This window comes from Copadichromis virginalis, linkage group LG19 (assembly GCF_057382275.1).
Source record: "Copadichromis virginalis isolate Kocher_CV1m ecotype Utaka linkage group LG19, C_Virginalis_male_GT1.1, whole genome shotgun sequence".
NCBI classification, from domain to species: domain Eukaryota; kingdom Metazoa; phylum Chordata; class Actinopteri; order Cichliformes; family Cichlidae; genus Copadichromis; species Copadichromis virginalis.
The window spans coordinates 14,367,604-14,439,692 of NC_140636.1; the positions used below are offsets into that span (position 1 = coordinate 14,367,604).

The 72,089-nt window shown below is 40.1% G+C and overlaps 1 protein-coding gene and 3 long non-coding RNA genes across 4 annotated transcripts in view; all 4 read left to right on the top strand.

Moving 5' to 3' along the window:
* Positions 1-11,493: 11,493 nt before the first annotated feature.
* LOC146685770 (uncharacterized) lies at positions 11,494-13,629 on the top strand. The gene is made up of 3 exons (XR_014916731.1): positions 11,494-12,688; positions 13,047-13,272; positions 13,608-13,629. It is a non-coding gene; the product is annotated as an uncharacterized LOC146685770 (long non-coding RNA).
* Positions 13,630-15,389: 1,760 nt separating this feature from the next.
* LOC146685771 (uncharacterized) lies at positions 15,390-17,532 on the top strand. The gene is made up of 3 exons (XR_014916725.1): positions 15,390-16,591; positions 16,950-17,175; positions 17,511-17,532. It is a non-coding gene; the product is annotated as an uncharacterized LOC146685771 (long non-coding RNA).
* A 1,787-nt stretch (positions 17,533-19,319) lies between these two features.
* Positions 19,320-21,449, top strand: LOC146685772 (uncharacterized). Its single transcript, XR_014916729.1, has 3 exons — positions 19,320-20,508; positions 20,867-21,092; positions 21,428-21,449. It is a non-coding gene; the product is annotated as an uncharacterized LOC146685772 (long non-coding RNA).
* A 40,258-nt stretch (positions 21,450-61,707) lies between these two features.
* LOC146685773 (programmed cell death 1 ligand 1-like) overlaps positions 61,708-72,089 on the top strand; it is a 96,458-nt gene continuing 86,076 nt past the window's right edge. The window contains exons 1-2 of the mRNA XM_085442232.1: positions 61,708-61,983; positions 62,269-62,634. Coding sequence (XP_085298358.1) covers positions 61,917-61,983; positions 62,269-62,634 — 433 coding nt within the window. The 5' untranslated portion in view covers positions 61,708-61,916. The remainder of the gene's footprint in view (positions 61,984-62,268; positions 62,635-72,089) is intronic.

Here is a 72,089-nt window from a genome sequence, read left to right on the forward strand (position 1 = left end):
AATTAAACATTAATTTTAAAATGGCTGACTTCCTGTTGGATTTTGGATATTGCTCCAAGAGACTTTTTTGTACATCTTGATATCTCCTATAAGCTTACCAGGTTTCAGACTCATACATAAAACACAGAGCTGGGGCTGTGGTTTTGAAATTTTGTAGGGGGCGCTGTGGAGCCATTTCGCGCTATTCAATAAAAATGATCACATGACAACAAAGCCTTCATCCATTTGGAGGGGTGTGCTAAATTTAAAGCCTTTATATACTTTCCAAGCCCCTCAAAAGCCACTTCATCTTTCCTGGTGGACCGCGTTGCCACCAGGGTGCGCCGTTCAGTTTAAAGTCACAATTTTTGCACTGAAGCATCACGAGGGACTGATGTTGATATTCACTGCTTTTGAGGTGGCCACGATGAACCTGTGAAAATCAGTACAACAAAATTAAAGCCATGACATTTCCTGTTGCCACTAGGTGGCGCTGTACGTATTCCCGACAATGGGCACATCAATCTGTTCAGGGCGGGTCTGACATCATGCCTGTAAAGTCTGGTACTGAACAGACTGGATTTCATTGAGTTATACTAATTTGTTTCTTCATGGCGTGACATCAAAGTTCGCCATGCTGCTGGGGTCACACCCTTTTGCGAAAAGTCACAGTTTTCACTGTAACCCAAGACCAACTCCTTAAGGCTTTCCTGGAGAAATTTGAGGCTGCAGGTGTCACCCATCACTATACTGTACCCCAAAGTGTAAAACATGACATTTCCTGTTCCCACTAGGTGGCGCTGTCCCTGGTGTCAAATATGGCAGTTGAAATATGTTCAGGGGTGGAGCCTTATCATATGTGTTCACTTTGGTCAAGGTCAGAAAATGTATGACAAAATGAGAGGCAATAAGATTTTCATGGCGAGTCATCGAAATTCGCCATGGCGCCACGGCCTCATAGTATTGTGAAAACTCAAAAGCTCCGCAATTTAACATGGCACAAGGGTGTAGTTGACACTGACCAAATATGAAGGTTATGAAATCAAACCCCAAGGAGGAGTTCGCAAAAGTTCGAGACATGGAAATGGCAAAATTAGAGCCAAAATGTCACCTTCTCTTCCAAATGGCGGACTTCCTGTTGGGTTTGCGTCAATGGGCCCACTGACTTTTTTGTTCATCTTGGCATGATACACATGTGTGCCAAATTTCATACATGTAGCTCAAACGATGTGGTCGTAGGGCTGCATTTAACAAGGCATAGGTGGCGCTGTAGAGCCATTTCCCAGTGCTCATATGTAAAACCATTAAAATACAAAATTTTTCACCAGACCTGGCATGTGTGCAAAATTTCATGAGTTTTTGAGCATGTTTAGGCCCTCAAAAAGGCCCTTGTTTCGCCTGAATAATAATAATAATAATAATAATAATAATAATAATAATAATAATAATAAGAAACGGAGCAGATACAATAGGGCCTTCGCACTCTCGGTGCTCGGGCCCTAATAATTAAAGCTGCAAGCAGCGTTATGAGGGCCCTCGCACCCCGGCACGTCGAGCCACGCCCAACACCTAAAACCAGCACCTCCGATCTGATGTCACATTGATGGAATTCATGCATTTAACCACCAGCTAACATTTCAACTCATTCATTCATGATTAGTTAGTCGTTCCACTAGGTGGCGCTCTAACCATTATGTACAAATGGCATAACAAACATTTCCGAGCTCGAGTCTCATCACGCCTGCGACCTTTGGGAGAGATTGAATATTTTGATTTTGAGTGACAGCAGATTACTGCTTTTTGGCGAGTGATTGAAACTCCACGTGCCGCCATGACAACCCCATTTCCCTGAATGTAAAAAGCTTCGCAATTTAACATCACAAAGGTCTTAAGATTCCACACACAGGAGATTGCATCAATCTGATGAAATCCCTTGGAGGAGTACGTCAAAGCACAGTGCCTGAAAAGAGGGGAAAATGTTGCCAAAATTGCACATTAATTTTAAAATGGCTGACTTCCTGTTGGATTTGGGATATTGCTCCAAGAGACTTTTTTGTACATCTTGATATCTCCTATAAGCCTACCAGGTTTCAGATTCATACATAAAACACAGAGCTGGGGCTGTGGTTTTGAAATTTTGTAGGGGGCGCTGTGGAGCCATTTTGGGATATTCAATGAAAATGATCACATAACAACAAAGCCTTCGTCACATTGGAGGTGTGTGCCAAATTTCAAGCCTCTATAAACTTGCCAAGACCCTCAAAAGCCACTTCATCTTTCATTGTGAACAGCGTTGCCACCAGGGTGCGCCGTTCAGTTTAAAGTCACAATTTTTGCACTGAAGCATCACGAGGGACTGATGGTGATATTCACCGCTTTTGAGGTGGCCACGATCAACCTGTGAAAATCAGTACAACAAAGTTAAAGCCATGACATTTCCTGTTGCCACTAGGTGGCGCTGTCCGTATTTCCGACAATGGGCATATCAATTTGTTCAGGGCGGGTCTGACATCATGCCTGTAAAGTCTGGTACTGATCAGACTGGATTTCATTGAGTTATACTAATTTGTTTCTTCATGGCGTGACATCAAAGTTCGCCATGCTGCTGGGGTCACACCCTTTCGTGAAAAGTCACAGTTTTCACTGTAACCCAAGACCAACTCCTTAAGGCTTTCCTGGAGAAATTTGAGGCTGCAGATGTCACCCATCACAATACTGTACCCCAAAGTGTAAAACATGACATTTCCTGTTCCCACTAGGTGGCGCTGTCCCTGGTGTCAAATATGGCAGTTGAAATATGTTCAGGGGTGGAGCCTTATCATATGTGTTCACTTTGGTCAAGGTCAGAAAATGTATGACAAAATGAGAGGCAATAAGATTTTCATGGCGAGTCATCGAAATTCGCCATGGCGCCACGGCCTCATAGTATTGTGAAAACTCAAAAGCTCCGCAATTTAACATGGCATAAGGGTGTAGTTGGCACTGACCAAATATGAAGGTTATGAAATCAAACCCCAAGGAGGAGTTCGTTAAAGTTCGAGGCATGGAAACGGTAAAATCAGAGCCAAAATGTCACATTCAATCCAAAATGGCGGACTTCCTGTTGGGTTTAGGACATTGCCATAATAGACTTTTTTGTTCGACTCTGAACGTTATATAGGTGTACCGACTTTCAAACATGTAGGTGATACCCATACCGGGGGCTCGCATTTTTCATTTTTCTAGGTGGCGCTACTGAGCTAATTTTCCCTGGCCATGTCTGAGAACATTAAAATACGTAAATTTTCACCAGACCTGACGCGTGTGCAAAATTTCATGAGTTTTCGAGCATGTTTAGGTCCTCAAAAGGCCGATTCATTTGCCGAAATAATAATAATAATAATAATTAAAGCTGCAAGCAGCGTTATGAGGGCCCTCGCACCCCCGGCACGTCGAGCCACTGCCAACACCTCAAACCGGCACGTCCGATGTGATGTCACATTGATGGATTTCATGCTTTTAATCACCAGCTAACATTTCATCTTATTCAACCAGGATTATAGTCATGCCACTAGGTGGCGCTCTAACCATTATTGACAAATAGCATAACAAACATTTCCAAGCTCGAGTCTCATCACACCTGCGACCTTTGGGAGAGATTGGACATTGTGTTTTTTAGTGACAGCAGATTACTGCTTTTTGCGAGTGATTGAAACTCTACGTGCCGCCATGACCACCCCGTTTCCCTGAACGGAAAAAGCTTCGCAATTTAACATCACAAAGGTCTTTAGATTCTACACACTGAAGAATGGTTCAAAATGATGAAATCCCTTGGAGGAGTTCGTCAAAGTATGAGGCCTGAAAAGGGGGGAAAATGTCATCAAAATTACACATTAATTTTAAAATGGCTGACTTCCTGTTGGATTTGGGATATTGCTCCAAGAGACTTTTTTGTACATCTTGATATCTTACACAAGCTTACCAAGTGTCAGACTCATAGATAAAACACAGAGCAGGGGCTGATGTTTTGAAATATTGTAGGGGGCGCTGTGGAGCCATTTTGCGCTATTCAAGGAAAATGGTTACATGACAACAAAGCCTTCAACCATTTGGAGGTGTGTGCCAAATTTCAAGCCTCTATAAACTTTCCAAGCCCCTCAAAAGCCACTTCATTTTTCACGGTGAACAGCGTTGCCACCAGGGTGCACCGTTCAGTTTAAAGTCACAATTTTTGCACTAAAGCATCATCAAGGACTGATGGTGATATTCACCGCTTTTGAGGTGGCCACGATGAACCTGTGAAAATCAGTACAACAAAATTAAAGCCATGACATTTCCTGTTGCCACTAGGTGGCGCTGTCCGTATTTCCGACAATGGGCACATCAATCTGTTCAGGGCGGGTCTGACATCATGCCTGTAAAGTCTGGTACTGATCAGACTGGATTTCATTGAGTTATACTAATTTGTTTCTTCATGGCGTGACATCAAAGTTCGCCATGCTGCTGGGGTCACACCCTTTCGCGAAAACTCACAGTTTTCACTGTAACCCAATACCAACTCCTTAAGGCTTTTCTGGAGAAATTTGAGGCTGCAGATGTCACCCATCACTATACTGTACCCCAAAGTGTAAAACATAACATTTCCTGTTCCCACTAGGTGGCGCTGTCCTTGAGGTCAAATATGGCAGTTGAAATATGTTCAGGGGTGGAGCCTTATCATATGTGTTCACTTTGGTCAAGGTCAAAAAATGTATGACAAAATGAGAGGCAATAAGATTTTCATGGCGAGTCATCGAAATTCGCCATGGCGCCACGGCCTCATAGTATTGTGAAAACTCAAAAGCTCCGCAATTTAACATGGCACAAGGGTGTAGTTGACACTGACCAAATATGAAGGTTATGAAATCAAACCCCAAGGAGGAGTTCGCAAAAGTTCGAGGCATGGAAATGGCAAAATTAGAGCCAAAATGTCACCTTCTCTTCCAAATGGCGGACTTCCTGTTGGGTTTGCGTCAATGGGCCCACAGACTTTTTTGTTCGTCTTGGCATGATACACATGTGTGCCAAATTTCATACATGTAGCTCAAACGATGTGGTCGTAGGGCTGCATTTAACAAGGCATAGGTGGCGCTCTAGAGCCATTTCCCAGTGCTCATATGTAAAACCATTAAAATACAAAATTTTTCACCAGACCTGGCATGTGTGCAAAATTTCATGAGTTTTTGAGCATGTTTAGGCCCTCAAAAAGGCCCTTGTTTCGCCTGAATAATAATAATAATAATAATAATAATAATAATAATAATAATAATAATAATAATAATAATAATAAGAAACGGAGCAGATACAATAGGGCCTTCGCACTCTCGGTGCTCGGGCCCTAATTAAAGCTGCAAGCAGCGTTATGAGGGCCCTCGCACCCCCGGCGCGTCGAGCCACGCCCAACACCTAAAACCAGCACGTCCGATCTCATGTCACATTGATGGAATTCATGCATTTAACCACCAGCTAACATTTCAACTCATTCATTCATGATTTGTTAGTCGTTCCACTAGGTGGCGCTCTAACCCTTATGCACAAATGGCATAACAAACATTTCCGAGCTCGAGTCTCATCACGCCTATGAGCTTTGGGAGAGATTGGACATTGTGTTTTTGAGTGACAGCAGATTACTGCTTTTTGGCGAGTGATTGAAACTCCACGTGCCGCCATGACCACCCCGTTTCCCTGAATGTAAAAAGCTTCGCAATTTAACATCACAAAGGTCTTTAGATTCCACACACAGGAGATCGCATCAATCTGATGAAATCCCTTGCAGGAGTACGTCAACGAACGATGCCTGGAAAGAGGGGAAAATGTTGCCAAAATTAAACATTAATTTTAAAATGGCTGACTTCCTGTTGGATTTTGGATATTGCTCCAAGAGACTTTTTTGTACATCTTGATATCTCCTATAAGCTTACCAGGTTTCAGACTCATACATAAAACACAGAGCTGGGGCTGTGGTTTTGAAATTTTGTAGGGGGCGCTGTGGAGCCATTTCGCGCTATTCAATAAAAATGATCACATGACAACAAAGCCTTCATCCATTTGGAGGGGTGTGCTAAATTTAAAGCCTTTATATACTTTCCAAGCCCCTCAAAAGCCACTTCATCTTTCCTGGTGGACCGCGTTGCCACCAGGGTGCGCCGTTCAGTTTAAAGTCACAATTTTTGCACTGAAGCATCACGAGGGACTGATGTTGATATTCACTGCTTTTGAGGTGGCCACGATGAACCTGTGAAAATCAGTACAACAAAATTAAAGCCATGACATTTCCTGTTGCCACTAGGTGGCGCTGTACGTATTCCCGACAATGGGCACATCAATCTGTTCAGGGCGGGTCTGACATCATGCCTGTAAAGTCTGGTACTGAACAGACTGGATTTCATTGAGTTATACTAATTTGTTTCTTCATGGCGTGACATCAAAGTTCGCCATGCTGCTGGGGTCACACCCTTTCGCGAAAAGTCACAGTTTTCACTGTAACCCAAGACCAACTCCTTAAGGCTTTCCTGGAGAAATTTGAGGCTGCAGGTGTCACCCATCACTATACTGTACCCCAAAGTGTAAAACATGACATTTCCTGTTCCCACTAGGTGGCGCTGTCCTTGATGTCAAATATGGCAGTTGAAATATGTTCAGGGGTGGAGCCTTATCATATGTGAGCTCTTTGGTCCAGATCGGAACATGTATGACAGAATGAGAGGCAATAAGATTTTCATGGCGAGTCATCGAAATTCGCCGTGGCGCCACGGCCTCATGGTATTGTGAAAACTCAAAAGCTCCGCAATTTAACATGGCACAAGGGTGTAGTTGGCACTGACCAAATATGAAGGTTATATAATCAAACCCCAAGGAGGAGTTCGTTAAAGTTCGAGGCATGGAAATGGTAAAATCAGAGCCAAAATGTCACCTTCAATCCAAAATGGCGGACTTCCTGTTGGGTTTAGGACATTGCCATAATATACTTTTTTGTTCGACTCTGAACGTTATATAGGTGTACCGACTTTCAAACATGTAGGTCATACCCATACCGGGGGCTCGCGTTTTTCATTTTTCTAGGTGGCGCTACTGAGCAAATTTTCCCAGGCCATGTCTGAGAACATTAAAATACGTAAATTTTCACCAGACCTGACGCGTGTGCAAAATTTCATGAGTTTTCGAGCATGTTTAGGCCCTCAAACGGCCAATTCATTTGCCGAAATAATAATAATAATAATAATTAAAGCTGCAAGCAGCGTTATGAGGGCCCTCGCACCCTGGCGTGTCGAGCCACGCCCAACACCTACAACCAGCACGTCCAATGTGATGTCACATTGATGGAATTCATGCATTTAACCACCAGCTAACATTTCATCTCATTGAACCATGATTATAGTCGTCCCACTAGGTGGCGCTCTAACTATTACTGACAAATGGCATAACAAACATTTCCGAGCTCGAGTCTCATCACACCTGCGACGTTTGGGAGAGATTGGATATTGTGTTTTTGAGTGACAGCAGATTACTGCTTTTTGGCGAGTGATTGAAACTCTAAGTGCCGCCATGACCACCCCGTTTCCCTGAACGTAAAAAGCTTCGCAATTTAACATGACAAAGGTCTTTAGATTCCACAAACTTCAGATCGGTCCAATCTGATGAAATCCCTTGGAGAAGTACGTCAAAGAACGGTGCCTGAAAAGAGGGGAAAATGTTGCCAAAATTGCACATTAATTTTAAAATGGCTGACTTCCTGTTGGATTTGGGATATTGCTCCAAGAGACTTTTTTGTACATCTTAATATCTTCCATGAGCTTACCAAGTTTCAGACTCATAGATAAAACACAGAGCAGGGGCTGATATTTTGAAACTTTGTAGGGGGCGCTGTGGAGCAATTTCGCGCTATTCAATGAAAATGATCATATGACAACAAAGCCTTCATCCATTTGGGGGTGTGTGCCAAATTTAAAGCCTCTATAAACTTTCCAAGCCCCTCAAAAGCCACTTCATCTTTCATGTTGAACCGCGTTGCCACCAGGGTGCGCCGTTCAGTGTAAAGTCACAATTTTTGCACTGAAGCATCACGAGGGACTGATGGTGATATTCACCGCTTTTGAGGTGGCCACGATGAACCTGTGAAAATCAGTACAACAAAATTAAAGCCATGACATTTCCTGTGGCCACTAGGTGGCGCTGTCCGTATTTCCGACAATGGGCACGTCAATCTGTTCAGGGCGGGTCTGACATCATGCCTGTAAAGTCTGGTACTGATCAGACTGGATTTCATTGAGTTATACTAATTTGTTTCTTCATGGCGTGACATCAAAGTTCGCCATGCTGCTGGGGTCACACCCTTTTGCGAAAAGTCACAGTTTTCACTGTAACCCAAGACCAACTCCTTAAGGCTTTCCTGGAGAAATTTGAGGCTGCAGGTGTCACCCATCACTATACTGTACCCCAAAGTGTAAAACATGACATTTCCTGTTCCCACTAGGTGGCGCTGTCCCTGGTGTCAAATATGGCAGTTGAAATATGTTCAGGGGTGGAGCCTTATCATATGTGTTCACTTTGGTCAAGGTCAGAAAACGTATGACAAAATGAGAGGCAATAAGATTTTCATGGCGAGTCATCGAAATTCGCCATGGCGCCACGGCCTCATAGTATTGTGAAAACTCAAAAGCTCCGCAATTTAACATGGCACAAGGGTGTAGTTGACACTGTCCAAATTTGAAGGTTATGAAATGAAACCCCAAGGAGGAGTTCGCAAAAGTTCGAGGCATGGAAATGGCAAAATTAGAGCCAAAATGTCACCTTCTCTTCCAAATGGCGGACTTCCTGTTGGGTTTGCGTCAATGGGCCCCCAGACTTTTTTGTTCGTCTTGGCATGATACACATGTGTGCCAAATTTCATACATGTAGCTCAAACGATGTGGTCGTAGGGCTGCATTTAACAAGGCATAGGTGGCGCTGTAGAGCCATTTCCCAGTGCTCATATGTAAAACCATTAAAATACAAAATTTTTCACCAGACCTGGCATGTGTGCAAAATTTCATGAGTTTTTGAGCATGTTTAGGCCCTCAAAAAGGCCCTTGTTTCGCCTGAATAATAATAATAATAATAATAATAATAATAATAATAAGAAACGGAGCAGATACAATAGGGCCTTCGCACTCTCGGTGCTCGGGCCCTAATTAAAGCTGCAAGCAGCGTTATGAGGGCCCTCGCACCCCCAGCACGTCGAGCCACGCCCAACACCTAAAACCAGCACCTCCGATCTGATGTCACATTGATGGAATTCATGCATTTAACCACCAGCTAACAATTCATCTCATTCAATCATGATTATAGTTGTCCCACTAGGTGGCGCTCTAACTATTACCGACAAATGGCATAACAAACATTTCCAAGCTCGAGTCTCATCACGCCTGCGACCTTTGGGAGAATTTGGACATTTAGATTTTGAGTGACAGCAGATTACTGCTTTTTGGCGAGTGATTGAAACTCCACGTGCCACCATGACAACCCCGTTTCCCTGAACGTAAAAAGCTTCGCAATTTAACATCACAAAGGTCTTTAGATTCCACACACTGGAGATTGGTTCAATATGATGAAATCCCTTGGAGGAGTACGTCAAAGAACGGTGCCTGGAAAGAGGGGAAAATGTTGCCAAAATTACACATTAATTTTAAAATGGCTGACTTCCTGTTGGATTTGGGATATTGCTCCAAGAGACTTTTTTGTACATCTTGATATCTCCTATAAGCTTACCAGGTTTAAGACTCATACATAAAACACAGAGCTGGGGCTGATGTTTTGAAATTTTGTAGGGGGCGCTGTGGAGCCATTTTGCGCTATTCAATGAAAATGATCACATAACAACAAAGCCTTATGCACATTGGAGGTGTGCGCCAAATTTCAAGACTTTTTAAACTTTCCAAGCCCCTCAAAAGCCACTTCATTTTTCATGGTGAACAGCGTTGCCACCAGGGTGCGCCGTTCAGTATAAAGTCACAATATTCGCACTGCAGCATCACGAAGGACTGACGGTGATATTCACCGCTTTTGAGGTGTCCACAATGAACCTGTGAAAATCAGTACAACAAAGTGTAAGACATGACATTTCCTGTTGCCACTAGGTGGCGCTCTTCATATTCCTGACAATGGGCACATCAATCTGTTCAGGGCGGGTCTGACATCATGCCTGTAAAGTCTGGTACTGATCAGACTGGATTTCATTGAGTTATACTAATTTGTTTCTTCATGGCGTTACATCAAAGTTCGCCATGCCGCTGAGGTCACACCCTTTTGGCGAAAAGTCACAGTTTTCACTGTAACCCAAGACCAACTCCTTAAGGCTTTCCTGGAGAAATTTGAGGCTGCAGATGTCACCCATCACTATACTGTACCCCAAAGTGTAAAACATGACATTTCCTGTTCCCACTAGGTGGCGCTGTCCCTGGTGTCAAATATGGCAGTTGAAATATGTTCAGGGGTGGAGCCTTATCATATGTGTTCACTTTGGTCAAGGTCAGAAAATCTATGACAGAATGAGAGGCAATAAGATTTTCATGGCGAGTCATCGTAATTCGCCATGGCGCCACGGCCTCACCATATTGTGAAAACTCAAAAGCTCCGCAATTTAACATGGCACAAGGGTGTAGTTGACACTGACCAAATATGAAGGTTATGAAATCAAACCCCAAGGAGGAGTTCGCAAAAGTTCGAGGCATGGAAATGGCAAAATTAGAGCCAAAATGTCACCTTCTCTTCCAAATGGCGGACTTCCTGTTGGGTTTGCGTCAATGGGCCCACAGACTTTTTTGTTCGTCTTGGCATGATACACATGTGTGCCAAATTTCATACATGTAGCTCAAACGATGTGGTCGTAGGGCTGCATTTAACAAGGCATAGGTGGCGCTGTAGAGCCATTTCCCAGTGCTCATATGTAAAACCATTAAAATACAAAATTTTTCACCAGACCTGGCATGTGTGAAAAATTTCATGAGTTTTTGAGCATGTTTAGGCCCTCAAAAAGGCCCTTGTTTTGCCTGAATAATAATAATAATAATAATAATAATAATAATAATAAGAAACGGAGCAGATACAATAGGGCCTTCGCACTCTCGGTGCTCGGGCCCTAATTAAAGCTGCAAGCAGCGTTATGAGGTCCCTCGCACCCCATCGCGTCGAGCTACGCCCAACACCTACAACCAGCACCTCCGATCTCATGTCACATTGATGGAATTCATGCATTCAACCACCAGCTAACATTTCATCTCATTCAATCATGATTATAGTCGTTCCACTAGGTGGCACTCTAACCATTACTGACAAATGGCATAACAAACATTTCCGAGCTCGAGTCTCATCACGCCTGCGACCTTTGGGACATATTGGACATTTTGATTTTGAGTGACAGCAGATTACTGCTTTTTGGCGAGTGATTGAAACTCCACGTGCCACAATGACAACCCCGTTTCCCTGAACGGGGGGGGGGCAAGTGACACTGTTGAAAAGGTTAGACTGAGACAAAAGATCATTTGAAGTTTTTTGAATGTCCCTCATGATTTCAATAAATACCTGTGCCACTGGTTTGTAAGCCACTTTGCTTTTAGCAAACGAGAAGAGGAGAGCTTTGGATTTTAACATTCTGAGGATTCGAGGACATTATTTTAGACCACTATAACAAACATCACAAGAGATTATTTTTGAAAAACCCTGCCCTTGTGCAATTCTTGGTAAGTTTTATTTGTTGTAAATTGAATTTTATTTTTGGTGTAAAACCACATTTTAAATTTCAGTAACAGAATTTACTTTGTATTTAAGTTATTTTTTTATTGTTTGTGGGAGGGGTACCGGTGAAAAGTCTTTGGTTTGGTTTTCTGTTTTAGTGAATTTGGGCCATTAAGCCATTTTGTGGTCTTTTTTGAAAGACTGAAATCTGTGAAAGCTAGGCCGGGTAATTAGCCACTGATTTCTTATTACAAGTAAAGCACAACATGAATATAATGAAATACATGAAGTGTGGAACATTTTTGGCTGGTTTATGTGTGTTTAGCAGATTTTAAGCAGTTTAGTAACTGCTATTTCAATCATGCTTGTTTCTGCTGTCTTTGGTAGTTTTAGAAATGGTTTATATGACCATTTAGCTAAAATTATAAGGCTTCTGTGGATACTACGTGATATTTGCATGGAGGTTTTTGCATAACTCTTGAGCCACAGTACTGGTGGCTATAGAGCGTAAGAGGATAATTGTAATTTTTCACATAGCTGTGATTTGTTGTGCGTTCAATCCTTTTCTTTAAGCAAATTTGAGCAGCAGACAGCAAGAGTTGGTGAGCATTATCTTAATGTCATACATTGACTAATTTACACCTTCATTCTGGATGTGTAAAGCGCTTTGGGGTCCTTAGGGACTAGTAAAGCGATATAGAAATACAGGCCATTTACCATTTATATATATGTTTTGTGTTTTTTGAATGAATGTAATTGCATTACTGATCATTATTGTGAACTAACTACATGTTTATGTGTAAGTAAAGTCTCTTTGATGCTCTCATGTTTGTATATTGTTTGAATGTTGTGTAAAATGTAACTAATTAACCTCATACTTTATCATAAATAGAGAATGGCATATGCTTCCCCAACGAAGTTTGCTGGGATTAATGATCCTGAAGTTGAATCATTGCGTCAAGAATTTCAACTATCAACTGTAAGTAACAAATATTTCTTAAATTTTATTTATAGTGTAGAAAAATTTGTTTTTACGCTACATTACCTGTTACAGAGCTGGGCAGGATGCTGTGTTTAGTGTTTCTTGTGTTTGTTTGTTTGTTTGTTTGCTCTTTCATATAAGTCACTGTTAACCCTTGTGCCATACTGGGGCCTTTTTGGGTCCCCAGGGTGATCAACGTAAGTTTTTTAAAGGATGGCACAAGGTTAAGCTGAGACTTTTATACAGCTGTTGTTGTGATCTGGCACTACAAACATTACATTGTAGCGGCAGCATAGATTGAAGCGAATAACTGTTTTCTAATTTTGTTATGATCCAAAATATTTTGTAATTTCAGTATGCCTGCTTGGACCCAGGGGTCAGCAGAGAGGATCTATATACAAGGTGCTTGCAACTTCATGCCAAGGCAATGGACCTCTTGGTTCGGCAGGTGCGGCTCAGGCGTGCAGCCGAAAGAAAGATTTCTGTTTTAAAAGAACAGCTGGATGCTGAAAAAGAAATGCTGAATAACACTGCCCAGGAGCTGGATGCATTGCAAGCTTCGATTACATTCGCACGTGATGGTAAGTCTTAATGTATTGTTTGGATGGTATAAACAGTGAATGTTGGCTTCAGTGTCTTATTTTAAGAAATGGGACTTAGAAAAAATACTCTATGAATTACTATTGAACGACTGTCTACATACAAATAAACATGAATGCGAATTATTTATTTTAGTTTATGATAAATCATTTGGAGAAAATATTAAATCCATGATTAGTATCATGTTTTGTTTTCTTCATTTGTGATTTTATAAGGATTAGATATATGCAAATGTCTGTTTTACCCATGTATATTTGTTAAAGTTGTTTATAAATACTAACTGTCAAAAAATATTATTTGTTTTTGTTTTGTTCAGATGTGACAGAGGCCACCACTCAGACAGACGAAGACTTGTGACAGATGTTTTATAATAATGCTAAGTTTTCTTAGATTAATATATTTTTTCACATTTGACCCAAAGTGGCATGTTTTAGGTCACTTTGGGTAATTTTTAATTCAGAAATAGGTGTGGTGAGACAGTTAGTGGTAAAGACTATCAATGGCTGTCTTTTGTTTTCATGTGTGAAGGGGAAGCGGGGGGGGGGCAAACTTGAGGTCACACTGTTGAATGAATAAGTTGTAAGGCTGTGAAACCAAGGTGAGACTGAGTCTCACCTTGGTTTCTTTTGGCAAGGCCATCTTTTGGCAAGGCCAAGGGTGTGGACAACAGCTATGGAAATTAGTGTACTGCTGAATAAAGATTTTAACTACTCAATTCTTTTACAATTGCTTTATAAATACTGTGAATACTCAACTGTGAAAAATATTGTTTTGGTTTGTTTTGTACATATGTGACAGAGGACTCCAGTCAGACAGACAAAGAGTTGTGACAGATGTGTAAATATTTTATAATAAATGTTCCTGTTTTAAATTTTGGTTTTCTTTGACTGTTTATTCATCCTTATGGTATATGTGTTATTAGTTTAAATTCTACAACTCTACAAGTTTAAAAAAAAGAGATGTATGAAGACTAAGAGGAGGATGAAACTTTTTCACATTAAATGTTTAATAATAACAAGTATTGTGAATAGGAAATAAGTTTCTAACATAATTGTTTATGAATCAAGATTTATAAAACACTAGTGGTGTCACTGGTGTCATTTTGGCTTTAAAATAAAAAAAAGCGAACTTATGTTTTATGAACAATTTGATGTTTTGATAATAACTAATAACTCCTTTCAATGTCACTGATAGTTTTAAAGACATTACTATTAAAATGTATAAATTACACTTGAAAGCTGTACACTAGTTGATTGTCAGTGTTTGTAAGTTTTTCAAGCTTTCTCTTTCTTGAAAGCTACTTCATTTTCCATGTCGAATGGCTATGTTGCAACACAACAGAGAGGAGAAGCTGAAATATATTTTTTCATATTTATGTATTCTTCTCATTCTCTAGTTGTTCTATTAAGATTCCTGTATTTTGTTGATATAAACCTAAACACTATGCTATTGCACTGCCAATGTATTAAACAGAAGCTCAATATGAACAGTAAGGAACAAGACTTGCCGTTAATCCTTAGAGCTATGGAAGATTTGTGTAGATAACTCGTGCTGGTTTTTCACCAGAATGAACTATTCTTCTTTGTTTGTCATTGACATCAATGAAGATGCTAAATAACAGTCTTTTGCTACCAAATTGATTTAACCTTCGTTGTGTCTATTTGTTGTGGGCCTTTCAATGATCTAGCAGTTTGGCAGATTCAGCCTGATTAACTGACAGAAAAACACAGAGACCACACGATAAAATCCACTGCCAATTATTCCAACAGTCTTTCACCATTCTCTGATACTGTACTTCTGAAGGAACTTTGGCTTATGCTGCTTTTTCATTTGACTGTTTTGGTTTTACGATATTTCTGCTAATTTCTTATGATTTGACAGCATCAGGTACTTGCTAAGCTTTCTTACTTTTATATGCTGTCACCCACTGGGACTGTGACCTAAAGTGACCCAAAAGTTTTAGGTCACTTTGGGTAATTGTTAATTCAGAATTAGGTGTGGTGAGACAGTTGGTGGCAGAGACTATCAATGGCTGTCTTTTGTTTTCATGTGTGAAGGGCAAGCAAGGGGGGGGGGGGGGGGGGGCAAGTGACACTGTTGAAAAGGTTAGACTGAGACAAAAGATCATTTGAAGTTTTTTGAATGTCCCTCATGATTTCAATAAATACCTGTGCCACTGGTTTGTAAGCCACTTTGCTTTTAGCAAACGAGAAGAGGAGAGCTTTGGATTTTAACATTCTGAGGATTCGAGGACATTATTTTAGACCACTATAACAAACATCACAAGATATTATTTTTGAAAAACCCTGCCCTTGTGCAATTCTTGGTAAGTTTTATTTGTTGTAAATTGAATTTTATTTTTGGTGTAAAACCACATTTTAAATTTCAGTAACAGAATTTACTTTGTATTTAAGTTATTTTTTTATTGTTTGTGGGAGGGGTACCGGTGAAAAGTCTTTGGTTTGGTTTTCTGTTTTAGTGAATTTGGGCCATTAAGCCATTTTGTGGTCTTTTTTGAAAGACTGAAATCTGTGAAAGCTAGGCCGGGTAATTAGCCACTGATTTCTTATTACAAGTAAAGCACAACATGAATATAATGAAATACATGAAGTGTGGAACATTTTTGGCTGGTTTATGTGTGTTTAGCAGATTTTAAGCAGTTTAGTAACTGCTATTTCAATCATGCTTGTTTCTGCTGTCTTTGGTAGTTTTAGAAATGGTTTATATGACCATTTAGCTAAAATTATAAGGCTTCTGTGGATACTACGTGATATTTGCATGGAGGTTTTTGCATAACTCTTGAGCCACAGTACTGGTGGCTATAGAGCGTAAGAGGATAATTGTAATTTTTCACATAGCTGTGATTTGTTGTGCGTTCAATCCTTTTCTTTAAGCAAATTTGAGCAGCAGACAGCAAGAGTTGGTGAGCATTATCTTAATGTCATACATTGACTAATTTACACCTTCATTCTGGATGTGTAAAGCGCTTTGGGGTCCTTAGGGACTAGTAAAGCGATATAGAAATACAGGCCATTTACCATTTATATATATGTTTTGTGTTTTTTGAATGAATGTAATTGCATTACTGATCATTATTGTGAACTAACTACATGTTTATGTGTAAGTAAAGTCTCTTTGATGCTCTCATGTTTGTATATTGTTTGAATGTTGTGTAAAATGTAACTAATTAACCTCATACTTTATCATAAATAGAGAATGGCATATGCTTCCCCAACGAAGTTTGCTGGGATTAATGATCCTGAAGTTGAATCATTGCGTCAAGAATTTCAACTATCAACTGTAAGTAACAAATATTTCTTAAATTTTATTTATAGTGTAGAAAAATTTGTTTTTACGCTACATTACCTGTTACAGAGCTGGGAAGGATGCTGTGTTTAGTGTTTCTTGTGTTTGTTTGTTTGTTTGTTTGCTCTTTCATATAAGTCACTGTTAACCCTTGTGCCATACTGGGGCCTTTTTGGGTCCCCAGGGTGATCAACGTAAGTTTTTTAAAGGATGGCACAAGGTTAAGCTGAGACTTTTATACAGCTGTTGTTGTGATCTGGCACTACAAACATTACATTGTAGCGGCAGCATAGATTGAAGCGAATAACTGTTTTCTAATTTTGTTATGATCCAAAATATTTTGTAATTTCAGTATGCCTGCTTGGACCCAGGGGTCAGCAGAGAGGATCTATATACAAGGTGCTTGCAACTTCATGCCAAGGCAATGGACCTCTTGGTTCGGCAGGTGCGGCTCAGGCGTGCAGCCGAAAGAAAGATTTCTGTTTTAAAAGAACAGCTGGATGCTGAAAAAGAAATGCTGAATAACACTGCCCAGGAGCTGGATGCATTGCAAGCTTCGATTACATTCGCACGTGATGGTAAGTCTTAATGTATTGTTTGGATGGTATAAACAGTGAATGTTGGCTTCAGTGTCTTATTTTAAGAAATGGGACTTAGAAAAAATACTCTATGAATTACTATTGAACGACTGTCTACATACAAATAAACATGAATGCGAATTATTTATTTTAGTTTATGATAAATCATTTGGAGAAAATATTAAATCCATGATTAGTATCATGTTTTGTTTTCTTCATTTGTGATTTTATAAGGATTAGATATATGCAAATGTCTGTTTTACCCATGTATATTTGTTAAAGTTGTTTATAAATACTAACTGTCAAAAAATATTATTTGTTTTTGTTTTGTTCAGATGTGACAGAGGCCACCACTCAGACAGACGAAGACTTGTGACAGATGTTTTATAATAATGCTAAGTTTTCTTAGATTAATATATTTTTTCACATTTGACCCAAAGTGGCATGTTTTAGGTCACTTTGGGTAATTTTTAATTCAGAAATAGGTGTGGTGAGACAGTTAGTGGTAAAGACTATCAATGGCTGTCTTTTGTTTTCATGTGTGAAGGGGAAGCGGGGGGGGGGGGGGGGGGGGGCAAACTTGAGGTCACACTGTTGAATGAATAAGTTGTAAGGCTGTGAAACCAAGGTGAGACTGAGTCTCACCTTGGTTTCTTTTGGCAAGGCCATCTTTTGGCAAGGCCAAGGGTGTGGACAACAGCTATGGAAATTAGTGTACTGCTGAATAAAGATTTTAACTACTCAATTCTTTTACAATTGCTTTATAAATACTGTGAATACTCAACTGTGAAAAATATTGTTTTGGTTTGTTTTGTACATATGTGACAGAGGACTCCAGTCAGACAGACAAAGAGTTGTGACAGATGTGTAAATATTTTATAATAAATGTTCCTGTTTTAAATTTTGGTTTTCTTTGACTGTTTATTCATCCTTATGGTATATGTGTTATTAGTTTAAATTCTACAACTCTACAAGTTTAAAAAAAAGAGATGTATGAAGACTAAGAGGAGGATGAAACTTTTTCACATTAAATGTTTAATAATAACAAGTATTGTGAATAGGAAATAAGTTTCTAACATAATTGTTTATGAATCAAGATTTATAAAACACTAGTGGTGTCACTGGTGTCATTTTGGCTTTAAAATAAAAAAAAGCGAACTTATGTTTTATGAACAATTTGATGTTTTGATAATAACTAATAACTCCTTTCAATGTCACTGATAGTTTTAAAGACATTACTATTAAAATGTATAAATTACACTTGAAAGCTGTACACTAGTTGATTGTCAGTGTTTGTAAGTTTTTCAAGCTTTCTCTTTCTTGAAAGCTACTTCATTTTCCATGTCGAATGGCTATGTTGCAACACAACAGAGAGGAGAAGCTGAAATATATTTTTTCATATTTATGTATTCTTCTCATTCTCTAGTTGTTCTATTAAGATTCCTGTATTTTGTTGATATAAACCTAAACACTATGCTATTGCACTGCCAATGTATTAAACAGAAGCTCAATATGAACAGTAAGGAACAAGACTTGCCGTTAATCCTTAGAGCTATGGAAGATTTGTGTAGATAACTCGTGCTGGTTTTTCACCAGAATGAACTATTCTTCTTTGTTTGTCATTGACATCAATGAAGATGCTAAATAACAGTCTTTTGCTACCAAATTGATTTAACCTTCGTTGTGTCTATTCGTTGTGGGCCTTTCAATGATCTAGCAGTTTGGCAGATTCAGCCTGATTAACTGACAGAAAAACACAGAGACCACACGATAAAATCCACTGCCAATTATTCCAACATTCTTTCACCATTCTCTGATACTGTACTTCTGAAGGAACTTTGGCTTATGCTGCTTTTTCATTTGACTGTTTTGGTTTTACGATATTTCTGCTAATTTCTTATGATTTGACAGCATCAGGTACTTGCTAAGCTTTCTTACTTTTATATGCTGTCACCCACTGGGACTGTGACCTAAAGTGACCCAAAAGTTTTAGGTCACTTTGGGTAATTGTTAATTCAGAATTAGGTGTGGTGAGACAGTTGGTGGCAGAGACTATCAATGGCTGTCTTTTGTTTTCATGTGTGAAGGGCAAGCAAGGGGGGGGGGGGGGGGGGGGGGCAAGTGACACTGTTGAAAAGGTTAGACTGAGACAAAAGATCATTTGAAGTTTTTTGAATGTCCCTCATGATTTCAATAAATACCTGTGCCACTGGTTTGTAAGCCACTTTGCTTTTAGCAAACGAGAAGAGGAGAGCTTTGGATTTTAACATTCTGAGGATTCGAGGACATTATTTTAGACCACTATAACAAACATCACAAGAGATTATTTTTGAAAAACCCTGCCCTTGTGCAATTCTTGGTAAGTTTTATTTGTTGTAAATTGAATTTTATTTTTGGTGTAAAACCACATTTTAAATTTCAGTAACAGAATTTACTTTGTATTTAAGTTATTTTTTTATTGTTTGTGGGAGGGGTACCGGTGAAAAGTCTTTGGTTTGGTTTTCTGTTTTAGTGAATTTGGGCCATTAAGCCATTTTGTGGTCTTTTTTGAAAGACTGAAATCTGTGAAAGCTAGGCCGGGTAATTAGCCACTGATTTCTTATTACAAGTAAAGCACAACATGAATATAATGAAATACATGAAGTGTGGAACATTTTTGGCTGGTTTATGTGTGTTTAGCAGATTTTAAGCAGTTTAGTAACTGCTATTTCAATCATGCTTGTTTCTGCTGTCTTTGGTAGTTTTAGAAATGGTTTATATGACCATTTAGCTAAAATTATAAGGCTTCTGTGGATACTACGTGATATTTGCATGGAGGTTTTTGCATAACTCTTGAGCCACAGTACTGGTGGCTATAGAGCGTAAGAGGATAATTGTAATTTTTCACATAGCTGTGATTTGTTGTGCGTTCAATCCTTTTCTTTAAGCAAATTTGAGCAGCAGACAGCAAGAGTTGGTGAGCATTATCTTAATGTCATACATTGACTAATTTACACCTTCATTCTGGATGTGTAAAGCGCTTTGGGGTCCTTAGGGACTAGTAAAGCGATATAGAAATACAGGCCATTTACCATTTATATATATGTTTTGTGTTTTTTGAATGAATGTAATTGCATTACTGATCATTATTGTGAACTAACTACATGTTTATGTGTAAGTAAAGTCTCTTTGATGCTCTCATGTTTGTATATTGTTTGAATGTTGTGTAAAATGTAACTAATTAACCTCATACTTTATCATAAATAGAGAATGGCATATGCTTCCCCAACGAAGTTTGCTGGGATTAATGATCCTGAAGTTGAATCATTGCGTCAAGAATTTCAACTATCAACTGTAAGTAACAAATATTTCTTAAATTTTATTTATAGTGTAGAAAAATTTGTTTTTACGCTACATTACCTGTTACAGAGCTGGGAAGGATGCTGTGTTTAGTGTTTCTTGTGTTTGTTTGTTTGTTTGTTTGCTCTTTCATATAAGTCACTGTTAACCCTTGTGCCATACTGGGGCCTTTTTGGGTCCCCAGGGTGATCAACGTAAGTTTTTTAAAGGATGGCACAAGGTTAAGCTGAGACTTTTATACAGCTGTTGTTGTGATCTGGCACTACAAACATTACATTGTAGCGGCAGCATAGATTGAAGCGAATAACTGTTTTCTAATTTTGTTATGATCCAAAATATTTTGTAATTTCAGTATGCCTGCTTGGACCCAGGGGTCAGCAGAGAGGATCTATATACAAGGTGCTTGCAACTTCATGCCAAGGCAATGGACCTCTTGGTTCGGCAGGTGCGGCTCAGGCGTGCAGCCGAAAGAAAGATTTCTGTTTTAAAAGAACAGCTGGATGCTGAAAAAGAAATGCTGAATAACACTGCCCAGGAGCTGGATGCATTGCAAGCTTCGATTACATTCGCACGTGATGGTAAGTCTTAATGTATTGTTTGGATGGTATAAACAGTGAATGTTGGCTTCAGTGTCTTATTTTAAGAAATGGGACTTAGAAAAAATACTCTATGAATTACTATTGAACGACTGTCTACATACAAATAAACATGAATGCGAATTATTTATTTTAGTTTATGATAAATCATTTGGAGAAAATATTAAATCCATGATTAGTATCATGTTTTGTTTTCTTCATTTGTGATTTTATAAGGATTAGATATATGCAAATGTCTGTTTTACCCATGTATATTTGTTAAAGTTGTTTATAAATACTAACTGTCAAAAAATATTATTTGTTTTTGTTTTGTTCAGATGTGACAGAGGCCACCACTCAGACAGACGAAGACTTGTGACAGATGTTTTATAATAATGCTAAGTTTTCTTAGATTAATATATTTTTTCACATTTGACCCAAAGTGGCATGTTTTAGGTCACTTTGGGTAATTTTTAATTCAGAAATAGGTGTGGTGAGACAGTTAGTGGTAAAGACTATCAATGGCTGTCTTTTGTTTTCATGTGTGAAGGGGAAGCGGGGGGGGGGCAAACTTGAGGTCACACTGTTGAATGAATAAGTTGTAAGGCTGTGAAACCAAGGTGAGACTGAGTCTCACCTTGGTTTCTTTTGGCAAGGCCATCTTTTGGCAAGGCCAAGGGTGTGGACAACAGCTATGGAAATTAGTGTACTGCTGAATAAAGATTTTAACTACTCAATTCTTTTACAATTGCTTTATAAATACTGTGAATACTCAACTGTGAAAAATATTGTTTTGGTTTGTTTTGTACATATGTGACAGAGGACTCCAGTCAGACAGACAAAGAGTTGTGACAGATGTGTAAATATTTTATAATAAATGTTCCTGTTTTAAATTTTGGTTTTCTTTGACTGTTTATTCATCCTTATGGTATATGTGTTATTAGTTTAAATTCTACAACTCTACAAGTTTAAAAAAAAGAGATGTATGAAGACTAAGAGGAGGATGAAACTTTTTCACATTAAATGTTTAATAATAACAAGTATTGTGAATAGGAAATAAGTTTCTAACATAATTGTTTATGAATCAAGATTTATAAAACACTAGTGGTGTCACTGGTGTCATTTTGGCTTTAAAATAAAAAAAAGCGAACTTATGTTTTATGAACAATTTGATGTTTTGATAATAACTAATAACTCCTTTCAATGTCACTGATAGTTTTAAAGACATTACTATTAAAATGTATAAATTACACTTGAAAGCTGTACACTAGTTGATTGTCAGTGTTTGTAAGTTTTTCAAGCTTTCTCTTTCTTGAAAGCTACTTCATTTTCCATGTCGAATGGCTATGTTGCAACACAACAGAGAGGAGAAGCTGAAATATATTTTTTCATATTTATGTATTCTTCTCATTCTCTAGTTGTTCTATTAAGATTCCTGTATTTTGTTGATATAAACCTAAACACTATGCTATTGCACTGCCAATGTATTAAACAGAAGCTCAATATGAACAGTAAGGAACAAGACTTGCCGTTAATCCTTAGAGCTATGGAAGATTTGTGTAGATAACTCGTGCTGGTTTTTCACCAGAATGAACTATTCTTCTTTGTTTGTCATTGACATCAATGAAGATGCTAAATAACAGTCTTTTGCTACCAAATTGATTTAACCTTCGTTGTGTCTATTCGTTGTGGGCCTTTCAATGATCTAGCAGTTTGGCAGATTCAGCCTGATTAACTGACAGAAAAACACAGAGACCACACGATAAAATCCACTGCCAATTATTCCAACAGTCTTTCACCATTCTCTGATACTGTACTTCTGAAGGAACTTTGGCTTATGCTGCTTTTTCATTTGACTGTTTTGGTTTTACGATATTTCTGCTAATTTCTTATGATTTGACAGCATCAGGTACTTGCTAAGCTTTCTTACTTTTATATGCTGTCACCCACTGGGACTGTGACCTAAAGTGACCCAAAAGTTTTAGGTCACTTTGAGTAATTGTTAATTCAGAATTAGGTGTGGTGAGACAGTTGGTGGCAGAGACTATCAATGGCTGTCTTTTGTTTTCATGTGTGAAGGGCAAGCAAGGGGGGGCAAGTGACACTGTTGAAAAGGTTAGACTGAGACAAAAGATTGAATTGTGTCTTTTGGCAAAGCCAAGGGTGTGGACAACAGCTATGAAAATTAGTGTACTGCTGAATAAAGGTTTTAACTACTCAAGGGAAAAAAGGTGTTGAGTACTGTTTATTGCATTGTAACTTCACTGGTTACTTTGTGACAGTCCCTCCCCTGTTGGCTTCTGTGATTGGATCATTTGAAGTTTTTTGAATGTCCCTCATGATTTCAATAAATACCTGTGCCACTGGTTTGTAAGCCACTTTGCTTTTAGCAAACGAGAAGAGGAGAGCTTTGGATTTTAACATTCTGAGGATTCGAGGACATTATTTTAGACCACTATAACAAACATCACAAGAGATTATTTTTGAAAAACCCTGCCCTTGTGCAATTCTTGGTAAGTTTTATTTGTTGTAAATTGAATTTTATTTTTGGTGTAAAACCACATTTTAAATTTCAGTAACAGAATTTACTTTGTATTTAAGTTATTTTTTTATTGTTTGTGGGAGGGGTACCGGTGAAAAGTCTTTGGTTTGGTTTTCTGTTTTAGTGAATTTGGGCCATTAAGCCATTTTGTGGTCTTTTTTGAAAGACTGAAATCTGTGAAAGCTAGGCCGGGTAATTAGCCACTGATTTCTTATTACAAGTAAAGCACAACATGAATATAATGAAATACATGAAGTGTGGAACATTTTTGGCTGGTTTATGTGTGTTTAGCAGATTTTAAGCAGTTTAGTAACTGCTATTTCAATCATGCTTGTTTCTGCTGTCTTTGGTAGTTTTAGAAATGGTTTATATGACCATTTAGCTAAAATTATAAGGCTTCTGTGGATACTACGTGATATTTGCATGGAGGTTTTTGCATAACTCTTGAGCCACAGTACTGGTGGCTATAGAGCGTAAGAGGATAATTGTAATTTTTCACATAGCTGTGATTTGTTGTGCGTTCATTGTGAGTTGTTAAATTTGCATCATGCTAATTATGCAGGTATTGAGAAAATTTTGTTATTGTCTCACATTTATTTTAGCCTTGTGAATCTGATGTTTAATTATTTTTGGTAGGTGCACAGGTATAGATTTTAACCTGAGCATAACTGGTCATTAAAAAAACCATGCCATTTATGGGTGGGGTTTTGTCTTTGTCACAATTTTAATTGCTAGGGTTAAGGTTTCTTTATTTCTGTTTCAGTCTGAAAATGACCTTTTTCTGATCTTATGTCAATAATGTTTAATTGTACAATATCTTTTTTGTATTAGGAGATCAAACTTCCTAAGGGACATCACGTACAGATACTTCAGAAGGCTTGCTGTGAACTTTCAGCAGAACAGCTGGATTTGGTGTGAACCAAGGTAAGTTATTAAAAATGCTGACTATAGCCTTACATGCTTGAGGTTTTAACAAGGGTTTTTTGACGTTTTTTGATGCTTCCTGTTAAGAGCAAAAAGTGGAAAGAGAAGGTTTAAAAAATGTTCTCCAGTATTGTTCAGTGGGTCGTTAAGTAGTCGTTCAGTGGGCTATTCAGTCGTTTGTTCAGTCAATGGCAGGGGGGGTGAGATTCTAATCTCAATGCACTCACCCCCCCCCCCCCCCCCCCACATCACTTGTATAAGTTAATAGTGTGGAGAATCTCATAAAGCCTTTAGGCAATCAAATGTAAATGACAATATTTATGAGTGTCTTAAGTTTTAAAATGGTCAGGTTTGATTTGAACATGACTGGAAGGTCATGTTCCACCCCCTTACTTTAGTGTTTGTAGTCATAATAGAGATTGACAGACCACATGACTTTCATGCATTGCATGCCGGGCACTAGTGGCAAAACAATTAAAGCAATGCATCAAATGCAAGCATTTGCAGCACCGCAAAACGTTCATTCTCCGGTTCTAATACCTTCTTGCTTTTACTTTGCCCCCCAAAAGAGGTATGTACAAAAACGAAGGAGAACAATACCGCTCCGTACAAAGACAAACTTGATGAAAAGTCAAAGAAAAGATACGAGGAAAAAAATCAAAAGAGTGAAAGGGTTAGACCCTTACGAGCACACAGAGTGGACAAAAGAGTTAGCGAGAGCCCAACTTTCACCACGCTCAAATTGATAATCATACGGTTCTTGGAGTGAGTGCATACACTCATGAAGTTTTTAGTAACTTCAGGTCACTTTAACAAGCCCAGGTCTAGTTTACCGACAGATGGGTACAGGACCTTGAAATGCACCGTGTAGAATGAAAGACCATCGTACCTATCATAAGTTTACCAGTCTCACAAATCGTCTTCATAAATACACATTCGTTAACCATTTATTAATAGGACCTTTAAGCTCAACGGTAATTAATTAGTAGTGGAAATATTTTCTGGTTCATTACAGAAATGTAGCAGTGACAATAATATTGTATGCTGTAATCGTACTGGGCAATTAGTGATACAAAAAAAAAGTTTTATCCTGTGAATAAAAGTATATGTTTTTGTTAATGTACCATGGTAATAAAAGAAACGAAACGCAATATTGTGTCAGGACAATTCAGTATTTATGCACAATAAACACAGGCGCATAGCGCGACAATTTCTGTTCAGCGCCAGACTTGCTTGTAACCTATATCAACAATTCTGTTATGAAGAATGACATATTAGCTACTACAAAACACTGACCTTTGTGTAAATGCTTGGAGCAAACTAACATGTGAGCTGGAGTGTGGATGTTTGTTTAATATATTTTTTTTCTCTTTTTATTGTAGATGCCAAGAAAAAAGGGTTTTCGCATGCGGCGCACACCAAGAATCCCCTCTGGTAAGTCCAATGCTAACCCAAATGTTTGCATTTGTGCAGAGAAGTTGCAAGCATCCATTGTTGCTGGGACTGCTGTTCAATGTGCACCATCCACTTCAGATGTGAATGCCTTAATTGCCTGCAGTGTTGTGGCTGCAATCAAGCATATGATAGCTCCAGTGTGTACATGGAAACCGGAGGATGTTGATGATATATGTGTAGAGGGGTGCCAATTAGTTAGGTATATAGCTAAGGCAAGACAGGACATTGGCAGCAAGCATAGCGTTTGCAGGCTGATTGGACAGCACACTGTGTTTGGCCAAAAATGGAAAGTTGATATTGGCCCGCCAGTTTACATAGATTTTGGGCTGTCGGAAGGGGAGGCTGTGTTGTATGAAAAGCTGCAGGAACATCTGTTGAGGGATGGCATGTGTCTGTTGGATCTTCACACTGCAGTTAGTGTCATCATTCATCACAAGAATTATTTTGTTGTTGTTGATTGTGGCACACGTAATGCAGCTGGGCTGGCATCTGAGATTGGCACAGCTGTGGCTGTTTTTAACACATGCCTTGACGACCTGATGCTTCACATCAGAAATTTACAGACGTCTTTAGATGCACAATGGTATGCTGTTAGCAGCATTTCTGTGCAGGCAGGTCAAGTTGATGTTGACGTGGAGAGCAGTGCAGTGTTTGTGGACAGGGATGTTGACACGAATCTTACAGCTAAAGTTGATAACACTTCTGTCAACCTTGAAACTGTTAATGCTGTCACAGGAGTTGGAGCAGAGGATAGCTGTTGCATTATAAAGAGTGTGAGAGGATCATTTCACCAGGCTGATGATCGATTTAAATATGGAGGAGTTCAGTGTATGGCTATAGGTCTGGTTAGCCTGGCAAAACATAAAGTTGATAGCGTCTTTTCATGGGAGACAAAAGTTCTTGACAGAGTTGTAGTTTTAGGTGACCTTTTGTACACCAATTTGAGAGACTGCAACATGATAAGCAACTCATCCAGTGTGTTGTGTGTCCCTGATTTGCCTAAAAAGTATTGTATTGATGGGCAAAACTTTGAGTTTGAGTATGGAGATTTTGTCAGTGGGGATATTGATGTGCTTGAAGGGGAACTCATTGAGAGTGGTGTCTACACTACCCTGCAGACTGGGCTGCAAAAGATCTGTGCCATGTATAATACATGTCTTCTGACATTGTGTGGCAGTACATGTGCAGTCATTTCTGAGAATGGACAATATGCACTAGTTGATTCTCATGCACGCAGTGCTGTGGGTTTGGTCAGTGAGCAGGGAAGAAGTGTTGTTTTGTGCTTCAGGTCACTTGAAGATGTGGTCAGACACATCTGCCAGCTGGCAACGGGCCTGAGTCAGAAGCAAAAGCCTTTTGAAGTAGCTGGTGTTTGTGTTAGGTACCTTATGGTGTCTGATAGTGCCACACCCAAAGACAGTTGTGAAAAAAGGTGCAAAACCTTTACACCAGAATCAAGTTGTGATTCAATCCAGAATGAACCAAACATCAGAGATGTTATCATCGTGGAGTCTTTAATAGAGGCAGAGAGTTGCAAAATGTCTGGAAAGACCTTGAGTTGTTCTGAGTATAATTTGGGGTTATTATGTAATGATGCAACAAGAAAGCGCAAGATTTCAGTGGGTCACAGTGAAGCTAAGAAGTTAAAACAGTATGATGTGTCTCAGGTGAATTCAGATGTTGAATTTGTTAGTGAAGTGACAAACAACAAGCTGGTGTTTAGTCCCATTTCTGAGTGGGTTTGTCAGGCTTTGTGCACACAGTTAAATGTGGAGTTTGAAAAAATTAGTGTACCAGCGTCTACATGTGTTGGTTTGTTAGGTGTTCCATGCAAAAATGAAAGTATAGTGGCTGATGGGAACTGTTTCTTCAGAGCTATTTCTCAGGTTGTGACTGGCACACAAAAGCACCATCGCAAGATAAGACTTGCCATTGTGAAAGAGTTGGAGAGGAATGCTGCAATATATAGAAATATTTTAAGATCAGAGTATTCAACAGTTGCAGACTACATTCAGAAATCTAAAATGAGAAATGTTAACAGCTGGGCTACAGAAGTTGAAATCCAAGCAACTGCTAATTGTTTAGGAGTTGATGTATTTACATTTCATGATGAGCGTTGGCTAAAATATGGCTGTAATGGCAAGCTTTTGTCAGAAAAGGGAATCTATTTAGAAAATCGTCATGGGAATCATTATGAGACGGTGGTTTGTGTTCTTAAGCCCGAAGAGCAGACCTGTTATGGCTACTGCAAAACCAGTCCATCTGTTATCGGAAGATACAGCACTAGGTCTCACAGTAAGGATAAAAGTACTTTTGAGAAAACACAGGATCACACATTTTGTGCAGATGCAGTAGTACTAGATACAGATGCTGATGTTGAGGTTTTGAATGATGAAGGTCAGAAAAAGATTAGCTTTAGTCCTCTTTCTAATGGAGTTGCACATACTTTATGCTGCAAATTTAATGTTGAATTTGAGAAGCAGGATAAAAATGTTCATTCTGTGTATGGTCCTTTAGGTGTTGTTTGTGAAACAGATAAGGTTGTAAAGGATGGAAATAGTTTCTTCAGGGCTCTGTCTCATATAATCAGTGGTTCTCAGAAGAGTCATAGGAAGATAAGGCTTGCTGTTGTAAAGTATATAGAGAATAATGGTGAAAAGTACATGAAGTTTGTGGGAAAAGATTATGCTTCAATATCAGAGTATGTTTTAAAGTCAAAGATAAAGTATGTTGGACATTCTGCTACTGACACAGAATTTCAGGCTGCAGCAAATGCTTGTGGATTGGACATATTAATATATAATGGTGACAAATGGAAAAAGTACAGCTGCACGACTCCTGTTGTCATAAATGAAGGGATATATTTAACGTGTCAAAATGGTCATTTTGAGCCAGTAATTTGTGTGCAAGATGTTCATAAGGCTGTTTGTTTTGGTTTATGTAGCAAGACTAATTCATCTGCACAACAGAATATGTGTAGAATAAAAACAAAAGAACAAGCAAAGGATAATTCAGATACCTTTAGTTCAAATACTAACTATTGTTTTTCAAAGTATTTAAAAACTAAACGATGTTTACACAGTCAACTGACCTACAATGAACATGTCATGTGTAAAGCAAGATCAAAACAAAAAAGCATTAGTAAATATAAACAAAACATGTTGCATAAAGAAAAGGTCAAACAAATGAGCATTAGTAAATATCAACAAAACATGTCGCATAAAGAAAAGGTAAAACAAATGAGCATTAGTAAATATCAACAAAACATGTCACATAAAGAAAAGGTAAGGCAAATGAGCATTAGTAAATATCAACAAAACATGTCGCATAAAGAAAAGGTAAAACAAATGAGCATTAGTAAATATCAACAAAACATGTCACATAAAGAAAAGGTAAGGCAAATGAGCATTAGTAAATATCAACAAAACATGTCGCATAAAGAAAAGGTAAGGCAAATGAGCATTAGTAAATATCAACAAAACATGTCGCATAAAGAAAAGGTAAGGCAAATGAGCATTAGTAAATATCAACAAAACATGTCGCATAAAGAAAAGGTAAAACAAATGAGCATTAGTAAATATCAACAAAACATGTCACATAAAGAAAAGGTAAGGCAAATGAGCATTAGTAAATATCAACAAAACATGTCGCATAAAGAAAAGGTAAGGCAAATGAGCATTAGTAAATATCAACAAAACATGTCGCATAAAGAAAAGGTAAGGCAAATGAGCATTAGTAAATATCAACAAAACATGTCGCATAAAGAAAAGGTAAGGCAAATGAGCATTAGTAAATATCAACAAAACATGTCGCATAAAGAAAAGGTAAGGCAAATGAGCATTAGTAAATATCAACAAAACATGTCGCATAAAGAAAAGGTAAGGCAAATGAGCATTAGTAAATATCAACAAAACATGTCGCATAAAGAAAAGGTCAAACAAATGAGCATTAGTAAATATCAACAAAACATGTCGCATAAAGAAAACGTAAAACAAATGAGCATTAGTAAATATAAACAAAACATGTCGCATAAAGAAAAGGTAAAACAAATGAGCATTAGTAAATATAAACAAAACATGTCGCATAAAGAAAAGGTAAAACAAATGAGCATTAGTAAATATCAACAAAACATGTCGCATAAAGAAAAGGTCAAACAAATGAGCATTAGTAAATATCAACAAAACATGTCGCATAAAGAAAACGTAAAACAAATGAGCATTAGTAAATATAAACAAAACATGTCACATAAAGAAAAGGTAAGGCAAATGAGCATTAGTAAATATCAACAAAATGTGTCGCATAAAGAAAAGGTAAAACAAATGAGCATTAGTAAATATCAACAAAACATGTCACATAAAGAAAAGGTAAGGCAAATGAGCATTAGTAAATATCAACAAAATGTGTCACATAAAGAAAAGGTAAAACAAATGAGCATTAGTAAATACAGATCAAATGAGTTGCACAGGAAAAAAATAAATGCAATGGCAGCTAGAAAGTATCATGGAAATCCAGAACATAAGATGCGTGTTATTGCTGGTGTCAAATTAAAAAGGCAGCAAATGAAAGAAAAGGCAGAGCAGTTTGATTTTGTGATGGAATTTTTTTTAGATAAAGTAAAAGATGGACCAGATTTTGTTTGCTGTGTCTGCCATAGGTTGTTATTTAGACATCAGGTGTTACATTGTCAAAAAAACTATTATAACAAAACTAAAACTGCAGTACTGATTGCAGAAAAATGTATAACTGAAGACTATTTACACAAATGTAATAAAGATTGTATAAATCCATGTCACTGGTTGGACACAGCTAAAGCTAAACTGTGGATCTGTTATACATGCCATTATAAAATTAATAAAAATGAAGTGCCTCCAGAGTCTGTAAAAAATAATTTAGAAGTGCATCCAATTCCACCTGAATTGGCATGTTTAAATAGCTTAGAACAACATTTAATAGCTTTACATATACCATTTATGAAAATGCTAGCCTTACCTAAGGGTGGACAAAATGGAGTACATGGACCAGTGACATGTGTTCCAGCAAACATTGTAGAAACCACCAATGTCTTACCCCGTTCTAGCATGGAAGGCTCTTTATTACCAGTAAAACTAAAGCGCAAGTTAACTTATAAAGGCCATTATCAATACCAGTTTGTTGACACTATCCACATAAGACAGGCTTTGCAATATTTAAAAGGGTCAAATGTGCATTATAAAGATGTAGAGTTCAATAAAAGTTGGCAAAATCAGTTTTGTATGCAGCAAGAGGAAGCTGTGGAAGAGGAGAGTGATAAAAATGCAGTAAGCGGTGTTGCATCTTCAAATGTTGATGATGAGCTTTTGCATGACAGACAGCAGCACTGTATGTTTCAGGACACATGTCTCATGCCTGTTGATATTGGACAGGAAGCACTAGATCAATATTTTACTAACATATTAAATCTAGCTCCAGCAGAAGGGAATAATCCTGTAAAATTACTTTCAGATCATGCAAATGAAGCCAAATGTTTCCCAGTGTTGTTTCCAAATGGGTTGAATACGTATCATGAAAACAGAGAGAAGCGTTTGACATTGTCCCGTTATTTTAATAACCGGATTTTACATGCTGATGGTAGGTTTGCACAAAATGTCGAATATATCTTTTTTGCTCAGTATATGTCTGAGATTGAACAGGTTATCTCAAATGTTTCAATAGCATTGCGAAAAGGAAAAGGTGATTGTACATATCAGAATGTTAGCCATGAGTTGTTGAAAGATGAAGAGTCTTTGAAGAAGTTGTTGGAGTTTGATGATGGGTACCGTTTTCTTAAGCCTATTAGAGGTACTCCAGCTTTTTGGCAGGCAGCACAGCGTGACCTCTTAGCTTGTGTTCGTCAGCTTGGTATCCCCACTTGGTTTTGTTCATTTTCGTCAGCTGACATGCGATGGACAAATCTTCTTTATAGTATTTTGAATCAGCAAGGTAGAACAGAAACAGTTGAACAGTTAGAGTGGGCAGACAGGTGTGATTTGCTGCGTCGAAATCCTGTGACTGCAGCAAGGATGTTTGACTTTCGGTGGCATTGTTTTCTGAAGGAGGTACTCATGTCTCCATTGCATCCGATTGGTAAGATTAAGGATTACTTTTACAGAGTGGAATTTCAACAGCGAGGTTCACCACATGTGCACTGTCTGTTTTGGATAGAGAATGCTCCGCAGATTGATAAAAATACAGATGAAGAGGTGATTCAGTTTATAGATGAATATGTAACATGTGAATTGCCTTCACAAGATGAGACTTTATTGGACATTGTCTCATCTGTACAACAGCATTCAAAGCGGCATTCTAAAACTTGCAAAAAAAAGAACACAGTTTGCCGGTTTAATTTTCCCAGGCCACCATCTAGTCGAACATTTATATGTCGTAGGAAAAGTGATGTTTCCGAGCAAAAATGCAAGTGTCAAGTCGATAAGAGAGAAGATGATTTACAACAATGTGCCTGTGAAAGTCAGCGTCAGCAAGACTCTATTAAGATGAGAAGAAAGCAGGCAAGTGATATCTTAACAACAATCAAGAAGGCTCTTTCAGATGAGAGTAGGAGTTTTGAAAGTGTGGAGCATTTGTTTCAGAGTTTAGGTATGAATCAGGCAACTTTTGAGGAGGCATACAAATGCTTTAGTCGAAATACACATGTTGTGTTGAAAAGGAAGTTAAACGAGGTTTGGATAAATCAATATAATAAGCCACTGTTGAAATGTTACAATGCTAATTTGGATATTCAATTTGTAATTGATGCTTATGCCTGCTGTGTTTATATAATTTCTTACATGTCAAAATCTGAAAAAGAGATGGGTTTGTTGTTAAGTAATACTCAGAAGGAAGCATATAAAGATGGAAATGTTAGTGCAAGGGAGGCTTTGAAGTCATTAGGCAGTGTATACCTTCATAACAGAGATGTTAGTGCTCAGGAGGCTGTGTATAGATTAACAAATATGCATCTAAAAGAATGTTCTAGGAAAGTTGTGTTTGTGCCAACAGGGGACAATGTAGTTAAAATGAGTTTGCCCTTAAAAGTGTTAAGACAAAAAGCAACATCACAGGATTTAACAGCAGAGGACATGTGGATGACTAGTATTGTAGACCGGTATAAGAATAGACCAAAAAACATTGATTTTAATGATATGTGTATGGCCACATTTGCCTCCGAATATCGTGTTTTGAGTAAAAGTGAAAAATCCACTAAGCCAATACAGTTGAACAATAGATGTGGTTTTGTTACTAAGAGAACACGATCACAACCTGCAGTTGTTCGTTATGCGCGATTTTCAGAGACTAAAAATGCTGAATTGTTTTATCATAGTATCATGCAGTTGTTTTTGCCATATCGTGTAGATCAGGAACTAAAGCCTTCAAACTATACAACATTTGAACAGTTTTACAAGAATGGCATTGTGAAGTTTAGCGATGGATTTCTGCATTCAGTGAAATCAGTTGTTGATGCAAATAGACGTAAGTTTGAAATAAACGCAGATAAACTGGATAACATTCAAAATACAATTGATTTGGATGGTGTAACAGAAGATGCCTGGTGTGAGCTTTGTCCAGAACAGGAGTTGGAGCGTTTAGAGTGTGAGCAGGAATGGAAAGATAAAGAGCAAATAGGGGAAGAAGACAATGAGAATATTCCAGATTTAGCTGTGTGCAGCCAACAGGTTTCACATTTAGAAAAGAGAAATGACATTATGCCCAGAAGAGACGGTTTGGCTTTAATTAGATCTCTAAATGAGACACAGCTTTCAGTCTTTTATCAGATTAGGCAGTGGTGCTTGGATAAGACAGTAGGCAAAAACCCAGATCCATTGCATGTATTTATTACTGGAGGTGCAGGAACAGGGAAAAGCCATTTGATTAAAGCAATTCACTATGAAGCAGCAAGGTTATTGTCACCAATGTGTCGTCATCCTGAAAATGTTTGTGTTTTATTAACTGCGCCTACTGGGATTGCTGCATATAACTTACATGCAACAACAATCCACAACACATTTAGCATTGGTAAAGATGTCCGCTTACCTTACACCCCTCTGGGTGAGGAAAAGTTAAATTGCCTACGTGCTAAATATTGTGATCTGCAGATCCTGATAATTGATGAAATCTCCATGGTTGATCAGAGACTAATGGCTTACATCCATGGTAGATTAAGACAGATTAAACAAATTGGAGATTTTTCGCCTTTTGGAAATGTTAGTGTTATTACTGTTGGAGACTTTTTTCAGTTGCCTCCAGTAAAAGGAAAACCCCTGTATGTTGAGGATGTTGGTATGAACTTGTGGTCTAGTCTATTTAGGGTTGTTGAACTAAATAAAATAGTAAGGCAGAGCGATGTTGGGTTTGCAGAATTATTAAACAGGTTAAGAACTCACATTAAAGGGGCTCCATTATTAGAAAAGGACATTAAAAGCTTGAAGCATTGTGAAACTGGTGAAGTTAGCTCAGCTTTACACATTTTTCCAACAAACAAACAAGTAAATGAGCATAATATGCAGCAGTTGTTTAAGTTGTGTCCTGATTATGTTGAGATACCTGCTCAGGATTTTGTCAATAGTAGGAAAACAGGGAAACTGGAGTTAAAAACTGGACATCATGCCAAAACATATAACACATGTTTGAATGAAAAGCTTCTCTTGGGGAAAGGTGCCCGTGTAATGTTGTGTAAAAATGTAGATGTAATGGATGGTCTTGTTAATGGTGTATGTGGTACGGTAACACACATAGTTTATGTTACTGAGGACAAGAAGCTTCCCAAAACCATTTATGTAAAATTTGATGACAATCATATAGGTGCACAAAGGAGGAAAAACTGTGTGTATTACCCAGCAGTTGAAATAGGCTCTACAGGTATTGAAGCAGAAGAAGAAAAGGTAACTGAGAAAGGTGGATTGCGACGGCAGTTTCCACTGAAACTTGCATGGGCTTGTACAGTACATAAGGTACAAGGAGTTACTGTTGATGATGCAGTAGTGTCTCTTAAAAATGTGTTTGCTCCAGGACAGGCATATGTTGCCTTAAGTCGTGTTAGGAGTCTGTCAGGTTTAATAATTCAAGATTTCAATGAAAAAGCTATTTACTCTAAAGGTGGTGTAAAGGATGTAATCGAAAGAATGCCCCAATTTTTGTCTGAAAATACAGCATGTACTAAGACACGTGATTTCACAGTAGTGTTAATGAATGTGCAGAATTTAACTCTACATGTAGCTGATCTGGTATTGTGCACACAGCATTTGCAGCCTAACTGTATTGCTGTTACAGAGACATGGATGTCTGCCGATTCTTCATTAGACACTGTAAAAATTGACGGTTATGGGTTTCAGCATAATCCACGAAGTGCATCTTACACTAGAAGTAACCCAACATTTATTGAAATACAAAGCCAACAGCATGGTGGCGTTGGCATGTATACTGCAGACAGTTTGACATCTGAAATTATAGCTATACCAGATGCCAATTTAGAATGTTTACTTTGCAACTATTGTACATTGAACATTTTAATAGCAGTTATTTATCGGCCTCCTTCTTATACCATGGCACTGTTTAAACAAAACCTAGGAAAGTTACTTGATTGGCTAGATAAAAAAAGTAATACAGTAGTAGTAATGGGAGATTTTAATGACAATGTTCTAAAATCTTCAAGTATTTGCAAGTTTGTCACAGACAAAGGATTCATTCAACATGTAACACAGCCCACCACAGAGAAGGGCACATTAATTGATCATGTGTATGTTAAAACAACACATTATAATGTAAAAGCTGTAGTCTTTCCAACATATTTTAGTGACCATGAAGGGATTTTTTGTACGTTTAAATCCAAGACTCCTACATGACAAAAGGGCAGTGAGCAGCAGTGTGTGTGTGTGTGTGTGTGTGTGTGTGTGTGTGTGTGTAAATTTATGTAAATAATGACCTAAAAGTACAAAAAGCACAGCTAACCATGAGAGAAAAGAAATATTCCGCTCTTCTCCTCTCTTCTCTTCTTCCCTTTTCTGGAACGCAGTGGGGAGGTAGAGCGTACAGCCTAAACCGGCGGGGAGGTGTGGGAAGCCAGACCAGGCGCCCCCCTTCTAGCTCTCCTCTCTGCTCTCTCCTATCTTGTCCCTTTTGTCTTACTTCTCTCTATCACCTATTCTATCCCGTTGAAGAAGTTATCCTCCGTAAATGCTAAAGAGAAAAGAAATATTCCGCTCTTCTCCCCTCTACTCTTCTTCCCTTTTCTGGAACGCAGTGGGGAGGTAGAGCGTACAGCCTAAACCGGCGGGGAGGTGTGGGAAGCCAGACCAGGCGCCCCCCTTCTAGCTCTCCTCTCTGCTCTCTCCTATCTTGTCCCTTTTGTCTTACTTCTCTCTATCACCTATTCTATCCCGTTGAAGAAGTTATCCTCCGTAAATCCTCCGTAAATCATGAAGCAGATGTGAGGAAGCAGTTTAAGAGTCTGAATGCTCGGAAAGCTCCCGGCCCAGACGGTGTGTCTCCTGCCACCCTCAGACACTGTGCAAACGAGCTGGCCCCAGTGTTTTCTGGCATCTTCAACTCCTCACTGCAGGCATGTCATGTGCCTGCCTGCTTCAAGTCCTCTACCATAATCCCTGTCCCCAAGAAACCTAGGATCACTGGACTAAATGACTACAGACCCGTGGCTCTGACATCTGTGGTCATGAAGTCATTTGAGCGCCTAGTTCTCTCCCATCTCAAGACCCTCACGGCCCCCCTCCTGGACCCCCTGCAGTTTGCATATAGAGCCAACAGGTCTGTAGACGACGCCATCAACATGGCCCTACACTTCATCCTGCAGCATCTGGACTCCCCAGGAACCTACGCCAGGATCCTGTTTGTGGACTTCAGCTCTGCCTTCAACACCATCCTTCCAGACCATCTCCGAGACAAGCTTTCCCAGATGAATGTGCCTGATCCCATCTGCCGGTGGATCACTGACTTCCTGACGGACAGGAAGCAGCATGTGAGGCTGGGAAAGAATGTCTCGGACTCCCGGACCATCAGCACCGGCTCCCCTCAGGGCTGTGTTCTTTCTCCTCTGCTCTTCTCCCTGTACACCAACTGCTGCACCTCCACCCACCAGTCTGTCAAGCTAATCAAGTTTGCAGATGACACCACCACCCACCAGTCTGTCAAGCTAATCAAGTTTGCAGATGACACCACCGTTATTGGACTCATCTCGGACGCCCCCCTCCTGGACCCCCTGCAGTTTGCATATAGAGCCAACAGGTCTGTAGACGACGCCATCAACATGGCCCTACACTTCATCCTGCAGCATCTGGACTCCCCAGGAACCTACGCCAGGATCCTGTTTGTGGACTTCAGCTCTGCCTTCAACACCATCCTTCCAGACCATCTCCGAGACAAGCTTTCCCAGATGAATGTGCCTGATCCCATCTGCCGGTGGATCACTGACTTCCTGACGGACAGGAAGCAGCATGTGAGGCTGGGAAAGAATGTCTCGGACTCCCGGACCATCAGCACCGGCTCCCCTCAGGGCTGTGTTCTTTCTCCTCTGCTCTTCTCCCTGTACACCAACTGCTGCACCTCCACCCACCAGTCTGTCAAGCTAATCAAGTTTGCAGATGACACCACCACCCACCAGTCTGTCAAGCTAATCAAGTTTGCAGATGACACCACCGTTATTGGACTCATCTCGGACGCCCCCCTCCTGGACCCCCTGCAGTTTGCATATAGAGCCAACAGGTCTGTAGACGACGCCATCAACATGGCCCTACACTTCATCCTGCAGCATCTGGACTCCCCAGGAACCTACGCCAGGATCCTGTTTGTGGACTTCAGCTCTGCCTTCAACACCATCCTTCCAGACCATCTCCGAGACAAGCTTTCCCAGATGAATGTGCCTGATCCCATCTGCCGGTGGATCACTGACTTCCTGACGGACAGGAAGCAGCATGTGAGGCTGGGAAAGAATGTCTCGGACTCCCGGACCATCAGCACCGGCTCCCCTCAGGGCTGTGTTCTTTCTCCTCTGCTCTTCTCCCTGTACACCAACTGCTGCACCTCCACCCACCAGTCTGTCAAGCTAATCAAGTTTGCAGATGACACCACCACCCACCAGTCTGTCAAGCTAATCAAGTTTGCAGATGACACCACCGTTATTGGACTCATCTCGGACGCCCCCCTCCTGGACCCCCTGCAGTTTGCATATAGAGCCAACAGGTCTGTAGACGACGCCATCAACATGGCCCTACACTTCATCCTGCAGCATCTGGACTCCCCAGGAACCTACGCCAGGATCCTGTTTGTGGACTTCAGCTCTGCCTTCAACACCATCCTTCCAGACCATCTCCGAGACAAGCTTTCCCAGATGAATGTGCCTGATCCCATCTGCCGGTGGATCACTGACTTCCTGACGGACAGGAAGCAGCATGTGAGGCTGGGAAAGAATGTCTCGGACTCCCGGACCATCAGCACCGGCTCCCCTCAGGGCTGTGTTCTTTCTCCTCTGCTCTTCTCCCTGTACACCAACTGCTGCACCTCCACCCACCAGTCTGTCAAGCTAATCAAGTTTGCAGATGACACCACCGTTATTGGACTCATCTCGGACGGGGACGAGTCTGCCTACAGGAGGGAGGTTGAACGTCTGGTGTCTTGGTGCAGCCCCCCTTCTAGCTCTCCTCTCTGCTCTCTCCTATCCTAAAGCAATGCATTATCAGGGACTGTAATATCTAGTCCTTAGTAAGGGAGGGAAGTGGAAAGGTTACACCTCACTTCTAGCTATGCTTTATATGTTAGTCAGCCCAATTCTGTGCACACTCATTCTTAATGACTAACCTCAGCCAATTGCTATTACAGTGGTTTTTTTTTCCTGCATTAAGTGACTTTACCATTAATTAATAAACGCAATATTTTAAAGTTTTTTGTAGATATCTTTGGGTATTTCACAATAATTTACTGGGTTCTTGTGCACATGAGGAAATTCTGTCCATAGACTTCTAAATAACTGTAACTGTTTTTTCATTCATCTTTCAGATACAATGTATGCATCACACATAGAAAAATAAAATGTACAATTTGCTAAAGATAGCAGTAAGTATTCACTTTTAAATAGCACATAGTACAGTTGTGCTATCAAACAGAGTAGTCATGCTCACATGTTGTTAATGCAGGTTTTGCTTTATCCACTTAGCCTTAAAAAGCAAAAAGACACTGGTAATGGTACTCCTGGTTTACTGGGATAGGGTTCGACTCCCTGTGGTGTCCTTGCTTATGGCTATAACGGACTAATACATGCTATTGACCATTACATTTACATTAAAGTAATAAACAACCATGTCGATCCAGTTACATCTATATCGAGGGTGCTTCTGATTGATGATTAGTGCTTCGAGTTTGGTTTGTAGCTTGTAATTAGCTTTCTGGTCTGGGCAAATAAAGTCTAATAGCAAAGTGTAAAGTAGGGTTAAGTGATATGTAAAGATTTGCCAACCAACAATTTTAAGTCCAACAATCAACAATATAAAATATATATACATGCATGTGCATACTTTTTGATGGGCGGGGCAATGTAATCATGCACAGACTGATTTGAACGTTTACAACAAAGAAGTCCAAACTAATTGCCATAAAAAATAAAGTCACCAATTTAGGATTTTATTTGACTACCAAAACAGTGTGCTACTTGTGCAGATGTATAATGCAAGCAAAGGAATCAAACACGACTAACTTGCATGAGCATGTATGTGTCCACCATCCAAACATTTTTTCTAACATAGGCTCGTGCCTTTCTTTGTGTCTGTTTTGAATTTCAGTAATTGAATCGCTGCACACTCTGAGGAGAGTGCAAAAAAGGTGGTGTTCAAACAGTGCTGTAATTTCTATCCTGTTAACTGCTTCTATTAGCTCCATCATTATTAGCAAACTTACTTATGGGCAAATAAATAAATCGCCCATATCATCAAATTGCGAAACCTTAGCAGACAGATGGAGAGGAATGACGTAAGAATGCACCAGCAGAACTTTATTCCTTTTGAGGCAGTGAACACAATATACAGCTGAACACTAATATTTCACCCAAAACAGGCTCTTGAGAAACTCTACAGTAACTTTTCTTTTTGTCACTCTCTGTAAACTTTAACTGCAAACTCTCACTCGCTAATGTGCAAACACCACACAAAGAGAGGTTGTCCTTGTCTTCTCTACCACATTGAATTTGTGGCACAGATTATATTATGTTTCAAGGCTATTAATTAATTTGTTTTTATTTGTTTTTTATTTGTTTTTATGTTTTTCACCCAATTCTTGTAGAAGCCACAGCTGAAAGGGAAAGGAACTCCATGTGACTCGCAGACCTCTACAATGAGTACAAAAGTATACAACCTGGAAATTGCAAAAATGTGTCATAATGACCAAAAAAATTCCAAATGGAACACTAAATTCTGGTTGAGGGCACATTTCTAACACAATTTTGTGTGTGTTACAATGTTACATGAGGGAAATTACAAGGCCTAAAATGTGAAACAGAATGCTGAAAGAATCACATTTTAAAGTCAAAAACATGCAAAAATGTTTGCATTGATCCCTGACATTAACCATAAAAGATGAATAAAATAGGAAAACAGATCATTTGTATGGCAATATATCAAAACTCACTGTGGCACCATGGCCAAACCACTAGCTAACATTTAATCTCATTCAACAATCATTATTTTTGTCCCACTAGGTGGCGCTCTAACATTACTGGCAAATGGCATATCAAATATTTCTGAGCTTGACTCTCGACTCATGCCTGCGATGTTTGGGAGAGATTGGACATTGTGTTTTGGAGTGACAGCAGATTTCTGCTTTTTGGCGAGTGATTGAAACTCTACGTGCCGCCATGACCACCCCGTTTCCCTGAACGTAAAAAGCTTCGCAATTTAACATCACAAAGGTCTTTAGATTCCACAAACTTCAGATCGGTCCAATCTGATGAAATCCCTTGGAGGAGTTCGTCAAAGTACGGTGCTTGAAAAGAGGGGGAAATGTCGCCAAAATTGCACATTAATTTTAAAATGGCTGGCTTCCTGTTGGATTTGGGATATTGCTCCAAGAGACTTTTTTGTACATCTTGATATCTCCTATAAGCTTACCAGGTTTCAGACTCATACATAAAACACAGAGCAGGGGCTGTGGTTTTGAAATTTTGTAGGGGGCGCTGTGGAGCCATTTCGTGCTATTCAAGGAAAATGATCACATGACAACAAAGCCTTCATCCATTTGGAGGTGTGTGCCAAATTTAAAGCCTCTATATACTTTCCAAGACCCTCAAAAGCCACTTCATCTTTCATGGTGGACCGCGTTGCCACCAGGGTGCGCCGTTCAGTTTAAAGTCACAATTTTTGCACTGAAGCATCACGAGGGACTGATGGTGGTATTCACCGCTTTTGAGGTGGCCAAGATGAACCTGTGAAAATCAGTACAACAAAATTAAAGCCATGACATTTCCTGTTGCCACTAGGTGGCGCTGTGCGTATTCCCGACAATGGGCACATCAATCTGTTCAGGGCGGGTCTGACATCATGCCTGTAAAGTCTGGTACTGATCAGACTGGATTTCATTGAGTTATACTAATTTGTTTCTTCATGGCGTGACATCAAAGTTCGCCATGCCGCTGGGGTCACACCCTTTCGCGAAAAGTCACAGTTTTCACTGTAACCCAAGACCAACTCCTTAAGGCTTTCCTGGAGAAATTTGAGGCTGCAGATGTCACCCATCACAATACTGTACCCCAAAGTGTAAAACATGACATTTCCTGTTCCCACTAGGTGGCGCTGTCCCTGATGTCAAATATGGCAGTTGAAATATGTTCAGGGGTGGAGCCTTATCATATGTGTTCACTTTGGTCAAGATCGGAACATGTATGACAGAATGAGAGGCAATAAGATTTTCATGGCGAGTCATCAAAATTCGCCATGGCGCCACGGCCTCATACTACTGTGAAAACTCAAAAGCTCCGCAATTTAACATGGCACACGGGTGTAGTTGACACTGTCCAAATTTGAAGTTTATAGGACCAAATCCCAAGGAGGAGTTCGTTAAAGTACAAGGCATGGAAACGGTAAAATCAGACCCAAAATGTCACCTTCAATCCAAAATGGCGGACTTCCTGTTGGGTTTAGGACATTGCCATAATAGACTTTTTTGTTCGACTCTGAACGTTATATAGGTGTACCGACTTTCAAACTTATAGACCATACCCATACCGGGGGCTCGCGTTTTTCATTTTTCTAGGTGGCGCTCTAGAGCTAATTTTCCCTGGCCATGTCTGAGAACATTAAAATACGTAAATTTTCACCAGACCTGACGCGTGTGCAAAATTTCATGAGTTTTCGAGCATGTTTAGGCCCTCAAACGGCCAATTCATTTGCCGGAATAATAATAATAATAATAATAATAATAATAATAATAATAATAATAATAATAATAATAATAATAATAATAATAATAATAATAATAAACAGAGCAATTACAATAGGGCCTTCGCACTGTCAGTGCTCGGGCCCTAATTAAAGCTGCAAGCAGCGTTATGAGGGCCCTCGCACCCTGGCGTGTCGAGCCACGCCCAACACCTAAAACCAGCACGTCCGATGTGATGTCACATTGATGGAATTCATGCATTTAACCACCAGCTAACATTTCAACTCATTCATTCATGATTTGTTAGTCGTTCCACTAGGTGGCGCTCTAACCCTTATGCACAAATGGCATAACAAACATTTCCGAGCTCGAGTCTCATCACGACTGCGACCTTTGGGAGAGATTGGACTTTGTGTCTTTGAGTGACAGCATATTACTGCTTTTTGGCGAGTGATTGAAACTCCACGTGCCACCATGACCACCCCATTTCCTTGAACGTAAAAAGCTTCGCAATTTAACATCACAAAGGTCTTTAGATTCCACACACTGGAGAATGGTTCAATATGATGAAATCCCTTGGAGGAGTTCGTCAAAGTATGAAGCCTGAAAAGAGGGGAAAATGTCGCCAAAATTGCACATTAATTTTAAAATGGCTGACTTCCTGTTGGATTTTGGATATTGCTCCAAGAGACTTTTTTGTACATCTTGATATCTCCTATAAGCTTACCAGGTTTCAGACTCATACATAAAACACAGAGCTGGGGCTGTGGTTTCGAAATTTTGTAGGGGTCGCTGTGGAGCCATTTCGCGCTATTCAATAAAAATGATCACATGACAACAAAGCCTTCATCCATTTGGAGGGGTGTGCTAAATTTAAAGCCTCTATATACTTTCCAAGCCCCTCAAAAGCCACTTCATCTTTCATGGTGAACAGCGTTGCCACCAGGGTGCGCCGTTCAGTTTAAAGTCACAATTTTTGCACTGAAGCATCACGAGGGACTGATGTTGATATTCACCGCTTTTGAGGTGGCCACGATGAACCTGTGAAAATCAGTACAACAAAATTAAAGCCATGACATTTCCTGTTGCCACTAGGTGGCGCTGTACGTATTCCCGACAATGGGCACATCAATCTGTTCAGGGCGGGTCTGACATCATGCCTGTAAAGTCTGGTACTGAACAGACTGGATTTCATTGAGTTATACTAATTTGTTTCTTCATGGCGTGACATTAAAGTTCGCCATGCTGCTGGGGTCACACCCTTTTGCGAAAAGTCACAGTTTTCACTGTAACCCAAGACCAACTCCTTAAGGCTTTCCTGGAGAAATTTGAGGCTGCAGGTGTCACCCATCACTATACTGTACCCCAAAGTGTAAAACATGACATTTCCTGTTCCCACTAGGTGGCGCTGTCCCTGGTGTCAAATATGGCAGTTGAAATATGTTCAGGGGTGGAGCCTTATCATATGTGTTCACTTTGGTCAAGGTCAGAAAATGTATGACAAAATGAGAGGCAATAAGATTTTCATGGCGAGTCATCGAAATTCGCCATGGCGCCACGGCCTCATAGTATTGTGAAAACTCAAAAGCTCCGCAATTTAACATGGCCCAGGTGTGTAGTTGACACTGACCAAAGATGAAGCTTATACAACCAAATCCCAAGGAGGAGTTCGCAAAAGTTCGAGGCATGGAAATGGCAAAATTAGAGCCAAAATGTCACCTTCTCTTCCAAATGGCGGACTTCCTGTTGGGTTTGCGTCAATGGGCCCACAGACTTTTTTGTTCGTCTTGGCATGATACAAATGTGTGCCAAATTTCATACATGTAGCTCAAACGATGTGGTCGTAGGGCTGCATTTAACAAGGCATAGGTGGCGCTGTAGAGCCATTTCCCAGTGCTCATATGTAAAACCATTAAAATACAAAATTTTTCACCAGACCTGGCATGTGTGCAAAATTTCATGAGTTTTTGAGCATGTTTAGGCCCTCAAAAAGGCCCTTGTTTGGGGTGAATAATAATAATAATAATTAAAGCTGCAAGCAGCGTTATGAGGGCCCTCGCACCCCCGGCGCGTCGAGCCACGCCCAACACCTAAAACCAGCACGTCCGATCTGATGTCACATTGATGGAATTCATGCATTTAACCACCAGCTAACATTTCAACTCATTCATTCATGATTAGTTAGTCATTCCACTAGGTGGCGCTCTAACCATTATGTACAAATGGCATAACAAACATTTCCGAGCTCGAGTCTCATCACGCCTATGAGCTTTGGGAGAGATTGGACATTGTGTTTTTGAGTGACAGCAGATTACTGCTTTTTGGCGAGTGATTCAAACTCTAAGTGCCGCCATAACCACCCCGTTTCCCTGGATGTAAAAAGCTTCGCAATTTAACATCACAAAGGTCTTTAGATTCCACACACTGGAGAATGGTTCAATATGATGAAATCCCTTGGAGGAGTTCGTCAAAGTATGAAGCCTGAAAAGAGGGGAAAATGTCGCCAAAATTGCACATTAATTTTAAAATGGCTGACTTCCTGTTGGATTTGGGATATTGCTCCAAGAGACTTTTTTGTACATCTTGATATCTCCTATAAGCTTACCAGGTTTCAGATTCATACATAAACCACAGAGCAGGGGCTGATATTTTGAAATATTGTAGGGGGCGCTGTGGAGCCATTTTGCGCTATTCAATGAAAATGGTGACATGACAACAAACTTTTCATCACATTGGAGGTGTGTGCCAAATTTCAAGCCTCTATAAACTTTCCAAGCCCCTCAAAAGCCACTTCATCTTTCATGGTGGACCGCGTTGCCACCAGGGTGCGCCGTTCAGTTTAAAGTCACAATTTCTGCACTGAAGCATCATGAGGGACTGATGGTGATATTCACCGCTTTTGAGGTGGCCACGATGAACCTGTGAAAATCAGTACAACAAAATTAAAGCCATGACATTTCCTGTTGCCACTAGGTGGCGCTGTCCGTATTTCCGACAATGGGCACATCAATCTGTTCAGGGCGGGTCTGACATCATGCCTGTAAAGTCTGGTACTGATCAGACTGGATTTCATTGAGTTATACTAATTTGTTTCTTCATGGCGTGACATCAAAGTTCGCCATGCTGCTGGGGTCACACCCTTTCGCGAAAACTCACAGTTTTCACTGTAACCCAAGACCAACTCCTTAAGGCTTTCCTGGAGAAATTTGAGGCTGCAGATGTCACCCTTCACTATACTGTACCCCAAAGTGTAAAACATGACATTTCCTGTTCCCACTAGGTGGCGCTGTCCTTGATGTCAAATATGGCAGTTGAAATATGTTCAGGGGTGGAGCCTTATCATATGTGTGCTCTTTGGTCCAGATCGGAACATGTATGACAGAATGAGAGGCAATAAGATTTTCATGGCGAGTCATCGAAATTCGCCATGGCGCCACGGCCTCATAGTATTGTGAAAACTCAAAAGCTCCGCAATTTAACATGGCACAAGGGTGTAGTTGACACTGTCCAAATTTGAAGGTTATGAAATGAAACCCCAAGGAGGAGTTCGCAAAAGTTCGAGGCATGGAAATGGCAAAATTAGAGCCAAAATGTCACCTTCTCTTCCAAATGGCGGACTTCCTGTTGGGTTTGCGTCAATGGGCCCACAGACTTTTTTGTTCGTCTTGGCATGATACACATGTGTGCCAAATTTCATACATGTAGCTCAAACGATGTGGTCGTAGGGCTGCATTTAACAAGGCATAGGTGGCGCTCTAGAGCCATTTCCCAGTGCTCATATGTAAAACCATTAAAATACAAAATTTTTCACCAGACCTGGCATGTGTGCAAAATTTCATGAGTTTTTGAGCATGTTTAGGCCCTCAAAAAGGCCCTTGTTTGGGGTGAATAATAATAATAATAATAATAATTAAAGCTGCAAGCAGCGTTATGAGGGCCCTCGCACCCCCGGCACGTCGAGCCACTGCCAACACCTCAAACCGGCACGTCCGATGTGATGTCACATTGATGGATTTCATGCTTTTAATCACCAGCTAACATTTCATCTTATTCAACCAGGATTATAGTCATGCCACTAGGTGGCGCTCTAACCATTATTGACAAATAGCATAACAAACATTTCCAAGCTCGAGTCTCATCACACCTGCGACCATTGGGAGAGATTGGACATTGTGTTTTTTAGTGACAGCAGATTACTGCTTTTTGCGAGTGATTGAAACTCTACGTGCCGCCATGACCACCCCGTTTCCCTGAACGGAAAAAGCTTCGCAATTTAACATCACAAAGGTCTTTAGATTCTACACACTGAAGAATGCTTCAATATGATGAAATCCCTTGGAGGAGTTCGTCAAAGTATGAGGCCTGAAAAGGGGGGAAAATGTCATCAAAATTACACATTAATTTTAAAATGGCTGACTTCCTGTTGGATTTGGGATATTGCTCCAAGAGACTTTTTTGTACATCTTGATATCTTACACAAGCTTACCAAGTGTCAGACTCATAGATGAAACACAGAGCAGGGGCTGATGTTTTGAAATATTGTAGGGGGCGCTGTGGAGCCATTTTGCGCTATTCAAGGAAAATGATCACATGCCAACAAAGCCTTCATCCATTTGGAGGTGTGTGCCAAATTTCAAGCCTCTATAAACTTGCCAAGACCCTCAAAAGCCACTTCATCTTTCATGTTGAACAGCGTTGCCACCAGGGTGCGCCGTTCAGTTTAAAGTCACAATTTTTGCACTGAAGCATCACGAGGGACTGATGGTGATATTCACCGCTTTTCAGGTGGCCAAGATGAACCTGTGAAAATCAGTACAACAAAATTAAAGCCATGACATTTCCTGTTGCCACTAGGTGGCGCTGTCCGTATTTCCGACAATGGGCACATCAATCTGTTCAGGGCGGGTGTGACATCATGCCTGTAAAGTCTGGTACTGATCAGACTGGATTTCATTGAGTTATACTAATTTGTTTCTTCATGGCGTGACATCAAAGTTCGCCATGCTGCTGGGGTCACACCCTTTTGCAAAAAGTCACAGTTTTCACTGTAACCCAAGACCAACTCCTTAAGGCTTTCCTGGAGAAATTTGAGGCTGCAGATGTCACCCATCACTATACTGTACCCCAAAGTGTAAAACATGACATTTCCTGTTTCCACTAGGTGGCGCTGTCCTTGATGTCAAATATGGCAGTTGAAATATGTTCAGGGTTGGAGCCTTATCATATGTGTGCTCTTTGGTCCAGATCGGAACATGTATGACAGAATGAGAGGCAATAAGATTTTCATGGCGAGTCATCGAAATTCGCCATGGCGCCACGGCCTCATAGTATTGTGAAAACTCAAAAGCTCCGCAATTTAACATGGCACAAGGGTGTAGTTGACACTGTCCAAATTTGAAGTTTATAGGACCAAATCCCAAGGAGGAGTTCGTTAAAGTTCGAGGCATGGAAATGGCAAAATTAGAGCCAAAATGTCACCTTCTCTTCCAAATGGCGGACTTCCTGTTGGGTTTGCGTCAATGGGCCCCCAGACTTTTTTGTTCGTCTTGGCATGATACACATGTGTGCCAAATTTCATACATGTAGCTCAAACGATGTGGTCGTAGGGCTGCATTTAACAAGGCATAGGTGGCGCTGTAGAGCCATTTCCCAGTGCTCATATGTAAAACCATTAAAATACAAAATTTTTCACCAAACCTGGCATGTGTGCAAAATTTCATGAGTTTTTGAGCATGTTTAGGCCCTCAAAAAGGCCCTTGTTTTGCCTGAATAATAATAATAATTAAAGCTGCAAGCAGCGTTATGAGGGCCCTCGCACCCCATCGCGTCGAGCTACACCCAACACCTACAACCAGCACCTCCGATCTGATGTCACATTGATGGAATTCATGCATTCAACCACCAGCTAACATTTCATCTCATTCAATCATGATTATAGTAGTCCCACTAGGTGGCGCTCTAACCATTACTGACAAATGGCATAACAAACATTTCCGAGCTCGAGTCTCATCACACCTGCGACGTTTGGGAGAGATTGGATATTGTGTTTTTGAGTGACAGCAGATTACTGCTTTTTGGTGAGTGATTGAAACTCTAAGTGCCGCCATGACCACCCCGTTTCCCTGAACGTAAAAAGCTTCGCAATTTAACATCACAAAGGTCTTTAGATTCCACAAACTTCAGATCGGTCCAATCTGATGAAATCCCTTGGAGGAGTTCGTCAAAGTATGAAGCCTGAAAAGAGGGGAAAATGTCGCCAAAATTACACATTAATTTTAAAATGGCTGACTTCCTGTTGGATTTGGGATATTGCTCCAAGAGACTTTTTTGTACATATTGATATCTCCTATAAGCCTACCAGGTTTCAGATTCATACATAAAACACAGAGCTGGGGCTGTGGTTTTGAAATTTTGTAGGGGGCGCTGTGGAGCCATTTTGGGATATTCAATGAAAATTATCACATGACAACAAAGCCTTCGTCACATTGGAGGTGTGTGCCAAATTTCAAACCTCTATACACTTGCCAAGACCCTCAAAAGCCACTTCATCTTTCATGGTGAACAGCGTTGCCACCAGGGTGCGCCGTTCAGTTTAAAGTCACAATTTTTGCACTGAAGCATCACGAGGGACTGATGGTGATATTCACCGCTTTTCAGGTGGCCACGATGAACCTGTGAAAATCAGTACAACAAAATGAAAGCCATGACATTTCCTGTTCTCACTAGGTGGCGCTGTCCGTATTTCCGACAATGGGCACATCAATCTGTTCAGGGCGGGTCTGACATCATGCCTGTAAAGTCTGGTACTGATCAGACTGGATTTCATTGAGTTATACTAATTTGTTTCTTCATGGCGTGACATCAAAGTTCGCCATGCTGCTGGGGTCACACCCTTTCGCGAAAACTCACAGTTTTCACTGTAACCCAAGACCAACTCCTTAAGGCTTTCCTGGAGAAATTTGAGGCTGCAGATGTCACCCATCACTATACTGTACCCCAAAGTGTAAAACATGACATTTCCTGTTCCCACTAGGTGGCGCTGTCCCTGGTGTCAAATATGGCAGTTGAAATATGTTCAGGGGTGGAGCCTTATCATATGTGTGCTCTTTGGTCAAGGTCAGAAAATGTATGACAAAATGAGAGGCAATAAGATTTTCATGGCGAGTCATCGAAATTCGCCATGGCGCCACGGCCTCATAGTATTGTGAAAACTCAAAAGCTCCGCAATTTAACATGGCACAAGGGTGTAGTTGACACTGTCCAAATTTGAAGGTTATGAAATGAAACCCCAAGGAGGAGTTCGCAAAAGTTCGAGGCATGGAAATGGCAAAATTAGAGCCAAAATGTCACCTTCTCTTCCAAATGGCGGACTTCCTGTTGGGTTTGCGTCAATGGGCCCACAGACTTTTTTGTTCGTCTTGGCATGATACACATGTGTGCCAAATTTCATACATGTAGCTCAAACGATGTGGTCGTAGGGCTGCATTTAACAAGGCATAGGTGGCGCTGTAGAGCCATTTCCCAGTGCTCATATGTAAAACCATTAAAATACAAAATTTTTCACCAGACCTGGCATGTGTGCAAAATTTCATGAGTTTTTGAGCATGTTTAGGCCCTCAAAAAGGCCCTTGTTTGGGGTGAATAATAATAATAATAATAATAATAATAATAATAATAATAATAATAATAATAATAATAAGAAACGGAGCAGATACAATAGGGCCTTCGCACTCTCAGTGCTCGGGCCCTAATTAAAGCTGCAAGCAGCGTTATGAGGGCCCTCGCACCCCGGCGTGTCGAGCCACACCCAACACCTAAAACCAGCACGTCCGATCTGATGTCACATTGATGGAATTCATGCATTTAACCAACAGCTAACCTTTCATCTCATTCAATCATGATTATAGTCGTCCCACTAGGTGACGCTCTAACCATTATTGACAAATGGCATAACAAACATTTCCGAGCTTGAGTCTCATCATGCCTGCGACCTTTGGGAGAGATTGGACATTGTGTTTTTGAGTGACAGCAGATTACTGCGTTTTGGCGAGTGATTGAGAGTCTACGTGCCGCCATAACCACCCCGTTTCCCTGAACGTAAAAAGCTTCGCAATTTAACAACACAAAGGTCTTTGGATTCCACACACTGAAGAATAGTGCAATCTGATGAAATCCCTTGGAGGAGTTCGTCAAAGAACGATGCCTGAAAAGAGGGGAAAATGTTGCCAAAATTGCACATTAATTTTAAAATGGCTGACTTCCTGTTGGATTTGGGATATTGCTCCAAGAGACTTTTTTGTACATCTTGATATCTCCTATAAGCTTACCAGGTTTCAGACTCATAGATGAAACACAGAGCTGGGGCTGTGGTTTTGAAATTTCGTAGGGGGCGCTGTGGAGCCATTTCGCGCTATTCAATGAAAATGATCACATGACAACAAAGCCTTCATCCATTTGGAGGTGTGTGCCAAATTTCAAGCCTCTATATACTTTCCAAGCCCCTCAAAAGCCACTTCATCTTTCATGACGAACCGCGTTGCCACCAGGGTGCGCCGTTCAGTTTAAAGTCACAATTTTTGCACTGAAGCATCACGAGGGACTGATGGGGATATTCACCGCTTTTGAGGTGGCCACGATGAACCTGTGAAAATCAGTACAACAAAATTAAAGCCATGACATTTCCTGTTGCCACTAGGTGGCGCTGTCCGTATTTCCGACAATGGGCACATCAATCTGTTCAGGGCGGGTCTGACATCATGCCTGTAAAGTCTGGTACTGATCAGACTGGATTTCATTGAGTTATACTAATTTGTTTCTTCATGGCGTGACATCAAAGTTCGCCATGCTGCTGGGGTCACACCCTTTTGCGAAAAGTCACAGTTTTCACTGTAACCCAAGACCAACTCCTTAAGGCTTTCCTGGAGAAATTTGAGGCTGCAGATGTCACCCATCACTATACTGTACCCCAAAGTGTAAAACATGACATTTCCTGTTCCCACTAGGTGGCGCTGTCCCTGGTGTCAAATATGGCAGTTGAAATATGTTCAGGGGTGGAGCCTTATCATATGTGTGCTCTTTGGTCCAGATCGGAACATGTATGACAAAATGAGAGGCAATAAGATTTTCATGGCGAGTCATCGAAATTCGCCATGGCGCCACGGCCTCATAGTATTGTGAAAACTCAAAAGCTCCGCAATTTAACATGGCACAAGGGTATAGTTGACACTGTCCAAATTTGAAGTTTATAGGACCAAATCCCAAGGAGGAGTTCGTTAAAGTACAAGGCATGGAAATGGCAAAATTAGAGCCAAAATGTCACCTTCAATCCAAAATGGCGGACTCCCTGTTGGGTTTAGGACATTGCCATAATAGACTTTTTTGTTCGACTCTCAACGTTATATAGGTGTACCGACTTTCAAACATGTAGGTCATACCCATACCGGGGGCTCGCGTTTTTCATTTTTCTAGGTGGCGCTACTGAGCTAATTTTCCCTGGCCATGTCTGAGAACATTAAAATACGTAAATTTTCACCAGACCTGACGCGTGTGCAAAATTTCATGAGTTTTCGAGCATGTTTAGGCCCTCAAACGGCCAATTCATTTGCCGAAATAATAATAATAATAATAATAATAATAATAATAAACAGAGCAATTACAATAGGGCCTTCGCACTGTCAGTGCTCGGGCCCTAATAATAATAATAATAATAAGAAACGGAGCAGATACAATAGGGCCTTCGCACTCTCGGTGCTCGGGCCCTAATTAAAGCTGCAAGCAGCGTTAGGAGGGCCCTCGCACCCCCGGCGCGTCGAGCCACGCCCAACACCTAAAACCAGCACGTCCAATCTGATGTCACATTGATGGAATTCATGCATTTAACCACCAGCTAACAATTCATCTCATTCAATCATGATTATAGTTGTCCCACTAGGTGGCGCTCTAACCATTACTGACAAATGGCATAACAAACATTTCCTAGCTCGAGTCTCATCACGCCTGCGACCTTTGGGAGAGATTGAACATTTTGATTTTGAGTGACAGCAGATTACTGCTTTTTGGCGAGTGATTGAAACTCCACGTGCCGCCATGACCACCCCGTTTCCCTAAATGTAAAAAGCTTCGCAATTTAACATCACAAAGGTCTTTAGATTCCACACACAGGAGATTGCATCAATCTGATGAAATCCCTTGGAGGAGTACGTCAAAGCACGGTGCCTGAAAAGAGGGGAAAATGTTGCCAAAATTGCACATTAATTTTAAAATGGCTGACTTCCTGTTGGATTTGGGATATTGCTCCAAGAGACTTTTTTGTACATCTTGATATCTCCTATAAGCCTACCAGGTTTCAGATTCATACATAAAACACAGAGCTGGGGCTGTGGTTTTGAAATTTTGTAGGGGGCGCTGTGGAGCCATTTTGGGATATTCAATGAAAATGATCACATGACAACAAAGCCTTCGTCACATTGGAGGTGTGTGCCAAATTTCAAGCCTCTATAAACTTGCCAAGACCCTCAAAAGCCACTTCATTTTTCATGGTGAACAGCGTTGCCACCAGGGTGCGCCGTTCAGTTTAAAGTCACAATTTTTGCACTGAAGCATCACGAGGGACTGATGGTGATATTCACCGCTTTTGAGGTGGCCACGATGAACCTGTGAAAATCAGTACAACAAAATGAAAGCCATGACATTTCCTGTTGCCACTAGGTGGCGCTGTCCGTATTTCCGACAATGGGCACATCAATCTGTTCAGGGCAGGTCTGACATCATGCCTGTAAAGTCTGGTACTGATCAGACTGGATTTCATTGAGTTATACTAATTTGTTTCTTCATGGCGTGACATCAAAGTTCGCCATGCTGCTGGGGTCACACCCTTTCGCGAAAACTCACAGTTTTCACTGTAACCCAAGACCAACTCCTTAAGGCTTTCCTGGAGAAATTTGAGGCTGCAGATGTCACCCATCACTATACTGTACCCCAAAGTGTAAAACATGACATTTCCTGTTCCCACTAGGTGGCGCTGTCCTTGATGTCAAATATGGCAGTTGAAATATGTTCAGGGGTGGAGCCTTATCATATGTGTTCACTTTGGTCAAGGTCAGAAAATGTATGACAAAATGAGAGGCAATAAGATTTTCATGGCGAGTCATCGAAATTCGCCATGGCGCCACGGCCTCATAGTATTGTGAAAACTCAAAAGCTCCGCAATTTAACATGGCACAAGGGTGTAGTTGACACTGTCCAAATTTGAAGGTTATGAAATGAAACCCCAAGGAGGAGTTCGCAAAAGTTCGAGGCATGGAAATGGCAAAATTAGAGCCAAAATGTCACCTTCTCTTCCAAATGGCGGACTTCCTGTTAGGTTTGCGTCAATGGGCCCACAGACTTTTTTGTTCGTCTTGGCATGATACACATGTGTGCCAAATTTCATACATGTAGCTCAAACGATGTGGTCGTAGGGCTGCATTTAACAAGGCATAGGTGGCGCTGTAGAGCCATTTCCCAGTGCTCATATGTAAAACCATTAAAATACAAAATTTTTCACCAGACCTGGCATGTGTGCAAAATTTCATGAGTTTTTGAGCATGTTTAGGCCCTCAAAAAGGCCCTTGTTTGGGGTGAATAATAATAATAATAATAATAATAATAATAATTAAAGCTGCAAGCAGCGTTATGAGGGCCCTCGCACCCCCGGCACGTCGAGCCACTGCCAACACCTCAAACCGGCACGTCCGATGTGATGTCACATTGATGGATTTCATGCTTTTAATCACCAGCTAACATTTCATCTTATTCAACCAGGATTATAGTCATGCCACTAGGTGGCGCTCTAACCATTATTGACAAATAGCATAACAAACATTTCCAAGCTCGAGTCTCATCACACCTGCGACCTTTGGGAGAGATTGGACATTGTGTTTTTTAGTGACAGCAGATTACTGCTTTTTGCGAGTGATTGAAACTCTACGTGCCGCCATGACCACCCCGTTTCCCTGAACGGAAAAAGCTTCGCAATTTAACATCACAAAGGTCTTTAGATTCTACACACTGAAGAATGCTTCAATATGATGAAATCCCTTGGAGGAGTTCGTCAAAGTATGAGGCCTGAAAAGGGGGGAAAATGTCATCAAAATTACACATTAATTTTAAAATGGCTGACTTCCTGTTGGATTTGGGATATTGCTCCAAGAGACTTTTTTGTACATCTTGATATCTTACACAAGCTTACCAAGTGTCAGACTCATAGATGAAACACAGAGCAGGGGCTGATGTTTTGAAATATTGTAGGGGGCGCTGTGGAGCCATTTTGCGCTATTCAAGGAAAATGGTTACATAACAACAATGCCTTCATCCATTTGGAGGTGTGTGCCAAATTTCAAGCCTCTATAAACTTTCCAAGCCCCTCAAAAGCCACTTCATCTTTCATGGTGGACCGCGTTGCCACCAGGGTGCGCCGTTCAGTTTAAACTCACAATTTTTGCACTGAAGCATCACGAGGGACTGATGGTGATATTCACCGCTTTTGAGGTGGCCACGATGAACCTGTGAAAATCAGTACAACAAAGTTAAAGCCATGACATTTCCTGTTGCCACTAGGTGGCGCTGTCCGTATTTCCGACAATGGGCACATCAATCTGTTCAGGGCGGGTCTGACATCATGCCTGTAAAGTCTGGTACTGATCAGACTGGATTTCATTGAGTTATACTAATTTGTTTCTTCATGGCGTGACATCAAAGTTCGCCATGCTGCTGGGGTCACACCCTTTCGCGAAAACTCACAGTTTTCACTGTAACCCAAGACCAACTCCTTAAGGCTTTCCTGGAGAAATTTGAGGCTGCAGATGTCACCCATCACTATACTGTACCCCAAAGTGTAAAACATAACATTTCCTGTTCCCACTAGGTGGCGCTGTCCTTGAGGTCAAATATGGCAGTTGAAATATGTTCAGGGGTGGAGCCTTATCATATGTGTTCACTTTGGTCAAGGTCAGAAAATGTATGACAAAATGAGAGGCAATAAGATTTTCATGGCGAGTCATCGAAATTCGCCATGGCGCCACGGCCTCATAGTATTGTGAAAACTCAAAAGCTCCGCAATTTAACATGGCACAAGGGTGTAGTTGACACTGTCCAAATTTGAAGGTTATGAAATGAAACCCCAAGGAGGAGTTCGCAAAAGTTCGAGGCATGGAAATGGCAAAATTAGAGCCAAAATGTCACCTTCTCTTCCAAATGGCGGACTTCCTGTTGGGTTTGCGTCAATGGGCCCACAGACTTTTTTGTTCGTCTTGGCATGATACACATGTGTGCCAAATTTCATACATGTAGCTCAAACGATGTGGTCGTAGGGCTGCATTTAACAAGGCATAGGTGGCGCTCTAGAGCCATTTCCCAGTGCTCATATGTAAAACCATTAAAATACAAAATTTTTCACCAAACCTGGCATGTGTGCAAAATTTCATGAGTTTTTGAGCATGTTTAGGCCCTCAAAAAGGCCCTTGTTTGGGGTGAATAATAATAATAATAATAATAATAATAAGAAACGGAGCAGATACAATAGGGCCTTCGCACAGTCAGTGCTCGGGCCCTAATAATAATAATAAGAAACGGAGCAGATACAATAGGGCCTTCGCACTCTCGGTGCTCGGGCCCTAATAATAAGAAACGGAGCAGATACAATAGGGCCTTCGCACTCTCGGTGCTCGGGCCCTAATAATAATAAACAGAGCAATTACAATAGGGCCTTCGCACTGTCAGTGCTCGGGCCCTAATAAACAGAGCAATTACAATAGGGCCTTCGCACTATCAGTGCTCGGGCCCTAATAATAAACGGAGCAATTACAATAGGGCCTTCGCACTGTCAGTGCTCGGGCCCTAATAATAATAATAAACAGAGCAATTACAATAGGGCCTTCGCACTGTCAGTGCTCGGGCCCTAATAATAATAATAATAAGAAACGGAGCAGATACAATAGGGCCTTCGCACTCTCAGTGCTCGGGCCCTAACTATCAGTGGAAAAACCAAATGAATGCACTAATATTCTCGTCACAGCACAGTCAGAGGTTTCAGTAACGACGGCTTAATAAGATGCACATATAAAATGGGATACTCTGGGATTTATGTACTATCGGGGTAAATATCCCATGGTTACTTATCCAGATGAGAGATCAACAGGTACAAACTAACTAACCGATCAATTTTATGGAAAATGACGTATCCATTCCTGGAAGATCCCTCAGTTGTGTGTGGATAGTAGCATTGCCTTAAATCAGGGGTGGGCAATTCTAGGCCCCGAGGGCCGGTGTCCTTCAGGTTTTAGATCTCACCTTGGGTCAACACACCTGAATCACATGATTAGTTTGTTACCAGGCCTCTGGAGAACTTCAGGACATTTTGAGGAGCTAATTTAGCCATTTAAATCAGCTGTGTTGGTTCAAGGGCACACTAAAAACCTGCAGGGACACCGGCCCTCGAGGCCTGGAGTTGCCCACCCCTGCCTTAAATATTTCATTAGTGAATAATGTCTGTGTGCATTTAGAGGCAAGTCTACATACATTCATGCAGCACTTTTAGCACTAAAATACTGCAGTGTAGCTTTTCCTGCTGATTTACTTTAACCTCCTAGGACCCTGCGTCCACATATGTGGACATCACATTTTGGGTTATTTAGACCAAAATACTCAATTCTGCTCTACAAGGGCCTGATATCCACTTACGAGGACGTTATACTGCTACTGTTCTATCGAAATTTTAAACTAATATCCTCATATGTGGCTCTTATTTTTCATAAAAACAAAAATAAGGTAAAAAAAAAATCTGGTAATCCTTTGTTTTTACATTCATCGGGCCCCAATATGCCCAAATATCAAAGAGAAATAATAATAATTTATGCTTTGCAGCATTCTTTATTAACACTCAGGGTTGCTGTGCATACACACACAGAGCTGCAGCTCTCCCGCTGCCGGCTCAACATAACCAACAACAATCACAACTAGAAAAAATTGCATTTCCTGCGAAAATGCTGTGTGGATGCCTTACGCTGAAGATTTCTGCTGAAAAAAGCAGAAAAAGTTGAAAAAACAAAAAACATTGCCCTGAGCGAGATTCGAACCTGGCCTTTCTGATCTATAGGCGGCGTCTCACCTTACTGGACCAAACTGATTCTTACAAAGAAGAGGTGGAGAGACTGACAATTCTGGTGAAATTAGCAGAAGCTGCTTAGTATTGTGCTAATAAGAGGTGAAAAGGCTAAACATTTAGCAGAAAAGAGGTGAATCAGAAGAAGTTCTGCTGAAAAGAGGTAAAGAAGCAAAAAGATGAGTTGAAAAGAGGTGTAGAAGTGCTTGCTGAAGATGGCTGTATGTGTAATGACACACTGGAGAGTGTCAAGAAAGCAGAGCGCATGCAAGCAGGGAACATGTGTAGCAACTGTCACAGGTAGGATTCGAAACTCTGCCCCCGGGTCTCACGGCAGCTGCCCTACCCTCTGAGCCAAATGAGTTCTGGTCTCAAGCAAATATATGATGAGAGAGAAAATGTGCACTGTGGAGCAGAAGCTCAAATTAGCAGAAAAGAGGTGAAGAGGAAGAACTTTGTTGTGAAATGAGGTAAAGAAACTGAAATTTGTGCTTAAAACAAGTGAAAAAGCTGAACTCTGAAATCCTGCTAAAACAGTAGTAGAGGCTGATATTTTTCAGCTACTCACTGAGCCAAACTGGTTCTCACGTAACTGAAAAAAGGTGGAAAAGCTTAAAATTCTAATGAAAACAGCAGAAGAGGCTAAGTGCACTGTGGAGCAGGAGCTCTAATTAGCAGAAAAGAGGTGAAGAGGAATAATTTCTGCTGAAAAGAGGTAAAGAAGCAAAAAGCCGAGTTGAAAAGAAGTGTAGAAGCAGAAGTGCTTGCTGAAGATGGCTGTATGTGTAATGACACACTGGAGAGTGTCAAGAAAGCAGAGCGCATGCAAGCAGTGAACATGTGTAGCAGCTGTCACAGGTAGGATTCGAACCTCTGCCACCGGGTCTCACGACAGATGCCCTACCCTCTGAGCCAAATGAGTTCTGGTCACAAGCAAAGATATGATGAGAGGGAAAATGTGCACTGTGGAGCAGCAGCTCAAATTAGCAGAAAAGAGGTGAAGAGGAAGAACTTTGTTGTGAAATGAGGTAAAGAAACTGAAATTTGTGCTTAAAACAAGTGAAAAAGCTGAACTCTGAAATCCTGCTAAAACAGCAGAAGAGGCTGATATTTTTCAGCTACTCATTGAGCCAAACTGGTTCTCACGTAACTGAAAAAAGGTGGAAAAGCTTAAAATTCTAATGAAAACAGCAGAAGAGGCTGAGTGCACTGTGGAACAGAAGCTCAAATTAGCAGAAAAGAGGTGAAAACAGCAGAAGAGGGTGAGATTTGTGCTGATAAGAGGTGAAACTGCGGAACCAATCAGAGGTACTGCTTCTGTCTGCTTCATCAGGCTGTGTACTTGTATGTATTTCTGCCATAGACTGTTAACCAGAATCTGAGGTCCATATTAGAAAAGCTGCTAAAATCATTAAACTTTGCAGAATTGTAATAAATTATCAATATGAATTACCGGTCTGTGATAGTGTATAAATTTGTAGTTAAAAAAAAAACATGTGGGCCAAGGTGGAATCGAACCCACGACCTCTGGTCTGAAGAGCGGTGTCATTACCAATCGCGCCACCTCTAAGGGGGCGGGCGCTTTGAAAAAAAGGGTGATGAGGAGTCAGAATTAGATCGCGGTGAGACGCGAAAAACGCCGTTTTTTGGAGTTACAAAACGTCGTGTAACTCAAAAACTAGGTGGGATAGAAGCATAATTCTTGCACTGGGTGAATCAGCGGACTTTGGTGTACTTTGACTGCGATTTACATAGCTCTTTGTATCTCCGTCGCGGAGATATGACGAGAGAAGAAACGGCTTCATTTTCGGAATTTGAAAAATGAGAGGAGGACAGATTTCCACCCCTCAAACAAGTCTAACTCATCTCAGAACGGTAATAGGTGAGAAAATAATTCTTGAATTGTGAGTGTCAGGAGTGTCTGAAGATATACAGGGACAAGCCTCATGTCTTAACTTTGCTTCGTTAAGGAGATATGACGATTTGAAAATGCCTTCAGTTTCAGTATTTCAGCTCTGAGTTTCACAACCTCCCCATAGACTTTGAATGGGGAGTTTTTAGACCATGTGTCACTTCGAGGCAAATTGTGAAAAAAACGTAACTCTCACAATAATTATAGTGACACTGTCTTAAAGCCAGCAAAAATACCTACGTTTTGATGTATAATTTGTGGAAGTTGAGTGGAAATTGAGCGAGTAGCAAGGAGTTGTTCAGACATGAAGAGAAAATTCAGAACGGACGAGTGTGCAGTGGGAGTTAATTGCATAGCAACCATAGCAACACATGTATTTTCTGAAAAATCACAAAGTTGTAACTGAAAACTTAAAGAGTCATTACATGAAAACGGTAACAGATATGAAAAAGCTGAATCACACAGGAATAGCCCAATCATCTGAGAACGTTTTAAAGTTTGAATGGAGTTTCTAGGTGAAAGTATGAGGAAGTAGTTAAGTTTCAAAGACAAGCAAGTTTTAGCAGAATTGTAGAAGTTTCCCATTCATTTCAATGGGACAAATTAAAGGAAAAAAGTGTAATATTTTAAAAAGTATAATAGTAATAAGTACCAAAAGATATAGCAGTCGAAAGCAGAAATAGCAGAACAGTTTAGAGTTTGAATGGTAAAAATCGGCTGAAAACTGAGGGAGTAGTTAAGCGGCAAAGAAACGGAGCAACTAGAATAATAAAGGATAAAGAATAAAGAGAAACAGGATCTCAATAGTGTGGATGCCTACGGCATCCACCCAATGAAGGACCCAGTGCCATATTAAGTTAGCGGGGCATGATTGCGAATGCCGTGCAGGGGTGTCTGCCTTCCCTGCACGGCCCACCACATCTGTATTATGTGTTTAACCTATTCCTGTTTTTATAATCTTATAAAATAAAATACTATAATATATAGCATAAGCTTCCTCCAGGCAGGTGTCAGTATACTTATCCATGTTTGTGAATGGTTGTTGCCAATGGAAACGCATCCATACTTAAACTGGAAAACCTGGAGTTAACTTAGTGACGTGAATCCAGACATCACGCAGCTATTCTGGGTATGTTGAGCCAGTAGTACAACTTGAGGTACTTTAAATAGATTTTAATACACAATGTAATCACTGCTAAGATACTTTAGTAGGATTATAACTTCTCCTTGAGTTAAACACCTGGTAAGATTATAATCTTTAAAACACACAGGATCATCCTTCCTGCTATTGCCAATTACATTTTATTTACATAGCTCCAAATCACAATAACAGTCGCCTCAAGGCACTCATGAGGATCATTGTTGGTGTTTCTCATAGTGATGAACACTTTGACATGCCAAGCAGAAGGTTGCTGGTTTGATTCCAATGGGAAACATAAATGCTCTTGTGGCAGTAAGGCTTTAAAACTGTGCCAAATGAAACACGGCGGTGTGTGAATGATGTGGTGAACCTTTGTAACAAAGGTCTTTTTTGTGTATCTGCGGGGATGTTCCTGCTGATTACATTCTTAGTAAATCACTAAGAATACACCACTACTCAGCTAGTCTAAGCTATGGAGTAGTCATTCAGGTATCACTTTAAATTTAATGTTCAATGTCAGACTGTGTGAAGTGAAATCACCGATTACATTTTTCTACCATAAATCCTCAAATGTCACTTCACTGTGCAGACATGTACATTATAAACACATTAGGTTATAGTTCGAAGTGAAGGGGAAAAGCCTTTTAAATACCTAATCTTCTTACAAAAGGTGTAATGTTAAAACATCTCACTTGATCTAATATTAAGTTAGCCGTTTTAACATCTAAAAAGAAACATGGGACTGCAGCATGTCTACAGTTCATGACAAACATCTCTATAAGTGACCACAGCTAAATGTATTCACAGCCAATTGAACAGAGATAATAATGAGGGGCTACAGCGTCATCTAGTGGCCGATGGCTGAAGATGCAGTGGGAACAAAAACGCATATGTCATAAGTTTACTTTTAAAAAAGCAAATGTATTTACTTTACACATAACCCATCCATAAATCCTGTTGACTACAAAATATTTAAACACATTTACTATTATAAGCAAATATATTAGACATTAAATTCAATGATGTGTTAAAGGAGAAAAATAAAATGAGGAGAGATTCTCAGCTCTAACTGAAAATCGAACTCCTGTATTTTCTATTGTTTTGCAGAACCCACATATTTCATGTCATCCTGTGGAGCTTTATCAAAGATGTGCCAGCTTCAGTGTGAAATATGATGTCGTTGACTAAATCACAAGAAACCCAAGACCCAGCCTGATTGTTTGAGGGATAATTGGATGCCAACTGAATCAGAGTAAACTCAGCTTCTCTGGGATATTTAGAAAATAAGCTCATTATGAGACTCTGATGTTGAAACCCACAGAAAACAGAAGATGGATGCTGTGAAGATATTCTGCTGGACTCTGGAGTGTGTCTGCCTCCTGCTGCCTGTAACTGCAGGTGAGATTTAAGTGTCTTTGTAAAGTCAGGAGCACCTGCATCACCTGTGTGATAGAAGGAATGTTGGCCAATCACAAGCTAGATATAGTCTGATGTCAGAAAAGGAGTTTAAGGGGAAAAAGTGAAACTTTGATTTAATGTGTGATATTTATTTATTAATCTGGTTTCAGGTTAGCCAATCAGAGGACGGTGACCTCTTATCCTCTCTCTGATTGGCTGCTGTAGAGGCGAACAGTTCAAACTTTGACTTCTAACCTCTCTGTTTTGTGTTGTTACCTCTTTCAGATCAGAAAATCATCACAGCCGAGTCTGGACAGAACGTCACATTGCCGTCTCGAGCTCCAAATGAGAACAAAACCATCACAGTAGTAGAGTGGAGCAGAACTGATCTGGAGTCAGAACATGTGCTTTTGTACCGAGATGAGCAGTTTGAACCAGAAGAGCAGCATCCATCTTTTAAGAACCGAGTGGATCTGCAGGACAGACAGATGAAGGATGGAGACGTGTCTTTGATTCTGAAGAATGTGACGACTGCTGATAGTGGAACATATGAGTGTCGAGTCTTCATGGGAGGGAAAGAACGCAGGAAGAGAGCTCATCTGAAGACTGACCCCATCAGCAGCATCTACCTGAGTGTTGTTGATCCTCCAGGTGAGTGAGTAGAGTTGAGTGTGTGTGTGATCAGAGGTGAAGCTGCTTCCTGCTTGTTGATGTTTGTTTCTAAAGATGTTGTTGATGAGACTTTGTAGAAAGCAGCTGGTCTGAGTGATGTGATCAGAGTGCAGTAGATAATGTCTGACAGCAGTTTGAAGAGGAAATGGATTCTGTTCTGTTCTTCACTCATCACCTACCTGACAGCTGACACCTCACACTTGTTTCTCACCTGCAGATCAGCCAGAAAGACGTGCTGGACTGATGGTCAGTTTGTTACTTGTTGCTGTGCTTGCTGCTGCTGTTGGTTTTCTGATCTACAAAAAACATAAACAGCAGAATCATAATTCACCCCAGCCTTCTCCTGCTGAACAGTGTGAGATTGAAATGTCTCAGAGGTTTTCCAGCTGATTCGTGAGTCTCCTGCTGCTGTTCCAGCTTCTCAGAGGTGACACAGATCATCCAGTGGAGAGACACATGAGGACATCCTGAATTTGTTGTTCAGCATCTTTGTGAAAGTCTTGGACATTTTCCTTTGGACATGTTGGACTTTAACTAAAGATGTTTTCAGTCCAAAAGTCTTTTTCTCACTGTTGTTTGGTGCAAAGCGTCGATGATCATCTCAGAAAACATTTTCAGCTTTAATCCTGGTTTCAGGTGAAAGTTTGTCTTTAGCTCCTCACTGTCCTGATGAGCTGCATGAACACCAGCTGGAAGTCAGTTTGTCCATGGGAAGTTTGGACTCTTTTTCTTTTATAAAACATATAAAACATGTAAATTACAGACGTGTCCTGTTTCTACTGTGAGTGTAGCTGTTAGCTCGTGACCTCCTGCTGAGCTAAAGCCTCAGACTGTTTCTGTAGTTTAAATAGACGACACATCATTCATACATCTGTGTGTGTTCATTGTATGCAGCTTTTATTCATGTCAGTCTGAACACTGCATGTACTGTGAAACTCTTTATTTATATTACAGATTTTATTCTTTTATGTTATTATTAATGATGAAATGAGTGAGTTTTTCTGTACAGATGAATTTTCTTTGATCAAAAACTTTGTGAGCTGTAGTCTGATGTTGTTTTCTGAGCATTTCTCCTCCACTCTGCTCTTTCTGAATAATCTTTCCTGAATAATCTGATCTGGAATCAGTCCACAGTGAACAAACACACTGAACAAACGTGTAATCTGAACTAAAGTCAAACTTTGAAACCAACCAAGAATCTCTTTAATTGGCTGGACACAGAGGACATCAAAATACGTATCTGTGTGAGCAGATTTTCTCTCACATGAAGAGTGTCCTCAGCACCTTCCGTAGCTGTCTGACTGCTGTGTCTCTGAGTGGGCGACCAGAGATCACATTAACATGTGTATCCGTATTAACAAACATGTCATTCTGTAGTACATCAATGTTAGAAACATTTGAAACCATTGTGTGGTGGTAAAAGTAGGTTAAAGAACAAACATGAAAACTTGTCGCTGCCCTTTCAAGAGCCCGATGCTCCAGGATGGTGGCACAGTTTCTTGTCAGTAAATGTTACCATACCGTACAATAGTTTATGTAAATAGCAATTTAAAAACAACACATGGCTGACCAAAGTGCTTTACAGCAGAATGATCAAAAACACAATAAATACATGATGATAAAATAACAGTCTCAGATACCCACTGAGTCAAAAGCCAGCAAATAAAAATGAATTTTTAACCTGGATTTAAAAACCACCACTAAAGTGCCTAATGTGGAGAGGAAGATCATTCCAAAGCTTCAGGCCCACAACAGAGAACGCTTGGTCTCCTCTGAGCTTCAGCTCTGATTTAGGGTCTGAGAGCAACAGCTGCTCAGCTGACCGGAGTGAATGAGGGGGGGCATAGGGCTTCAGCAGATCAGACAAATATACAGACCATTTCAGGATTTAAAAATCAGTAAAAAGGTTTTAAAATAGATTCACATTTTAATTGGAAGCCAGTGTATGCAGGCCAGAACCGGAGTGATATGCTAAAATTTTATTTTACCAGTTAAAAACTGTGGCGCAGCATTTTGCACCAGTTGCAGGTGTGCTTTGGCCAACCCCTATTATAAGGGAGTTGCAGTAATCCAAGTGAGAGGTTATAAAAGCATGGATGAGAGTTTCCAAATCACGCCTGGAAAGAAAAGGCTTAACCTTCGACAGAGTCTGAGATGATAGAATTTATGTTGCCATCAAAACTAAGTGCAGAGTCAATCTTTACCCCAAGATTAGCAATCGAGCTCTTCAGGTAAGGCTCTGAGTCTACTTTAGTGCAATCGACACAGCTGATCAGCAGAGGGAAGTGTTTGCTCTTATAGTGCAGTGTGACTGTGAGCAGACCTGCACACACTCAGTGATTATGCATTCATACACTATTATTGCTGATATCTTTATCTCTGTGCAAAATGCTCCATTATGTCCCGGAAAGCATTTTTCTGAGTGCAAGTTCTCATGGGTGAGTGTTTCCACTAATCACCGAATGTGGAAAAGACACCATGTAGACGTCTGTTCACAACCATATTCATTGTAATTGTTTAAATAATAATAATAAAGGCAAATGAATGATCTGATCTTCATTTCTCACTTTGTAAGAGAGGGTCAGACCTGACCTCTGTTGTGTGTGGAAGAACCGTCAACATTAACGGTAACTTACTGTTGTGCAGCGACCAGCTTCAACCATTGAGATAACATCATCGTTTCAACCATGTTTGGTGGCTGGACGCTCTCTTCATGTTGCACTTTAATGCGAGATAAATAAGGCAAATACTTAATTTGAAGCCTTCCATAGAATGATGGCTTTTTAATTATGGTTATTAAATACAAACATTTGTGATTAATTTTTGATGCATGCAAAGCAAATATTTTGTCCCATCTGGGCCACTGGATTGTTGTTTTTTCTGACTTTGTCTGACTGGACCCACAGTGTATGTGGAAACACGCTGGTCTTCAAATGCTGTCACATGATGGTTTTATTACTTTAGACTTTAAGTTTAGGTCATTCAATTTATAATCCTCTTGAGGTGCAGTCTATAAGCTCCACTTCCTCCTTGATGCTCCCAGTAGACACATGTTGTAAAGCGCGCCTCCAGCTTAAGAAGTGTGGGCATTTCCTCTCAGCAGGGCGTTCTCTGTGTTTTGTGGCTCGCAAGGTCGAGGAAAAGATCCCTTCACCTGTCCTTAGCCAACTTCGACTGATTCCTTTGCTACAGCCCTTTTTATTGTCAGCTAGCAATTATTCATGAATATGCAATTACAAATACACGTGACAGTCTTCAGCAGGCATATCTGAACAACATCAGCGTCTGTATTCTGTGTGTGTGTTTTCAGCCATTCCATACATAGACATATGACCTTTCAATGAACTTAACGTGTGTGTATGAGGTATGCAGAAAAGCAGAAGTAAGCGTCTTGCTAAACTATAAAAACTTACTTGCAATAGGTCATATCTCAAATGAACATTTAAAGGTGTGAAGTCTTGCACTTTATAGCTTTAAAGCTATAATGGAAATTATAACATCGAGGCTGCTTCCTCTCATCTCATGGTGCACAGAGCGTGCACAGAATCCTTATGGGACCTGATAAGCATAAGATATTTTATCAGCATACAAAAGATAATATATTTCTAAGCATAAATGACCATCTTAAATTATTCATTCTGACAGCTCTCATGAAAAAACTAACTGGAGAGTGTGAGCAGTACAAGGTAGGCTGGGCAGCTCAGCATCACTCATGGCCTTTATCATATTTCATGCGTTGTCCCGGAGCACTACGTGGACGGACGTCTTCAGTAAGCATGCTATCGAAAGCAGCTGCATCGGTTTGGCTGGTGTACGAGCCCCTGAACGACTTTGCATGTAGTGTCACTTGATGACAAACAAACTCCTCATCAATCCACTGCACCGTTAAACTGAGGAGTGACATCGGGGACACACTGCTTGTCCAAATGTCTGTAGCGCAACTTAAGGCTGAAATCTCCTGCATGAGGTTATGCACGTGTTTTTTTTACCTTTTCAAAAAGGTTTGGCACCATTACATCCAAGATGTATGGGCGGCTGGGAATTTCATATCGCGGCTCGACTATGCTGAAAAGACGGCGAAATCCTACGTTTTCCATGTCCAACAGTGGCTGGTCATCCAGAGCGATAAAATGAGTCAGAGCCTCTGTTATTTTAACTGCTCGTGGATTTTCTCTTGACATTTTTCATCGCTTTTCCAAAACCTGACTTAAAGTTGGCTGTTCTGGTCTTGCGTTAGCCTTAGCAAACTCGGTGTACTCCAGGGCATGATGTGTCCTCAGGTGTTTTATTAAATTGCTTGTATTGAACAATGTACTGTCCTTCCCTCCCCTGGACACCTTACCAGTAAACAGTTTGCACTCGGCCTTGCTTCTGTCACCTTTACAAATTATGAAGTAAGTCCACACTGCTGACATTTTGTTTAGCGTAGCTACAGCTGCCAGTCTCCCTCGCCTAACCCCCTAGCGACATGTCAAAATTACAAAAGAAAGTACAGGCTACCCTCTGATTCATGAAATAAGTTGGTATTGGTTCATGGTATCGCATTTTACGATATCAGAGTACGGTGGCCCTGAGAGGCCAAACGGACTGCAACTTCAGAAAACACTTGCAAAAAGAAAAATGCTGCAAAAAGGAAAACGCTGCAAAAAGAAAAATGCTGCACTGCCAAAAGAAAAACGCTACAAAAAGAAAAATGCTGGAAAAAGAAAAGCGCTGCAAAAGCACACAAAGCACAACGGAAATGGGAAAAAAGACAACGGAAATGTTCCTGGGGAGACAATAACCCGACGGACCAGTTGCACGAACCAAAACATGCTAACCAGTGCGCTAGGACTGGGACACACTTCAAAGAAGTGGAGGAGAGGTAAATGTTTTGTAATCTCATGATTCTAATAATACTACAGATATCTGGAATATACATTCAAAGATAATTCTAACAAAGATAATGTTTAATGTAGCCTTAGAAATGAAGCTTTTTTAAACTCGAGAACAAATACTAATAAGTCAAAGTCATTAAGGAATATTGCAGTTAATGTGTTCAGGTTTTAATTTGGCATTGTGTCTTCATCAGGCAATGTATTGTCCATATTGTGGAATCCAGCTAGTGGGGCAAATTGGAGTTTTTTGTGGGTCCTGTGGAACTAACATTCAAGTTTTAGCACCTTTTATACATAGCAAATTCAAAAGTGTTAAATGTTTTGGTGTTAATAGTCTTCTTGCAAAAGTAGAGTTAATTTTACTCTAAGTAGAGTCACATTCTTTTAATGTAACTCTGAGGTGTAAAATGATAGTAGTTAAAATCGAGTGTTAAAAATGAGTGTTTCTATGTCAAATCTGGAGGTGTTACAATGGAAACATTAACTCTTGACCTCTTAACTCTGAACTACTACAGGGGCTATGACACCAACAGAGTAAATTCACAGACTCCGCCCCCAGCACCATAGGCTCCAATCGAAGCTGAAGTGAAGCCGTTTCAGAACATTTTGCTCTACATATTTGAGTTGTTTGCCATGCTTGGTAAGTCATTTTTTCAAAGATTGTTTCAATTATTTCTATTAGCTTTTACTTCTGTGGCTCTTTGGAGTTGAGACAAAGCTGTGTGAAAGGCATTAGCCATGTTGCTCGGTGATAGCATAATATTCTGTTTTAGCTAGCTGAAAGGTATTGTTTGCGGGCAAATACCACAGCCTTGCAAAAAAGCTTGCGTGTGAATTTTCAGTCAAACATTTGGTCAAATACACCTAAAACAATGTGTAGAATGTGAAATGTTGGTATAATGGTGCTACTTGAAGCCTGAAAATGATCGCCCATAAAAAAAAAACCGAGCAAACAGCAGTAGCAGACGTCCTGACTGGATTCTACGTTAGCATAGATCCCTCCAGAGTTTTGTGCACACGGTTTAGGTAAAAATGAAAAAGGTTGAGGTTTTACATTTAGTTCAGTATTACCTGTTGCCTGTGTCCTTGTCTTTTGGGAAAATACTTTACACAAGTAATGGCTCAAAGAGGATTCCTTTTTTTTTTTTTTACTGTGCTGCAATTCTTTACTGGATTATTTGTGCCATTAATTAGTGTCAACTAATTTTTATTCAATCTCCACACAGGATATGCTTGTGAAGATGGAATATGGGGGAGAGCAGAAGTGCGTTGAAGTTCCACAAAGGGATGAATGAAGGACATGCATATTGTATTGAAGAAATAAGTGTTGAGAATGCTGTTATTTGCATTTACCAGCTCACCTATGTCAGACCTTTTGATAAACACAATTCTAATGAAAGTGAGAACATGTACACTGTTACATCTTTCAGAAAATGTTTTGAAATTGTGGTGCACAGTACAGAATAAAGGTTTTTCAAAAACCATTGCGTCTTTTTAGTAAATGTTTATTTCCAAAAGAAATTTCTAGAAGTTCAGAACAGTAAAATTCCTGCTTTTTAGAATGAATTAGAAGATAACTCTTACGTAGTTAAACTAAAATACTCTTTGAGAGTTAATATATAAACTCTTAACACCAAGTGTTAAATTATCAACTCCAGACAGATTTGGTGTTTAACACTAAATCAGAGTTAACGTACCAACTCTCCAAAAAGAGTTAAATTAACACTCTCTGGTGTGGACCCATATAGACACTTTAATAGTGTTGAAATCAAATCCGACTGTTAATTTGGACATGCTGGATTTGCTGTGTAGAGAATGGTAAGCACTTCACTTTCCTAAGTTCTAGTATTTATTGCTCACCCTTTAATTGCTTCATAATGACTTATATACACCACAGTAGCTTCAGTAGTGAGTGTTAAACTTTTTTTTTGGGGGGGGGGATTATTATTCATACGCCATTCCAAAGTACTATATTCATTTCCTTATTCTAAGGTTTTTGTATTGATAAAGACTCTGTATGCCAAGATAAATCAGAATTCCAAAAACGCAAAGGCATGAACTGCTAGGTACTAAGAACTGTATTCTGGTTTAAGCCTGCCAGCATAATTTTAAAAACTAGTTTATGACTTAATAGGGCATATGTACACAGTGACGAAATTCTTCTAACTTCTCTAATTTTGCTCATTTTGAGTTGTCAGCATAGAGGTCTTAATGAGAGTGATAAGTCCTGAATCCTGGTCCATGTTCTTTGAGCTTTTTCTGGCCTTTATTTAAGCACACATCAAGAAGATTAAATACTTGAGTCATGTTTATTGAGACTTGTTTCAGATGTGGTATTTTTTTTTAAAAAACACTTATTAAGTGCATTTGTGGATTCCTGCGGTCGTAATTATCTTTTCATGTTTTCTCTTCAACCTTAGGCCCAGTCTCAGTCACAGACATCATCAATAAGTATTTCTCTGAGGGACATACATATGAAGTGATCCTGGATTTTCTTGAAAACAAGCATAATATTTGTATGAGTCTGAGAACATTAAAGAGGAGGCTAAAAGATGCTGGAATGACTAGAAGGACTGACTTTACTCCCACTGACATTGTCATTTCCACTGTTACACAAGAACTGAGAGGCTCAGGTCAGCTTCTGGGTTACAGATCCATGTGTCAGACACTGCGACAAAAGTATAATCTGAAAGTTAAAAGAAATGATGTAATGCACATACTCTCAAGACTAGATCCATATGGTGTTAAGCGTCGCTGTAAACACAGGTTTGTTCGAAGAGGATATTTTTCAGAAGGACCAAATCAAGTGTGGCATGTGGATGGTTATGATAAGCTGAAGCCCTTTGGTGTTGCTATTAGTGCATGTGTCGATGGATTTTCAAGGAAAGTTATGTGGCTCAGCTGTGGCAGCTCAAATAATGACCCAGGTATCATTGCAAAATATTATATGGAGTGCTTGTCACGGTTTGGTCAACTTCCAGCATGCCTTCGTACAGACTGTGGCACAGAAAATGGCACAATGGCAGCCATTCACTGTGCTTTAAGATCAGACCATGGAGATGAACTTGCAGGAGCCCACAGTCATATGTATGGTACCTCAACTACAAATCAACGGATTGAAAGTTGGTGGTCTTCGTTCAGAAAGCAAAGGTACATGGCTTTTAAAATATATTCTGAAAGTAAAATTGAATGGTTCTGAAGGTGTTTCGTGGTCAGCGATATACTTTTTTTTTTTGTGGGTGGGGCTTTATACTCAAATATTAAATTACAGTCACAAACAAACAAAGAAAAAACATAGTCACCTACACATTTTTCTCATGTGATGCACAACTGCTTCAAAAAATATAATAAATGGTTTGGTATACCAGTGACATTTGTTTGTATTAAAACAACACACTCAAAAGGAAAATCCTACTCAGACATTCCACAAAAGTCCTAAAAAGGAACTATAAAAAACAACAAACAAACTGACATTCAACATTTTAATAAATTTTTATAAATCCTAGAGGCAATGGCATCAGTAAAGATTGATGTATTTAAAATTGAGTAAAATTTATTCAAATTTGTGTGCCTATGTAGTACCAAACTAACATCTAGATCAAATAGTTTACCTGTAGGGAGTCATATAAATAAAAGAACAAGGGATTCTTCAAATTTGAGAACTGTAATATGAGTAATATAAGAACATTGATCCAACATGACAGAAATTTGTTAGAGGAGGTCATTCGTTTCAGACATTTCTTCGACTTTGTGTGCCAAAAAAAAAAAATACTGATGTTTTCACTAGTTTTTGGATTTCTGTGTGGTATCTAACAAGTGATAACAGTTTCAGTGTTCATGTAGAAACAAAATAGTACATTTATATGGACAGATCTGTATATTACAACTTTTCTTAAGTTCAACCGCCAAATGCAGGAATAACAGAAGGATTAATCATTTTGTTAAATGTTGTTATTTGTGTGAAGTTGCTTTTGTTTTCCTGCAGTGCATTGATGAAACACTTCAAAACATGTGAATAAGCTTTTCTTTGAACGAAATTGCGCACATTTCAATATTCTTAAGATTACGACTTTTTTTTAAAGAAGACAATTACATTGAATCACTTGTGTTATTAAATTTTATATCCCTTGTCATTCCACCATTAGAACTCAGTTCTGGATTGAACTCTTCAGTGACCTGAGGGAGAGGCATCTTTTCAATGGCAGTCATGAACATAAATGCCTTCTACGACATGTCTTCCTCAATGTCTTGCAAAAAGAGCTTGACGAGTACAGAGATCTCTGGAACACTCACACCATCCGACCTGTGCGCCAATCTTGTTGTCCATCTGGTAAACCAGAAGCCATGTATCACCTGCCTCATAGGTATGTATTTAGTCCATGGATTTTATTTCATAGTTTTACTAAAAAATTTTCTTCCTCAGTATAGTGTATTGTATGTGCAGGATACCTGTCCAGCTTGCTGTTATTAAACCTTTTGTTCATTTATAAAATGGTTCAGGAACAGTCCATCCCTTATGTGCACTCTTTTCTTTCTTGACCTAACCACTTGAGTTAA